Source organism: Corylus avellana, chromosome ca9 (assembly GCF_901000735.1).
Source record: "Corylus avellana chromosome ca9, CavTom2PMs-1.0".
NCBI lineage: Eukaryota > Viridiplantae > Streptophyta > Magnoliopsida > Fagales > Betulaceae > Corylus > Corylus avellana.
The window spans coordinates 18,580,752-18,651,446 of record NC_081549.1 but is presented as its reverse complement, the minus strand read 5'-3'; the positions used below and the strand labels follow the sequence as shown (position 1 = coordinate 18,651,446).

The 70,695-nt window shown below is 35.1% G+C and overlaps 7 protein-coding genes and 1 non-coding gene across 11 annotated transcripts; 1 reads left to right on the top strand and 7 right to left on the bottom strand.

The window, feature by feature from the left end:
* Positions 1 to 739: 739 nt before the first annotated feature.
* LOC132191792 (probable ADP-ribosylation factor GTPase-activating protein AGD6) lies at positions 740 to 6,221 on the bottom strand. The gene is made up of 5 exons (XM_059606891.1): positions 6,110 to 6,221; positions 5,122 to 5,939; positions 4,952 to 5,041; positions 1,506 to 2,004; positions 740 to 1,196 (listed from the first exon to the last, which is right to left on the bottom strand). Exons 2-4 carry the CDS (start codon positions 5,905 to 5,907, stop codon positions 1,507 to 1,509), a joined length of 1,374 nt encoding a protein of 457 aa, XP_059462874.1. The 5' UTR covers positions 5,908 to 5,939; positions 6,110 to 6,221; the 3' UTR covers positions 740 to 1,196; position 1,506.
* Positions 6,222 to 13,528: 7,307 nt separating this feature from the next.
* TRNAC-GCA (transfer RNA cysteine (anticodon GCA)) lies at positions 13,529 to 13,600 on the bottom strand. Its single transcript has one exon. It is a non-coding gene; the product is annotated as a tRNA-Cys (tRNA).
* An 11,152-nt stretch (positions 13,601 to 24,752) lies between these two features.
* Positions 24,753 to 28,430, top strand: LOC132191571 (short-chain dehydrogenase TIC 32 B, chloroplastic). The gene is made up of 8 exons (XM_059606663.1): positions 24,753 to 25,146; positions 25,715 to 25,946; positions 26,021 to 26,100; positions 26,432 to 26,585; positions 26,851 to 26,929; positions 27,118 to 27,202; positions 27,387 to 27,433; positions 28,054 to 28,430. Exons 1-8 carry the CDS (start codon positions 25,029 to 25,031, stop codon positions 28,225 to 28,227), a joined length of 969 nt encoding a protein of 322 aa, XP_059462646.1. The 5' UTR covers positions 24,753 to 25,028; the 3' UTR covers positions 28,228 to 28,430.
* A 493-nt stretch (positions 28,431 to 28,923) lies between these two features.
* Positions 28,924 to 29,280, bottom strand: LOC132162409 (uncharacterized). Its single transcript, XM_059572642.1, has one exon. It carries the CDS (start codon positions 29,278 to 29,280, stop codon positions 28,924 to 28,926), a length of 357 nt encoding a protein of 118 aa, XP_059428625.1.
* Positions 29,281 to 32,918: 3,638 nt separating this feature from the next.
* On the bottom strand, positions 32,919 to 37,425 carry LOC132161982 (UNC93-like protein 3). 4 transcript variants are annotated; one of them, XM_059572215.1, is made up of 11 exons: positions 36,972 to 37,425; positions 36,517 to 36,680; positions 36,245 to 36,308; positions 36,033 to 36,146; positions 35,857 to 35,901; positions 34,845 to 35,095; positions 34,628 to 34,718; positions 33,977 to 34,089; positions 33,755 to 33,878; positions 33,303 to 33,455; positions 32,919 to 33,164 (listed from the first exon to the last, which is right to left on the bottom strand). In XM_059572215.1, the coding sequence occupies exons 1-11, from the start codon at positions 37,131 to 37,133 to the stop codon at positions 33,054 to 33,056; spliced, it is 1,392 nt and encodes a 463-aa protein (XP_059428198.1). In that variant the 5' UTR covers positions 37,134 to 37,425; the 3' UTR covers positions 32,919 to 33,053. The 4 variants fall into 4 exon arrangements, with proteins under 4 accessions (XP_059428198.1, XP_059428199.1, XP_059428200.1 ...); XM_059572216.1 differs by having other exon boundaries at positions 32,919 to 33,161; XM_059572217.1 differs by having other exon boundaries at positions 32,919 to 33,158.
* Positions 37,426 to 38,168: 743 nt separating this feature from the next.
* On the bottom strand, positions 38,169 to 48,412 carry LOC132191472 (eukaryotic translation initiation factor 3 subunit A-like). The gene is made up of 14 exons (XM_059606498.1): positions 48,305 to 48,412; positions 46,809 to 46,885; positions 45,809 to 46,290; positions 44,810 to 45,025; positions 44,296 to 44,664; positions 44,160 to 44,189; positions 42,907 to 43,134; positions 42,641 to 42,802; positions 40,785 to 41,006; positions 40,470 to 40,676; positions 40,189 to 40,395; positions 39,832 to 39,912; positions 39,237 to 39,438; positions 38,169 to 38,958 (listed from the first exon to the last, which is right to left on the bottom strand). The coding sequence occupies exons 2-14, from the start codon at positions 46,852 to 46,854 to the stop codon at positions 38,483 to 38,485; spliced, it is 2,928 nt and encodes a 975-aa protein (XP_059462481.1). The 5' UTR covers positions 46,855 to 46,885; positions 48,305 to 48,412; the 3' UTR covers positions 38,169 to 38,482.
* Positions 48,413 to 56,137: 7,725 nt separating this feature from the next.
* LOC132162064 (pentatricopeptide repeat-containing protein At3g53700, chloroplastic) lies at positions 56,138 to 58,903 on the bottom strand. The gene is made up of 2 exons (XM_059572309.1): positions 56,386 to 58,903; positions 56,138 to 56,294 (listed from the first exon to the last, which is right to left on the bottom strand). The coding sequence occupies exon 1, from the start codon at positions 58,821 to 58,823 to the stop codon at positions 56,496 to 56,498; it is 2,328 nt and encodes a 775-aa protein (XP_059428292.1). The 5' UTR covers positions 58,824 to 58,903; the 3' UTR covers positions 56,138 to 56,294; positions 56,386 to 56,495.
* A 2,181-nt stretch (positions 58,904 to 61,084) lies between these two features.
* Positions 61,085 to 63,012, bottom strand: LOC132192313 (actin-depolymerizing factor 1). The gene is made up of 3 exons (XM_059607610.1): positions 62,874 to 63,012; positions 61,753 to 62,018; positions 61,085 to 61,662 (listed from the first exon to the last, which is right to left on the bottom strand). Exons 1-3 carry the CDS (start codon positions 62,874 to 62,876, stop codon positions 61,512 to 61,514), a joined length of 420 nt encoding a protein of 139 aa, XP_059463593.1. The 5' UTR covers positions 62,877 to 63,012; the 3' UTR covers positions 61,085 to 61,511.
* Positions 63,013 to 70,695: the final 7,683 nt, after the last annotated feature.

The window sequence follows — 70,695 nt, the reverse complement described above, 5'->3', positions numbered from 1 at the left end:
TATTACAAGATGGACAATAGATGTGCAAAAAAATGACATCAAACAAATCTCTAGTGCAAAAATCCAAGTTTATACGGCTAAAAAATGTTAGGTATTATTTTAGTGTTCTCTTAGTGTCCTCCCAATTATAATGTGACTTTTAAAACTATCGTTGAATTTAAAATTATTATTATTGACTTCTAATCTATTAGTGATTTTAAAAGCCACATCACAATTAGGAAGACACCAAGAGAACACTAGAAGAACACCTAGTATTTCCCTTATACAGCATGACCGATTCTCTGTGTAAAGCCACGTTTTTACACGTTGCAAGCCAAATATAAGATGCGACTTTACACACTATCCCACATTACGGGGAGCTGGAGGACCATATCCCTAGGCTAGCTCCCCAAGTGGCTTCACTTGGGTTTCACTTTGACCTAATTTCTGTGGTGAAAACCTCTAGGGCTGGAGCATCTTTAGCCTGCACTGAACCGTTTTCTTTTCTGGCTGGTAAAGGAGGAAAAGCATGAAGGGGGCACAAAGATATTAATATCCTATCCAGGTTTCTCCGGGGCTTTTTTGTTTAGTTCTTTCTGATGATCTTTAACTTCCATCAATTAGGGAACAAGATAAAGGTAGACCAGTATTTTGCAGATGATCTGAAACATTCAGAGTGGCCACAGTAGATAATAATGATTTTAATATAAAAAAAAAAAATTACAATGCAAAATGACTTCTTATTGCAGAGAATTCAATATGGAGGACACAAATCAAAAAATATTGAGAGAACAATTTGTCATTACAAATCAAAAGCAATTTTGAATTTTTAAGTCACAAATAACAGTCCTCACACACCCACAGAAGTCCTCTTTCTGATTGGGCAATTGCCCTTCCTGATAACAGTTGTACAGATATAAACTATTCTCAAACACACAAAGACGTTCCCAGAAATTACATTAGAACTTTTAAAACATTTAAAATATAAACTAAGGAAGTGGCTTGCTGAAAATATGCTAACCTTGAAAAAGCAACAACCATCCACATGGGATCTGATCCAATAGCAACCAACAACTTTCTTGTCAGCTGCATTCTAATTTTCGTATTCATCATTTCTCAAATCGCCAAAGCCAGCCACCAGTTTTAATGCTACTATAATTTTTGTCCACCGATTTATGTGTAAACCAGGATTTCAGTAAAATCGTGAAATCATTCACCTGGCAACACAAGAGTTTGTACAATTTCAAATGAAGCACACAAAAGATGATACGAAAAATGAAACTGTATAATAAATAGCCAGTCAAAAATCAAAACCAACTTTGAATTTTATAGCCACAAACACATGCTTCTCACAATCACACAAAACTATCTTATTTGCCTTCCATGTTGATAGTTGTAAATAAAAAAACTACTTTAAAAGACAACCCCTTTCGAACAAGTCATTGAAAGCTTTTTAAATGTAAAATGAAGGTAAGGAGAGAGAGAGAGAGAGAGAGAGAGAGAGGAGTTTTTCATCATCTACTAACCTTAGAGAAAGCCTCCACCAGTCCATGTTGAATCTGATTTCCCATTGTGACCAACAGCATTTTTATCTGAGGCACTCTGGTAGAAGTTCTCATATCCATCATCTTTGGCATCATCCCAGCCAGCCCAACTGTCACTGTTATGGGATGCATGGGATGCAGCTCCCTTTGTCGATTCTTCCTTCCTATTGTCTTTGCTGTCCCAATCATCCCAAGAACCCGAACTGTAAGAATTATACCCAGTCGACGACGACTGGGCTCCTCCAGAAGAAGAATTCCATCCTTGGTTCTCCTGTTTAAACTCCTGATAAAATCCATTTCTCTCACTATCATTCCGTTGCCAGCTATTCACACCTTCTTTAGTGTACTCTTCAACTTTCTGTGAAGCCATTGCCATGACACCCTTCATGATCCCCCATGTCTTCTGCCCAATCTCTGATGTCTTTGCAGTGACAACATTCACAGTCTCATTTACCTTGTGATCATAACCACCTTCCTTCACCTGTGACAAATGTTTATTCATGCACCTTTTTTTTTTATATATAAATAATCAAAATATCATTAAAAGCGTAAGGCGCCCCCAAGTACACAAAAAGTATACAAGAGTAAATGTTGTTTATTCATGCACCTTGTTTGTTTGATTTCATATATTAGCTATCCTTAAGATCTCTACTGGAGGGCGGGGAATATAGGGATAACTATAACAAAAGAATAAATGCTATGCAAACAGAATCCGCTAATTTTAAGCAAAGAAGTGATTTTACACCGTACTAAGACCCAAACCTGAAAAAACTTAAACTTGAATGCAATAAAAAAAGCTAAGATATACAAATAAATAAAAGGGAAATTCCAATTTTTTTTGCATAGTCCAGATGACCTTCACGAATCATTGTAAGAAAAAGCCAATAACTTATATGCTGACATGATTTCCTTTTTACCTTGTTGTTTCTGAGATCCATATAATGGCCTTATTAGATAAATGTGCAAGTTAAAAATATATTAAATATAAATATGTTTAAAAGAAATGGATCCAACATAGCAGACACCAAAATATGCTTCTCATAGAGCTTGTCTATCAACAGCTTGTAACTTGTTAACCCCCAAAATACCTTACAGGCTCGCACCAGAAACTGATCTCAATCACAATGGCTAATTCCCAAGTCTATCGACCCTCTAGACTAACAATCACCCCATATGTCACCAAATCACATCCTAACCTCGCACTATCCCCGCAAACTACATAACACGCAACACCACAAGAATAATACCATAATTTCCAGTAAACAGAGAGCTACCACTGTCACCAACAGTTAACCTGAGACAGAAATAAAATAATACCATTGTCAACCCAGCATCATTTCCCATTCCCTCTTGGTAACCTTTAGGTAGTCCCCTAACTGCATCTGTCGCTGTCACAGCCACCATTCTTTGTTGCAGAGCAACAACTTTAGAGCTGTTCAATCACTGATGTTAGTAACCACTAGCTCCAGGTACCTGCATCTCTCAAACAACGTCATCCAAATCAGATTCATAATTCTCATAGTCACCCACTTCTCCTAAACCCACCAACAATTCTTACTGTTCTACTCACAGTTCCTAATCCCCTCCCTCAGACCTTCTCTCATTAATCTGATGAATGACTGGCCAAATAAGGATTGATCAGGCAATCATAGTTTCCCACTTCTCCTCTAACACATTAACAATTCTTACTGTTCTGCTCACAGTTCCTAATCCCCTCCCCCAGACCTTCTCTCATTAATCTGATGAATGACTGGCCAAATAAGGGTTGATCAGGCAATCTCAAGTCCTGGGAAATTTAGTGTTAGTCTAACACCACTACAACCACTTGTTTGCCACAAATTTGCCAGGTCTTCTCTGGGCCAAAAACTATATGACTACCTCTTTCAATTCAGAAACCCAAAACAATTATGCTCTTGGTAACCTTTAGGTAGTCCCCTAACCGCATATGTCGCTGTCACAGCCACCATTGTTTGTTGCAGAGCAACAACTTTAGAGCTGTTCAATCACTGATGTTAGTAACCACTAGCTCCAGGTACCTTCATCTCTCAAACAACGTCATCCAAATCAGCTTCATTATTCTCATAGTCACCCACTTCTCCTCAACCCATCAACAATTCTTACTGTTCTACTCACAGTTCCTAATCCCCTCCCACAGACCTTCTCTCATTAATCTGATGAATGACTGGCCAAATAAGGATTGATCAGGCAATCATAGTCACCCACTTCTCCTCAACACATTAACAATTCTTACTGTTCTGCTCACAGTTCCTAATCCCCTCCCTCGGACCTTCTCTCATTAATCTAATGAATGACTGGCCAAATAAGGGTTGATCAGGCAATCTCAAGTCCTGGGAAATTTGGTGTTATTCTAACACCACTACAACCACTTGTTTGCCAAAAACTATATGACTACCTCTTTCAACTCAGAAACCCAAAACAAAGTGTGCTAGCTTTTACATTAAACAAGTCAAATAAGTCTGTCCATCTGTAAGAAATGTTTTATGAAGAAACAATATCACATCATTGTATGTGAAAATAAACGTACACATGGTATGTCGATATGAGGAAAACTGAAATTCAAACAAGTCTTATTGGAAGTTTATAATCTTCAACTGGTATAGACATGCTATTGTTTATAGTGTGGAACTAATGATTCTTAACACAGATTTCCCTACTTACAAGCTTGTTACTGTAAGAGAAAACTTCTGCACGCAAGAAGTTTCAACTGTGAGTTATATAGCAGTCTCACAGTTTACAATTATGATTCATTACCAATGTGCAGCGCGAGGCATGATGTCTGTAAAAAATTTCAATTATTTTAGGTCATCAACAATAATCAAACTCAGTTCTCAGGATCACCTCGATTGGATCCCTCCTTCTCCATCTAGCCTTCTATTCGCTCTCTCTCCGTTTGACCATAATTTACCATTCCATAATTTACCATGAACTCCGAATTAACAAGATCCTTCCCAATAATCAAAATCAAAACTGCTAAATGAAATGCAAATTGGGAACTTCCATCAACCTCCATTACATTGGACAACACACGTTCAAAGGGGCCTATTTGAAACATGTATGTGATTAGAGAAGACATTGCTGCAATTATTAGTTTGCTCAAGATGCAGTAAGTAGGGACACATCACCGGCAAAGCAAGAGTTATAAACTATAAATTTTAAACTCTCCACAAATGCTGCAGCTCCACATAGATGGGCATTTTAGATCATTAAGAAAAGTGTGGGCATAACCCTTTGTGCCAATCGTATTTCTTTTAGAATTAAGCTATAATTTACTCCAACGACACCGACTTGTTATAGACAAGATCAAAATTTGACATCAAAGACCAAAGGGCATGGCCTAACACAAACAAAGTAATCAACTTTTTGCTAAATGAATATCTTTCCAAACGGATTTAATTAATTCCAAATACCTTAGAAGTAAGGTCTTTTGTGCCAGCTTGGACAACATTCGCGGCCGACTGAGCCGCAGTCGCAGCAACCAAAGATAGCTTACCGATCCCCTACACGAATCAGATCAAATTAGTTATACACTAAAAATACTTTCACACAGAAATATAATAGAAAACCATCAAATTGTGACCTGAGAAACAACGGAAAACATATCGCCTTGCGAATCGTTCCTCGGCGGAGGCGCGGCAGAGGATCCAAAGCCGACGTACTTGCCCCCTTGCGAGGGCGGAAGTCCCTCGGGGCGGGAATCGTTCTCGACCATCTTCCTCGCGAAGAAGCTCTCCTTGTTCGCGGCAGAGGCCTCCAACTGCGACCGCGTGTAAATGTCCTCCGTCGACTTCGACCTCACCGGCGCGCCTCCCACGCCCGGGGCACCTCTAACGTCGCCCGTCGACTGGTTCCGCCTCAAATCGTTGGCGGAAGAGGATCTGGACCCGTCTTCGGTGTCCCAACTATCCCAGCCTCCGGTGTTCCCGTAACTACCGTTCCTGCCCTGCGCCAGCGGGGGCTTGGACTTCCCGACCCCGAGGCTCTCCTTAACGACCTGAGGGTCCCGCCAGGGTCGTCCCTCGGCTAGGGCTTGGATTCGGTCTCTGTAGATGCTGGCAGCTTTGGTGTTGTACTTGGTGACGATATCGGTCTCCTTGGGGACGCCGTACTGGGCGAGGAACGCGTTGAGCCGCTCGTTCCCGCCGGCCTCCATCTTTTTGATCTGGATCTCGGACCAGGAGTCCATGGTCACGGATCGGACAAAGGAGATGTGAACACCGAGGCCGCGGTGCTTGCCGGAGCACTCTAAGCACATGAAGACGCCGTAGGACACCGACGCCCACTGCGGGTTCTTTTGGGCACAGTCCACGCAGATCTTGTTCCCCGCTTGCGATTGCAGGTCCCGGAGCCGCCTCGATGCCGCCATTCCTGTCCGATCCGACCCTTCAAAACCGGATTCTTAACAAAAAGGATCGGAAAATTTAGAAGACGAACAAAATACAAGAAATCAGAAAAATGGGTTGAAATGAGAGGAGAATTTCGAAAAAAAAATAAAAAATAAAATAAAAATTAGATAGCTTTGGGCTATAAAGCTGTGTTTACATATAGAGAGAGAGGTTTGGGCATACCGGTTCTCTTTGTTTCTATTGCCTTGTGGGAGAGAAACTGGGGATCACCGACACCGTCAATTTCGTGAAAGCGTTTTAGGGGCTGGTGCTGCTGCACAATTACTCAATCAGTCAAATCTCCCTTTTTTGGGAAGCTTATTACGATTTCCCTAATTCTGTTTTTCTTTTCTTTTTTTTTTCTTTTTTTCTTTTTTTTTGTTTTTTATTTTTTTCGGTAAGTGGGACACGTGCGTTTTGTGCCAGCTCCAACTCTAATTGACAGGTCTGGATCACAACGACACTTTTTTTTGAGAACTTACTTGCCGTTTGATTCGAAACTCTAGCATTTTTGTCTTTATATTTTTAGAAATATGATGATATTTGAGAATTAGAACCGATTAAATTTCAGTTTAGAATTAGAAAATGATATTGAGTACTATTAGGTATTATTTTTTTATCTTTTTTAAAAAAATTTTAAATTTGATGTGATTTTTAAAATTACCATTAAATTTTAGATGAATTATATTTGAATTTTGATTCAATAATATTTTGAAAGCTACATCAACTTTACGAAAATTTTAAAAAAATAAAAAGATGGTACATAATATTACTCAATGAGATTATATTTAAAAACTAATATGATTTTTGAAAAATATAAAATTTTTGTGTTTAGTTTATCCATAATTACTTATACTTTTTAAAATATCATTATATTTATCTCTTCAAATTCATACAATTGTTTGATACTGAAACAACACTAAAAACGAAAGAACTCACAACAAAAAAAAAAAAAAGGGATTGTTCTTCTACAAGGAGACAAATTTCTGTTTGTAGACGGTTGTGGCAAATGCAAGTTCTTAATGTAGTGAAAGTTTTTTTTAGTGGAGTGGGTTGCTCACAAAAGTTGACCCGACGAAAAGGAAGATTGTGGAAGACCCAATAGCCTTGTTTGGTAAAAGACTATACAAATTTCAATTTAAAAAGAAAAAATCAAATTTTAAGTATTTTTATTTTTTATATTATATTAATCATTTTTTATTATTAAATAATTTTTTTTAACTTCTTTATATAAAAAATTCAATTTATCTACTTTATATCACATCAATCACCTTCAAACCAAAAATCGGCACTTACGAGAGATGCATGGAATATGTATGGTAGGAAATTACAAAAGAATTGCCTTGACACCATGGAATTTTTATTTATTTTTTATTTTTTTTCATGCGGTAGAGGGCTTACAAAATAAACTAGACGACGAGGATATTGATCTTATGACGATTGTGGCTCAAAACCTATGGCTTAAAAGGAACTCCGTGATATTTGGAGTGTTTACTCATCCCACCCAAATTGTGAGAAAATCATTGAGATCCTTGCAAGAATTCAAAACTGCTAATGAGGGGTGGCCGAACAAAAAAACGTGTGGAATCGAATTGACTCATAAATGGGCAGTTCATTCTTTGGGTTTTTTTTAAGGTGAATTGGGATGCAGTTACAGACAGAGATAATAGAAAGATAGGCATTAGCAAAAATTCAAAACTGCTAATGAGAGGTGGCCGAACAAAAAAAACATGTGGAATCGAATTGACTCCTAAATGGGCTGTTCATTCTTTGAATTTTTTTGAATGTGAATTGGGATGCAATTGTGGATAGAGACAATAGAAAGTCAGGCATTGGTAAGAATTCAAAACTGCTAATAAGAGGTGGCCAAACCAAAAAACATGTGGAATCGAATTGACTCCTAAATGGGCAGTTCATTCCTTGGGTTGTTTTGAAGGTGAATTGGGATGCAGTTGTGGATAAAGACAATAAAAAGACAGGTATTAATGTGATTATGAGAGACTTTGAGGAAGAGGTGTTGGCGTTGTTGAGTGCTCTGAGACAACACATCACTTATCCGATTGTTATTGAAATCATGGCAGCATTGAGGGCTGCTATCTTTAGTAAGGAACTTGGTTATCAAAAGGTGGAATTAGAAGTAGGTGTTGTACAATTTGTGCAGGCTTTAAGGAAGGAGGAGAAGAATTTGTGCATATATGGTCAATTAATTGATGGCATAATAATTATGTTGAATATATAGCTTGCAAAACTAGAAGGTGTCTCATGTCATGAGGGGGGGTAATGAAGTAGCTTATAAGTTAGCCAATGATATAATGACTCAACCATGTCCGACCAAATCAAAGCAAAATTATCGTTTGTTAGTTATGCAGTTTATAAAATAACAAGATCATCCAATTATCCATAATATTGCAATGAGCTTATAACAAATGATAAATCACAAGATAATATAATTTGGTTGAGACACCGATACCACGTTTTCTTTTAGGTGTTTTGCACCATCACGGGAGAATATTTCAAAAATACATTTTGATCAATACAGAAGGTTCACTAGGCGAGAAATAACATATATAAAATAATATCTCCATATAACTTACAATCTATCACATAATATTTGGACATTATTTATCTCTACTCTACACATACACTCTACTTCAAGAATCACAGATTATACAGATATTGATACTTGTAAGTTACAATTAGAGTTAAATATTAACATAATGAAGAAATAAACCACTACATAATGGACAGATAAATCACAAAATAAAATAGTTAAGGGTATAAATAATTTGTATCAACCATTTGATTTAATGGGATAGAAACTTTTCTTAATAATAAATTATATAACAAATAAATTTATTAAAATACTCCAACAATCCCCCACTTATTTTAAATTTTTAATAAAATACACCTGATAACATAAGAGGAGGGGGGGGAAGAGGAATTGTCATGCCTCATCATGAAGGTGTGATCTGTATTGAACCTTGATTTAGAGTTTGTTTGAACTTATGATTTCGCAAGTTAAAAGTGTGATTTTAGACAAATTTGTGAAAAGTGTATTGTTTAACCCGCTGAGAAAGTGTCTTTTCCTATAGGACTATGAGGGGCCATTTCAGTAGTCCATCATTCCTTTGGGTTATAGTTATAGCTCAATGGAGATTGATCTTGTGGGACTCAATTCCAATAGTCCTTCATTCCCTTGGGTCATAGTTGTAGACCAATGGGAATTGATTTTGTGGGTCTCCTAGGCCAATTCCAACGGTCTCTTATTTCCTTGGGTCACTGTTATGGTCCAATAGGAATTGATCTTGTGGGCTTCCTAAGGGCCCATTCCATCCTTAATACCATACATAGCAGTGATAGCACCAGGGAGCCAAACAACATCCTCATCTTCCTCCTCACTTTCCACTGTCTCCAAATCGAAGTATCTTACTCTCCAGTCTTGAGAATTTAAAGGATTTTGAATATCTGGCGGCAAAACCCACCATTAGTTCAAGAAATAGTTTTGACTATATCATGATAAATGTTTGGTTTTCATATTTTACTCATCTCTTGTTCATTTATGTGCAAGAGAATAAAAAGTTCACCATTAAATTTATAGTACCACACGTGGATCCCACATATTGAATCGTGAATTTATAAAAAAGATGAAGATGAGATAAACAAAAGATTGATATGTAACATTTCTCTTTGACTACAACCAACCTATAACTCGAACTTGCGTAACAAACTTAAATTAAGTCGCCTTTTATAAATGTGTAAGTTTTGTATATAAATATGACACACAACTTAGCATGGAATTAAATTTAAGACTTATCTATTTTTATTTTACATAAATGTGTATATACATATATATGGAGAGAGACATTCTGTCTGTGTAGGTTGAACCCAATCATTTATTTATTTATTTTGAAGGAAGAAACATTACAGTCTTATTAATTGATGAAGGATCACGAGCAGAAAACTTCTACATTACAGAGCATAAAAGCTCTGAAAAAATTATAGTCGAAACTACGGAATTACAACATCATAGATACATACATAACAATATTATATTGAAGACCCATCTATGACAACAACATCCACTAACCTATGACTAATCTTCAGTTCTAACAACAGATCTGCTTCAGACAGACTCAATCCAATACATAGGTAGCTCATATTCCTCAACCTTGGGAGCAGAAACCCCCCATACTAAAACTCATCCTCTTAAACCCAAAAGCTAAGATACTGCTCACATCCACAACTAAGGGCCTGGACAAATATTTAAAACAGTTACAAAGAAACTGAAAAAATAAAAAAAAATAATAAAAAAAAGAAACAATACAAAAACTAGCAGACAGCAGTATCGGTGGAGGCAAGGCAAAACCCGGTGCGTGTAGAGCACGCACATCAGCTCATGTAGGCCACGCACTAGAGCGTGGTGGCAGTGTTGTGACGATAAGGGTGGCGACAAGTGGCGGAGAGGTTGGAGAAGGCGGGGGAGGGCGTGTGCGTTGGCCTAGCAATCCCAAAAGGAGCAGATCTAGCTTAGAGCATATTGGTCCGACCAAATCTAAAAACCCCCAAGGCGACCAAAGAAAGAAAAAATGCAACGACCGAATGAGGCAGTGAGTCAACAAGGTGGTGTGGCTGCTGTTGAGGCCGGTGATGGGCCCAAAAAAGAAACAAAAAAAAAATGGTGCATAGAAAGCAAAAGAAGGGGGGGAGGGAAGAGGGATGGGACTAAGGGAACTCACTAGAGAGGAAACCTGACCCAGTCATTTGTGTAAATGTACCAACATGTAAATCATTTATGATATCTGTGATGTACAATGTATCATAATGTAAATATTCTTGCAATTATATTAAAGTACATTATAATGAAATTGATATGGTTATAAATTAAGATCCGTCATTAAAGCAACGTACAATACATGAAAGCAAATGGAAACGGATCATTTCCATTCCAAATAGAGAGTATTCTTTCTTTTTTTTTTGAATGGAAATCTGAAGATTTCATTTATTAAAGATCATGAGCATAAAGCTCTTACAGAGTAGAGCAAAAAGCTCTTACAGCACAAATTATAAAGCTCTGTAAAAATCATAGCTACATGCCATGAGATTACAAAATCATAGATACAAACAAAATTCTTATAATCATGTGCTTTCTATGACTTTAATATTCCGCTAACTCATGTACAAATACAGTAAAAGAGCAAATCTGTTCCGAGCAAACTATATCTAAGACATGAGTAGCCAAATTTTCTAATAGAATTTATTTAAACCGGCCGTGAGAGATAACTCTTCACACCTAATTATTCAGGCCATGAGAAATAATCCCCAACACCTAATTATTTTTCCTCACTCATGAGGGCAGATCTAGAAAGAAGAAACATTTTATTCAAAACAAAAAGGGTAAAGTCCACTTAACCCCCTCAAACTACCACCCCAATGACAATTTCCCCATAAATTATCAATTACGACAATTTACCCCACAAACTACAAAAACAATGGCAATGTAACCCACAGTGCTACCAAAATGACGAAATTACCCTTATATAATTTTCAATAAGACAAAAATACCTTTAAAATTTTGAAAAAAAAAAAAATAGTATTTTTATTTTGGGTAAAGTCCTCTTAACCCCCTCAAACTACCACATCAATAACAATCTACCCCTCAAACTATCAATTGCGACAATTTACCTCTCAAACTACTAAAATAATGACAATGTACCACAAATTCTAACAAAATGACAAAATTACCCTTATTAAAATAAAAAATAAAAAAAAATACTAAAATTTATAAAAAAAATTAAAAATAAAATTAAAAATAAAAATAAAAAGCAAAACAGGGGTGTCGGACCACCCCTGGATGGTGGCCGATCACCCCCTAAAAATGTTTGGTAGCTTAATTGGTCAAGAAGTGGGAAAGCAAGGCCTTATCTAAAGTCGATCTTATGGGCAACATTGGCTTTTTGGATGGTCGGCAGGCCAAGCTCGTAGTTTTCTCTATCGATGTCCATGACCAAGATCTGCAATAATTACAAACACTACAAAAAATCGGATGGTTTCTGACATGGCAAACAGTAACTAAATTTTGCCACGTCAGTAATTATTGACGTGCCAAAAGTGGCACGTCAACAAATTTTTTTTAACGTGTTGAATGTGTCACGTCAATATTTATTGACGTATTACATTCAACACGTTAGGATTTCCTGACGTGTCAAATATTGACACATCAAGAAATTTTAATTCAATTTAATTTTTAAAAATTTTATTTAAATAACTTAATATTTAAATATTTATTGACGTGGTAAAATTAGACACGTCAATATATATCAAGTTTATTTATATTATATATATTTCATCTGCCCAACCCACTGCCCAGCAGGCTGCCACCCACGCTTCCCAGCCCACCGCCCAGTCTACGATCCCCAGGGGCCACCACCCAGATTCAAATCCCACCGTGGCCATGGTTGCTCTGATTGTACACCACCGCTGCCCCTGTTGTTTTTGATTTGCCTTTGGTAATTTATATAATTGCAGTGGATTGATTTGTACAGTGATCATAGTTAGCAAATCAACATAGATTTCTCATATTTTATTTTGTTTTATTTTGTTGCTTTTACATCAATTTGTGGTGCAAAAATGTGATGGATAGCGTTGGGCTAGGCGTGGGGATCGAATCTAGGCGGTGGGATGGGTAGCATACCTAGGCGGCGTGGGCTTGGCAGAGCCGGCTGGGCGGCGTGGTCGGTGTGGCTTGGCAGTGGTGGCGTGAAGTTTGGGAATACATTTGGGTTCATACCATTTTGTAAGCTTTTGTTGTTTTCTTTTGATGTTTGGGATATTATATGGTGCAGCCAAGCTCATTTTGTAATTTGTGATAATCTGATTTGTCACTTATTTATTGGTGGGCAAAAACACTACAACCATATAGAAGATGCACTCTATATCATGAAGCGCGAAGCCATCCATTTTAAAAAAAAAAAAAACCCAATTTCAAAACCCAAAAACCATCTTCTTCATTATCCTTATCTTTTGGATTTGTAGCATTAGAGTGAAAATTGTTAACTTTAACGTTGACATGGACACTGGCATTAATATTGGGTGCTGACATGGACCATGGTGTGTCAAATGAGACACGTGGCAAATGAAAAATGTTTACTTTGACAAGAAAGTGATAAAGAGACCAATTTAAAATTTGGGCACAACCAAAAAACTTTACTCATGAAATTGAAAACTCAATGGCTAAATCCAAATTATATGAAAACTTAAGTGGTAAATATGTTTTTTTTTATCTCTTTCTTCCAACAACCCTAAAAGCACAAGCTTATATATAAAAGAAAGAGATGTGTTTGGTGTTATTCTCTTACATATCTTTTGTTCATTTTTTTTTTAATAAAAAAAATTACCATTAAATTTTTGAATTCCAGAAATATATCCTTCCGACATTCAATTATATTGCAAGCTTTTCTCGAAAAATTGTTAGTTCTGCAGGTTATAAAATGATAAGATTATTCTTCATCTATTCGTAATATTGCAACAAATAGGCCCATAAGATTGCTCAAATGGGCGCTGACCGAAGAAAAAGAAAAAGGCCAAAAAAAAAAACTGCAAAAAAGGGCCCAACCGGGTTCGAACCGGTGACCTCTTGATCTGCAGTCAAATGCTCTACCACTGAGCTATAGACCCCTTGTTGACATCATTTACGAATCTTTTATTATTACGACGTTTCAGTATAGCTTAATTCTATAAAAGTAAAAGGATAAGAGAATGAATTGAATCATTTCTCATAAACTAATTATACTAAATCCATCTTACAAAAAAAAAAAAAAAAATTATACTAAATCCCATACCGATAGCCATAGACTTTCCTTCTTGAGCACGACAATCTAATATTTAATATTATCTATATATGTAAATAAATTGCTATAAAATGTTGCCATAGAATTTCCTCAACGAAATGATATATATATATCAAATTTTTTTAAGTATATACTTTTTAACATTATATCCAAATTTAATAATAATCACAGTAAAAAGTTCAAGCTTTTGAAGTTTTGTCAAGGACATGAAAAGTAATATTTTACCAATATAGACAGAGACATTTTCAATTTTTTTTTTTTGAACATTTATAATTTTCATTTTATATTTTCCTTTATTATCATTATTATTATTATTATTATTATTATTATTATTATTTTAAAATTACTAAATAGAATAATGTTGCCTTTCAATTGAATAAAACGTGGTAACACTGTTAAAAATTTGACATAAGGTGAACTAAATGATCTATTTAATAACGGTTCTAACCTTAAAAAATAAAATGATATAATTTAAAGCGATTTGATAAATAAATAAATAAATCAAACTTCAACCAAAACCAGGGAACAATATATGATTGAAGCCTTTACCTAATATTGTTGCTGCCTGCTGTCCAAGCAATTCGGTTTATTAAATGAAGCCAGAGTTAGCATCAAGGATTTTGGTCATGCGATTGTTTGTGCTTTTTCTTTTCTTTTTTCGTCAGGACAAATATACTAATAAACAACTAAAATATAAAAATAATTTTTATAACTAACTTGATACTCTCAAGTTCAAATGAACTCGGGAGGATTGGATCCAGTTCCATTTTGAGCATTTTGACAAAAATTAACGGAAAATCTTAAAAGAATTGGACAATTTAAAGAAAAGTTCGATACCTTTAATTGAGAATTTTTAAACTTCAAGGGGTAATGTCAAAATGAGTAGAAATTTATGAGAGTTTTCTAAAGTTTTCCCTAATATATAGTAGAGAAATGATAAAAATCATTATCTCAATCATCTCTCTATAGTGAATGGATGAAATCATGATTGAATTTGTGTGAGATCCACAAATCTAAAGGTGGATTCATTGGATTTAGAAAAATAGATAGTTAAAAGATGGTTAAAAAAATGATGTGTAAAAATACCTTTATATATTACCAGTAAATAATGTTACATATATTTTCATTGAACAATACATTTTTAGTGCCATATAAAAAAAGGAGGGGGAAACATTATTTTAAACCCCTGAACTACCATGTGTTTTGAAAAGACTTCCCAACTTTCAAAAACTTTTAATTTAACCCACTGAACTTTCAATTTAATTCAATTGATTATCATCCGTCAGATTCAGGCGTTAACCCATAACGAAAATGAATAAAAAGATTAAATTACCTTTCGATTTTCTTTTTTAATTTTTAATTTAAAATTAAGAGTAAATTTAGAATTTTATAAAAAACTCAAGTGTATAAAGATTATTTTACTACTTTTAATGTTTAAAATCTAACGTTGGAGGGGATACATTGCATCAAATTGAAAGTTCATAGGGTAAATTGAAAATTATTTAAATTTGGGGGATCTTCACAAAATGTATGGTAGTTCAAGGGTTTTAAGTGAAGTTTGTTTTTTTTTTTTAAGTAAACACTTAAAGAAAATGTGAAAATGTGTATGTACCCAATTTATAACCCAAATTAAAGCTTGACCCATGAAATAAATATAACTTATTTACTAGCTGCTAGAGAGAAAAGCGAAGCCCTTAGCCACATAGTCGTCCTCCTCGTTTCGGTGCTAGTTATTTACCTATGCCCTAACCCCGGTGCCTCCTCTTTTCCCCTTCCTTACCACTCCTTTCCCCCCACAGTTTTCTCCATTTTTACCCCTTCCCTACTGCTTATCTTCTCCAACCTTCATTTTCTGTAGCAGGCTCCTTGGCCTTGTTTTGGCTTTTTGTGGGTTCGGCTTGTGGGGAGCTTTCTTTCCAACCCCCCCAGATTTTGTCTGTGGTTGCCATCGACCTGTGTCGCCGCTTCGCAGCCCATTATTAGGGTTTTCTTTCATGCGTCCCCTTCGTGTCAAGCTCCCACGCCCCTTAAGCGGCGATTTTCGACCTACACGGGTCCGGCTCCCTTCCGGCGTAGTCTTCCTGCTTTGTGCTCATTTTCCTTATTTTGGTGGTTCCTTGTTGTTGTTGTTGTTGGTTTTTTTTTAAAAAAAAAAAAAAAAAAAAAAAAAAAAAAATTTATCTTGTTTGTGATTGTTTTCAGGTCTTGTTTTGCCCGTCTTCTCCACGCCTGTTCACCTCCCACTGTCCACTGCTGGGCCTTTCGATGCGTCCCCGCCGAGATGAGCTTCCAACGCCCCTCTGGTTTTCGGTTCCCAGCGTGTGCGTGATCTGAGTGTGCTGTTTTTTTTTTCTTGTTTTATTTCCCTATTTTGTTGATTCTTTAAGATGTATTTGTGTTTTGACGTGTGTTTTTTTCCTGTTTTGTTCGGCTTGTAATAAAGCTCTTTCCTCTCTCACTAGATATATGTCGCCTTCGGGTTAATTAGTTTTTGTCCAGGCCTTTGGATTATGGATGTGATCATTATCCTGACCTTCGGGTTGAGGAAGAAGAGTTTCAGCATGAGAGTCTTTCCGCTCTCAGGGTTGAGGAATAATTGCTATCCATGCATTTGGTTGAGCCTGTCTGTCACAAATCTAGTATTAAATCTGCTTTTAGTCATGAGTTAGCGGATTGGTCTCGAATCTTGTACTAAACCTCGTAATCTTGTAACTTTATGCTATGGTTGCTTCAGAGCTTTACTCTGTGATGTAAGAGTTTTATGTTCATGATATTATTGAATGAAATGTTATGTTCTTCTAAAAATATATATATATATATATAACATATTTATGGATTGAGGTCCCTAATTCTTTGGTGTCGCAATCTCGATTTAATCAGCAATGTCTTTGAAAAAAAAAAAAACGCTTTGTTTCTTCGGCCATTAAGTTATGCTCAATAAATATTTAGGTAAAATTTAGTTAAGAGTATGTCCCATTTGGCTTGCGAATAGACCTCTTGAATATAATGTCTATTTCTATGAAGTAGCCATTGTTTTGTTTGGTATGGCATATTCATATTTATTCCTTAACGAATAGATTGCATTTAGAAAAAAAAAAAACCCATATTATTTTTTATTTTATTTCAAACTAAAGAGAGAGAGAGAGAGAGAGAGAGAGAGCGCCTCAAGGTGGTGCGACCATCCTCGTGGCATTTCGAGGTGGCTAAGGCTACCTCGAAATATATAGTTGAAGATAATATATAATTATACAGTTGAAGAGATCCCACAATACTTGATGACAATATGTTAGAAAATGATAGGATCATGTGGAGGAGGGTGAGGGAAGTTAATGTTAGTGACATAATAAAAGTTGCAAATTATATTAATGTATTGGATGTAGTTTCACTCTCATATGAAGTGGAGTTTATCAATTTGTCTGTATTTGATTTTTATTGGGATCATTGGAAGATGTATAGTTGAAGATAATTATTATGGATTCAGCTACTATGCGGTAGTGGACGCATAGTTGCAGTTATCCAAAACTGCACTGTTTGGATAAAAACGGCGCAGTTTTGGGAAGTGGAAAAGTATGATTTTTTTTTTTTTAAAAAAAAAAATACTAATAATAATAATAAAAAAACTATTTCGAAATTAAAAAATATAAAAAAACTAATAATTAAAAAACTAAAAATATTAAAACAACTAAAAACCCAAAAATAAATAAATAAATAAAAAAAGAAAAAGTAGAGGGGTGGCCCCTCGGCCACCCCATTTTGGCCAAGGGGGTGGCTGGAGCCACCTCCCATGGCTGGTATGAGGGTGGACCGATCATCCCCAAAAGACAAAAAAAAATTAAAAGGTACGGTTTTTGGGAGTGCCTGAAGCTCTTAGGGGTAGTCTGACCATCCCCAAAAATAAAACCATATATATATATATTTTTTCTTTTGGCCTTTTAGGGGTGGCAGTCCACCCCCATACCGGCCATGTTTATTTTTAATTTTAATTTTTTAAGTTGTTTATTGTTAGTTTTTAATTATTCAGTATGCTCGAATCCTGTACTAAACCTCGTAATCTTGTAACTTTATGCTATGGTTGCTTCAGAGCTTTACTTTGTGATGTAAGAGTTTTATGCTCATGATATTATTGAATGAAATGTTATGTTCTTCTAAATATATATATATATATATATATATAACATATTTATGGATTGAGGTCCCTAATTCTTTGGTGTCGCAATCTCGATTTAATCAGCAATGTCTTTGAAAAAAAAAAAAACGCTTTGTTTCTTCGGCCATTAAGTTATGCTCAATAAATATTTAGGTAAAATTTAGTTAAGAGTATGTCCCATTTGGCTTGCGAATAGACCTCTTGAATATAATGTCTATTTCTATGAAGTAGCCATTGTTTTGTTTGGTATGGCCTATTCATATTTATTCCTTAATGAATAGATTGCATTTAGAAAGAAAAAAAAAAACCCATATTATTTTTTATTTTATTTCAAACTAAAAAAGAGAGAGAGAGAGAGAGAGCGCCTCATGGTGGTGCGACCATCCTCGTGGCATTCCAGGGTGGCTAAGGCTACCCCCATCCGCTTCTATTAATTTGAGTTGAAAAAAAAAAAAAAAAAAGAAGAAATAAATAAAATGGGGTTTTTAATAATTTTGCTTCAATTTCAGTTAAAGTATATGAATTATTATCAAACTAAGGAATATGAATAATTATACATATTCAATTTTTTTAGTAATAATTATTCACTTTCCTAGTAAAATACTCTTTATGCAAACCAAAAGAGGCCTAATAGCAGCTTTCCTATTGAAATAACCTTCACATTAACCTTTCGTATCCTTTTTCTATATTATCTAAATAGTCTTTTAAATAAATGCTAAAAGAAAAAAAGCAATTTAAATATTTTTTTTTCAATTACATATTAGGAAAAAGAGGGATGAAATAGAGGAAAGAGAAAACCTTTTTAAAATTAAAATAATGGTAGAAGAAGCAAAAGTGCGGCTTCCTTGGAGTTTCTCTTAACTTTGGGAAAGCTAAGTGAGTTTTTTGCATTTTTTTTTTTCCCTACATTTAGAGAAGATCTAAAATGAGATTTGGGGAGTATGTTGAAAGTGCTCTAACAAACAATTCTTCATATTTTTATTACCCACTTTTTTCGAAGCGCTTACATATTACTTAGCATTTTAGTTATTTACTTGTAATATTTCATTTAAAATATTATTTCTTTTCACTATTTCCAAAGAAGAGAGAATAAGATTTTTTAAAATTTTTTAATTTTTTATATAAATGTTCTTACCATTGTAGTAGCTCAAAAAATCTTAAGCTATTTTGACTAGTCAAATATGAAGCTTGTTTGAGAATTTTTTGCTATAGAGCTAGCTTTTAATTATTTTGGTTAGCTCAATGCGAATGCTCTTCACCTTTTGAGAGGTCCCCCCTTGAGGATGGTGGATGTGCAACCACCCTCGATCACCTCTAAAGATATGGTCGGATCACTCTAACCCTTTTATTGGGGTGGCCTACCATCAATCTTTGTCACAAATTCTATCAATATTTCATCATTATTTGCACTTATTCTTTATACTTTATTAGAAAAATTAGCTTTGTTGATAACCTTTTTTATGAGGTTTTTTTTTTTTTTTTTTTTGTTTAAAAAAATGTTTTAACATGACATAAATGAAAATTTCGTGTTTTTTATTTTTATATTTGAAGTATTTTGTATTAAAATTTATTCATTAATATTTTTACTTTTTTTTTTAAAAAAAAAAAAAAAGGAAAAGAATAAGGGAAAGGATAAGAGTAGGTTACCAAACTTGGGGAAAGGATATAAATATGAGTGATATTTCTTCGAGTCAAATACCTAAAATCACGTGAGACGATGTTTTGGGCTCTCGCACGTAATATTCGTAATTCTGGTCTTCCTTGGTCTAGAGACATTACGCCCTTCATTTGATGGTACACGTTATCTAGTGTTTTGTGACGTATAGCCATGTGCCTAACAAATCTTATTCTCAACAGCCAAGCAGATTTTTAGAGTTACTTCTTATTTGAGGAAATCGAAATCATTTTCCGACCATGACAAGGAGACATGTCACATGGTATTTATAACGAGTTAGAAAAAAGCATTAGTCACATCTTTAGGGTATGTCTAACACACTTCTTTTCTTTTCTTTTTCTCCTAACTGTCCATGTCACTTTTTTCTAAAAAAAAAAATCAACATAAAAATATTCTCACTTTTTATATACATCATTCACTTTTTACTATTATTCAAATAAAAAAATCATTACAAAATAATTTTTTTTTTCATTTTTCAATATAAAAAATTCAAATCTTTATACAGCATCCATCGGTGTCAACTCCATTATCTAAGGCAAAACGGGTTGTCAAACTGACACTTTGTTATTACTCGAAAAAAATTAGTCAATTTAAAGCTTTTTAATTTTTTTTTTATAAAACACAGTTTTACTTAATAATTAGGTAATGTTGAAACTAGATTCTCCTTAAAATTCTGACATCCTCATAAGGTCACAGAGTAATGCTAGGGACCATCTTTTTATTCTCCTAAAGCTGATGTAGTTTTTAAAATCACCATTAAATTTTAGATGAATCATACTTAGGAGGATAAAAAGATGGTCCATAGCATTACTCAAGGTTACATCATGCAGTGCTCCAGTACAATATGGTCCGACATTAGTAGGTGACTCTGATACTATTTATAACGACCTACGAAAAAACGCTAGTTACATCAGAGCTATAACTCAAAAAAAAACTAGTCATTTTGGAGCTCATAGAATTCTTTATAGAGCCCAATTTCACTTAATAACTAAGCATTATAAAAGTCCCCAAGAGGTAGCTCAATCGGCTGGGACCACATTTAATGAAGTGGAGGTCACTAGTTCGAATCTCCCTCTCCCCTCTTGTGCGGACATGTCAAAAAAAAAAAAAAAAAAAGCACTATGAAAATTAGTACTCGCAACTATCTTTATAGATTACCCACCTTATGTCGGCTATTTATTATCTTGTCAACATAAAATCAGGCATTACAATAACACATAAATGTCGTTTATTGATACTTGTTTTTAATTTTTAATTTTTTTTTTTTTAAGGGAATGCTTGTTCAATTTGTAACATAAGAATACACAACAAATAAAAAAGATCATCGTACTCTTTACATAGGCCTACTCCTTGGTGCTTGTCTTTACTGAATGTTTATTGAGACGTTTGAAAGATCCATATTTCATAAGAAGTTGTATATATAGTTGAAGATAATAATAATTATACAGTTGAAGAGATCCCACAATACTTGATGACAATATGTTAGAAAATGATAGGATCATGTGGAGGAGGGTGAGGGAAGTTAATGTTAGTGACATAATAAAAGTTGCAAATTATATTAATGTATTGGATGTAGTTTCACTCTCATATGAAGTGGAGTTTATCAATTTGTCTGTATTTGATTTTTATTGGGATCATTGGAAGATGTATAGTTGAAGATAATTATTATGGATTCAGCTACTATGCGGTAGTGGGCGCATAGTTGCAGTTATCCAAAATTGCACTATTTGGATAAAAACGGCGCAGTTTTGGGAAGTGGAAAAGTATGATTTTTTTTTTTTAAAAAAAAAAATACTAATAATAATAAAAAAAAACTATTTCGAAATTAAAAAATATAAAAAAAACTAAAAATTAAAAAACTAAAAATATTAAAACAACTAAAAACCCAAAAATAAATAAATAAAAAGTAGAGGGGTGGCCCCTCGGCCACCCCATTTTGGCCAAAGGGGTGGCTGGAGCCACCTCCCATGGCTGGTATGAGAGTGGACCGATCATCCCCAAAAGACAAAAAAAAATTAAAAGGTATGGTTTTTGGGAGTGCCTGAAGCTCTTAGGGGTAGTCTGACCATCCCCAAAAACAAAACCATATATATATATATATATATATATATTTTTTTTTTTTCTTTTGGCCTTTTAGGGGTGGCAGTCCACCCCCATACCGGCCATGTTTATTTTTAATTTTAATTTTTTAAGTTGTTTAATTGTTAGTTTTTAATTATTAGTTTTTTTTTTTTTTTCACTTTCACTTTCACTTTCCAAAACTACACCATTTTTATACAGACAGTAAAGTTTTCGATAGCTGCAGCTATGCGGTAGTGGACCACTACCCCATAGAAGCCGAATCCAATTATTTTATAGGAGATGAATGGTTGTAATCATTCATAATTGTAGATTTGTAGTGTGTACCTTAAAAAGATAAATATTATCGTTCTTTCTAGTGTTCTCCTGATCCTATGCAGATATAAAAATAAAAAAAAACCTCACCTCACCAATTTCTCATTAAAAGAAAAAAAGAAAAACAATATTCACACGTGATCAGGAGAACACTACGAGGAAATTCCCCAATGTTGAATGATTGTAAAGTAGTTATAAATAGAGAAATGCTGAGTGTTCTCCTGATCATAGTAGATATTATTTTCTAAATAAATAAAAAATAAAAAAACTGGTCCTTATTTCTCTCATCCGATTTTTAGGAAATGATATCTACCCAAGACAATGAGAACACTAAAAAAAACAATCAAGAAAATACATAGCATTTCTCAAATAAATACCAATACAGAAATCTCACAATATCATGGGAAAAACAATTCAATCAAACCATGTTAAAACTCTTTATGGTATGAAAGCCAAATGACCAGAATTTTATGTTTTCTTCCTTTGTTTCATTGAGGCTTTTCTTCAATTACCCTCTCTGCTCTTTATCATCATGTCGACTATATATATAGATTCCAGAATCTCTTCAAATTCATCTTCCACGATATCCCTTCCCCATTTTCCTCGTATGAATACGGAATGCCTCAAATTTCCACAAATGAACAAAAGACAATTAATTTAACCCAACTCATGTTCGGGTATTATTTCAACCCAACTCAAATTAATTCAACCCAATTCAAAATTTTTTTTCCTGAAAAAAAAAAAAAAAAAACTAGGAGTGGTGGCCGGACTACCTCTAGGTGTTCAGCCACCCTCGAGCAATTTTTGGGGGTTGCCAAGCCACGTCCAAGCAGTTTTGGGGGTGGCCACTCCACCCCCATCCAATTTGGAGGTGACTACGCCACCCCGTCTATTTCTTGAAAGACCCAATGGTTCCATACTTTCGGCATGTTCCGTTTCATGTGATAGAACATCTACGACATGATTTAAGTGTGACGACCACACATGTCGCTGTAAGAAGCCACACATGGCTCACACTACAGTTAGTGCCGTTGTGCATGACCTTGTAGGTTGATTTGTAAGATGAGATGAAAAAAATATCGAATTTTTATTATTATCTCGTTTCGTTAGAATTTTTGTTAAATCTTGTCAAAATTTTCAAAATACCCAATTATTTTTTTTATTAGAGAAAAATAAAATAAAATATTGTAAAGATTGTTTATTTTTTTAATAATAAAACATCTTTGCAATTTTTTTTTAATTAAAAAAATGGATATTTTGAAAATTTTAACAAAATTTAACTAACGGAATAAGGTAATTGAAAGTTTGATACCCTTAATTTAAAGTTTTTAAATTTTGAAGGGTAGTGTTAAAATGAGTGGAAGTTTAGAGAGGTTTTGTGAAATTTTTCCTAATTTTTTAGTTGAAATTTTTTCTTTTAAAAAAAATGTTTTAATTTATAAGAGTTGTGTAGTCACCTGTGGGTTAAGGAAGTTGACCCAAAACTCATTCGTTTAATAATTTTGCCTAATCGGGTTGACGCTGTTCATTTCGAAATCTATTTTACTAAAATCAAACCCATTAATTTCGAGCTAGATTCGTGGAAAGTTCGCTAATCATGTTATAATTGTGAACCCTACTTAAAGCATGGGAGAATAGAAATAAGATCTTCTCCAATCCATTTTTGGACTGAAGAATATCCAGTTCATGGTTATGATTTATTCTAAGAAATTATAGAGCCACAAATGGGACACCCATCCTACTAACAAAAAATAATAAAAAAAATTATTTAAGATTAAAAAAATTAAAAATAAATTAATAAAAAAATAAGGGATGGTTGGACACCCTATCTTGGTCATACGCCATACGGGGTGGCCGAACCACCCAATTTTAGCTTCAAGCCACCCCCAATGGCTAGCCAGGGGTCGCTGGAGCACCCCATGGCCCTTGGAGGTGATCCGTGGGCCCTTGGGAGTGGTCCGGCCACGAGCCAACCCCAAGGGCCAAATGATTTAAAGAAAAAAAAAAAAAATTGGCCTTGGAGAATTGGTACAGGCCTACCGCACAACTCGGCCAAAAGCAAAAAATAAAAAATTTGTTTGGCCCTTGGGGGTGGCCGTACCACTCCCAACCACTCCCAAGGGCATGGGGTGGTCCGATCACCCCCTATGGCCAAGATGGGGTAGCCAATTACCCCATATTTTTTTTATTAATTAATTTATTATTTTTTTAATTTTAAATAATATTTTATTATTATTTTTTGTTAATAAGACATGTGTTTCATTTATGACTCTAAAAAGAAATCCTAGCGATAAACTTAATATTTTTATGTTATTTTAGACGGAAAATGATCCTTTTCTACGAGAATAGAGCAATGAGATTTGGGCCCCAAAGCAGCCGCAGAAGCAGGCCGGGTGGGTGGGTTCATAACCCCCACCGTCTTGTCCAATTCAAAATCCACCCATGCAAATTGCAGAACGTCTTTTATTGTTTGGGACTTGGGAGGGAGACAAAATAGACCCAAAAAAAAGTTGAACAATTATGTCTACTTCACCAGCTTCATTCCAAGGCTGCCCCGTGTACACATACTAATGGTAGTGATGGGATGAAGGGTAGTGTTGTCCAAAAGTTTTAATAAGGGTAATTCATTAAATGCAATATCCTTCAAAATGCACTAAATAGAAGAAATGGAGGGATTTTGAAATAAAGATGATCCTATTCCGAAGGAAGGAAAGATGAAAAATAGTAGAAAGAACGTTGAGGGTATTAACAGCCCTTCACCGGCGAGCATTAATTATACACCTCTCTTTCTGTCTGAATGAAACGAATTTATCACCTACAACACTCCAAACTCCATATTTATTGTCATGCATATGGGCTTCCTCTTTCTCCGTCCCTGCCTTGCTCTACTTTTTTCTTAAAGAAGACAAAATAATCTCTCTCTCTCTCTCGATTGTTAGTTTGTGTCTCTCTCTCAGACATATGATCGAATAGTGGGGCGACAGCCGACAGAAGGATAAGTTTTGAGGTTTTGCTTGTTTTTTTGTGCGATTCAAGGAAATGGGGATCTTCTCATTGATCACAGGGAGGGCAGGCCCAAGTGGGTTCGGATCAGCTTCAACGGCTGAACAGGTTACTGCAGGGATTGATGCAAGTAACCTCACTGCCATTGTCACCGGTCAGCCCTCTGTGCATTTCTTTTTCCTTTTTTATTGTCTCATAATCCCAAAATGGAACTTATCAATGCCATTTAATTGAATTTCTGTTCTTGATCTAATGCTCATAACTCAATAAATAAATCAACGTATTCTACTCTAGTCTATCTGAATGTTTTTGACTTCTCCATCCTATGTCTGATTCTTTTACATTCAATGTTATTGTTGTTTTGTTTTTCCATGTTCACTAACCAGAACAGCTGCCATATTCTCTCAATTTGTCAGCAATTGCTGGTTTCGACGCTTCAGTTGTTGATCTGTCACTTTTTTTTTGTTGGGTCATCATTGTAATTTTTTAAATTTACCATTTGTAACTATATTTCTCAATGATTCTTTTTTGTCTTCTTGTAAGATTTTTTTATTTTTTTATTTATAGCCTACAAGGCAAGCTTATTGCAGGTGGGGCTTGTTCTTCAGGAGTTAGCTCATCATGCCTTTAGTGCTCTCACCAACTGGGAAAAATTTTATTTTATTTTATTTTAAGATTGAAAACTGTAAAAGTTTGTGAACTTTGTTGAGGAAAAATTGCAGGAGGGGCAAGCGGAATTGGGTTGGAGACAGCAAGAGTGTTGGCTCTTCGGAGAGCTCATGTCATCATTGCTGCCAGGAACATGGAATCTGCAAATGCGGCAAAACAGCACATTCTTAAAGACAACGAAACGGCACGCGTGGATGTTCTGAAGCTCGATCTGTGCTCCTTGAAGTCCATCAGAGCATTTGTTCATAGCTTTAACGCTCTTGACGTTCCTCTTAACATTTTGATGTGATCTCTCTCTCTCTCCCTCTCTCACTCTCTATCTGCGTTGGTGCCAAACTAATAAATTTATCGCCCTGCAGAAACAATGCCGGTGTCATGTTCTGCCCATTCCAGCTTTCAGAAGATGGGATGGAGATCCAATTTGCAACAAATCATCTGGGTGGGTATTAAAGTAAACAGAAATATCGAAGAGAAAAAGCTATTGGTCAATATTTTTTTTCATATTTGACTAATTTCATGTTACAAATCAACTATTAGATTTGTTAATTAACGTGGACTTCACATAAATTAATCTATTAAATTTGTAAGAGAATATAGACCAAATATAAAAAACTTATTGACCCTTAGCATAATCTGCACATATCTAATATATATATATATATAAAAAAGAATTTGATTCAATATATGTTAAAAAGTGTCTTGTTGTTTATGGTAAATGCATGTCTTAAGAAATTGGATCCAGCCACTAATGGGTAATCTCTACTGTGCAGGTCATTTTCTCTTGACAAATCTTCTTCTTGAGAAAATGAAGCGCACAGCGAGAGCAACCGGTGTGGAGGGCAGGATTGTCAATCTGTCATCAATAGCCCACGCCCACACTTACCAGAGTGGAATAAGATTTGAGAAGATGAATGATAGAATTGGGTATGTCCTATTTTCTTTTTCTTTCTTTAGGTGATATGGGCATCCCTGATCGCTTGATCTGGGACCATACACGTGTACCCACTGTTAGGGTATGTTTGATAATGGTTCTGGATCTTAAAAATAATAATAATAATAATAATAATAATGTTACTTTAATTTTATATTATATTTATTTATTTATCAAATTTAAGATATAAATATCAGTACGTAACATACTCATAATCGAGCGACTTAGTGATGTTGCCCTTCATCTTCTTTGCTTCAGTTATTCTGACAAAAGGGCTTATGGCCAATCCAAATTAGCAAACATATTACATGCTAATGAGCTGTCTCGTCGTTTGCAGGTATAATAATCCTACTCTAATAATTTTATCAAACTTGTAAGCTGATTTTTTTTTTAATATATATATATATATATATATTTGGGGGATTAATTAAATGCAAGGTGATCATTAGAGCAGGCCAAAGATTTAATTTCCACGTCAATAATTTTCAATTAATTCATTGATCATATTTCTGAAATCAAATGCAGGAAGAAGGTGTAAACATTACAGCCAATTCAGTCCACCCAGGATTGATAATGACTCCCCTCATGAGACATTCTGCCGTTATGATGAGTACGCTCTATATTCTATATATAATACAGTTTTTTTTTTTTAATATATATATTAAAAAACATACAAAACAAATATGGATATTAATTCTTATTTATTTATTTTTTTTAAAAAAAAAATTCTCAAATTAAACTTCAAACCAAACTTTTTCTTTCTTCTTTTAATTTGGTTATATATATATATGCAGGGATGCTGCAGGTGTTCACCTTTTTCATATGGAAGAACGTACCTCAGGTAAATTAACACATTTTTATGTAATTTATTTCGTGATAAAATAATAATAATTTTTAGGAAAAATTTCATTTAACCCTTAAAAACTTTATTACCTCCATAAACTTTAAGAACTCTTATTTTAATGTATTAATATTTCATTTTTTTTTTCAATTTCAATTAACAGTGTTTAAAAATCCTAACGGATGGGTGTCAAAATTTTTAAAATATCATTTTTTTTTTCTTTTAGGAAAAAAAGAAAGAAAAAAAATTACAAAGATTTAGGCATTGGTCAAGATTTAACGGAATTTGCAAAAATACACTCTTGAATATTTGAATTTAGGGTTTTGAGAATTTTGACAGGATTTAACAGAAAATCCTAACGGAGAGGTAAATTTGAAAAAAAAAATTGATATACTAAATTAAGAATTTTTGAAGTTTATGGAGATAATTTTAAAAGTTGCAACAATTTAGAAGGATTAAATAAAGTTTTTTTTTTTAAAAAAAAAAATTATTTTATATAAATTTAAATTCTTATATAAAGTGGTATGTAAATATGTGATCTTAGAGAGATATTGTTGTTTTGAAAATAAATTCTAAAAAAAAAAAAAAATATTAGGGTAACGGAGTTATATGTGTTACAGGGAGCAGCCACGACTTGCTATGTTGCACTCCACCCACGTGTGAAAGGTGTGGGTGGAAAGTACTACGTGGACTGCAATGAGATGCAGCCAAGTGGGTTTGCTAGAGATGCAGTTTTGGCTAAAAAGCTCTGGGACTTCAGCAACAAGTTGGTTGATTCTGCTTCAAAGCCTTAACAATGGCTGCTTCATTTCCCCTTGATATTTGCCTGAAGCAATCGATTGATCGATTGATTGATTGTTGCTTTGATATTTGTGAAGAATTTCCAGTTTCTTTCCAATGAATTTGATTTTATGCCTTTTTTTATTTTTCTTATTTATGAATTTGGACCTTAATTCCCTTTCTCTGTTGCCCAATGCAAATTGATTTAATAAAAAGGTTATGCATTTTCTATTAACTTTTTCTATTGTTGTTGAATCTTGATATGAGTCGTTTTCACTACCAGCTTTTTCCAATATTTAATTTGAGTAATATTGCTCTTCTTGTTGAAGAATAATTTCACATTGTCGGTGGACAAGACCTTGAGCATGTTTATAAGGAATAAGCAACCATCTCTTATAGAACCGGTTCTATAAGATGAGTTAGGCCCACAAATTTTTTTATGGTATCAGGACAAAGGGGGCTCACACTACTTACCCCGTGACAAGGAGCGTGAAGGAGGGTGTTGAGGAATAATTATTGCCCGTGAAAAAAACCTTGGGCATGTTTATAAGAAATTGATAACTCTCTTCTATAAAACCGGTTTTATGAGATGAGTTATCTATTTAAAAAAATAGAAAGAAAAAAAAAAAAAAAAAACACTGAAAATATAGCATAACAAATTAACAATCATACTAAATGAGTGTAATAAATAAATAAAATAAAATAAAAATCTAATGGACCGGATCGGCCTCCCAAAGGCCCACGGCCCGCACAAGGCAAGCCGACCAACCCACCACAACTGCGGCGAAGACCGTAGGGAGGATGAGATCAAACTTAGACTTGCCCAACAGGTGAGCCGGGAAGCAGAACATCTCCCCCGCCGGCGAGTCTAACGGCACTCTAACGAACCCTTCCGTCACGCACGTTTTGGAGAACGAAGAGGACGAGGATATCGCCGACAGGAAGGCAACCTTCAGAGGGAACGACGCCACCGCAACCGTCAGCGTTAGAATGGTTGTCCACGCGACGGCATAGACGAGGACCGGCCACCAGTAGGCAAGGCGGGTGAGCATGGAGGTGAAAAACATAGTGGGTAATGTTGGAACAGTGAGCTGAAGAGAGATGGTGTTTGGTTTCGGCGATTGGTGAGGTTTGGAAATTGGAAATGGGAGTGCGTTGGTTTCAGGAGAGCGACTCCATTGACAAGAACTTGAGCTTTTGGCTTTGGAATATACGTCTCAAATACGGGCGTCAAGAGTTAAACTTCTATAGCATTTGTCAAGGAGAAACTCAAGATCAAGTTTGTTAATGGTTTTTTAAAATTTTTTATTTTATTTTATGGATTAAATACATTTAAAAGTTTGAATTGTCTGTCATTTCTAAAAAGCGTGAGACTTGAATGATCAAATTATTATTTTATAGCAAATAAATAACTATGCTCCATATCTTTTAAAAAAAATTAAAAAATAAATAAAAAGAAAAAACATTTTATGAGGACCATCCTGATAACACCTCTTTTATAGTCCTCAATTAATAACCGACATATAAGCAAAAACATAAAAAGTGTACAAAAATAAGTTGAACCAAAATACACTAGATTTTAGGGTGATAAAATTCCTAAACGATTAACCTTTCATCTCTAGGTTTTAGTTATGAATCCAAAAACGAGTTTTGAGGCATTAGAAACGGGTTTTGAAGCAGGTCACGGCCGGTGGAATTTGAGGCATTCACCGCCAGCCAGACCCGTGGGTCTGGCCTGAGTCTTGTTGGCTACGGTTTTTTTTTTTTTTTTTTGATTTAGTGTGATTGTTCTCACTTTTATTTTATGCATTTTTCTTAAATTGATGATGTGTCACATAGTAATTGAAGGCTACAAAAAAGGTGTTATCAGGATGGACCTAATAGTAGAGGCTCTTAAGAAAAAAAAAAAAAAAAATGGTAGGATGTACATTTTTTTTTAAAAAAAAAAATGTTTTTTTTAGTCCACATATGAAGATTGTTTGATATTTTTAAAAATTGTTGTGTTTTTAAAGAACCAAAGACTAAATATGTTTCTATTGAACAAATAAGTGTGGAGCTCACCTTCATCCTCAACGGAGAATGGTGGCTGCAGAGGCTGTAGGAGCTTACACTGGGGCTAGTTTTTGTCGTGAGATCGGCATTTCCAACATTATTTTGGAGGGTGACTCTCTACAAGTGGTGTAGTCAGTGACACCCATGGAAGAAAGTTGGACCCGCTTTGGCCATCTAGTGGAGGATATGCAAAGGGATTTGCAATCCCTACAAAGCTGGCAATGTTGTTTTGTAAGTAGATAAGCAAATAATTAATGCTGCTCATAAGCTAAAGCTAGCAAATGCCGCTACACAACAAGTCATAGATATGATTTAGTTGGAGGAAACTCCTAATTATATTTGTGATATTATTTTGATTGAATAATCTACTCTGTTAGTAGTTGATATATGAAATTCTAATTCTTATTTTTAAAAAAATGGTGGATGCAAAACAACTCTAATTTAATTAGGGTGGCTGCCCAACCATCCCTATCTTTCATTGGGGTATCCCTCTCTTTTCTAATATTTTAAAATAATAAGTCAACCCCTATCATGGATCAAAATTCTTGTTAAGGTTATTCGAATTTTATAGAAATTTGATTCGTCTAAGAAAATGGCTGCAAGATCCACTTGCTCCAAATAGCCGAAGATGCCTGACCTATCTCCTTGGGACAGGTGGACTCCACAACTACCTCTCTTAAACCAACCAAATTTCTGATAAGAGGAAATTTCAATCCTAAAAATCATGATTAGAATGAATACTTGTTCTTATGTAGTATTTAGTAACTATCATTTTCTATTATTCATAACATAATGTTTATTCCCCTGTAATCTTTTCTCGTATTTGATTAGAAAAAAAAAAAAAAACATAATGTTTATTAAATTGGAATAAAACTCTTGTACATATAACGTGTGAATCATATTAATTCTCCTCACGAAGATATGTCTGACAAAGGGTTATCCTCTTTCTCTTCTCTTTTCATTCCCATGATCTTTGCCATTCTTTTATTCTAGTTGTTATCGCATTCGGTGGGACCGAAGAGGTGGGAATGGTGAGACCAAAATCAATGATGGTTGCTCAACCGTTTGGAGTTATACGAACATAATGGTCTTTGGACCATGGCCGACAGATTTTTATAATATAAAATTAATAAGTTAGGTTTGAAAAGTTTCATCTGATTAATTAAACGGGTTATATTCTTGCCTTGACACACTACGAATCCCTCACAAGATATGAAAGATGATAATTTCTTACACTACACGCAATCACAAATTGTCAAAACACTAATTAAGGAGGAAATTTAATTGGTTGGATGGTTGGACAAGTGTTTTTTTAATGGGTCCATGATTTTTAGAAAAGTGCTTTCAAAACCAAATTCTGATTCTAGAGAATTGTAAAACTTTAAAAGTGCTAAACGACTTCTTGTAAATCTGTCATTTTCTTTTATAAGGTGATAGTCTACTGGAATATCAAAAAATGTGTTAGTAATCTCAAATACAGTTAAAGGTCCTTTAAAATTTGGGTGTAGGGTAAAATTTTCTTTCCTTTTTTTATTTTTTTTTAGAAACTTCACAAAGGAGCCTTGAACTAACACGTGATTTGAAAAGACCCCTTCAAATTTCAAAACTTCTCAATTTTACCCCCGAACTTTTAATTTGATGCAATCTACCCCATCTGTCAATTTTTGGACGTTAAAAGTAATGAAATGACCTTTATACCCCTGTAACTTTTCTAAAATTTCAAAGTTACCCTTAATTTCAAATTGAAAAAATAAAAAAATAAAAAAAAATTGAAGGATAATTTAGTCTTTGTAGTGGTTTCTGTTAGGGTTTAACGACAAAAATTGACAAATGGGGTTAATTGCATCAAATTGAAAGTTCAGGAGGGTGAAATTGAGAATTTTTAAAATTTGAGGAGATCTTCTCAAAACATGTGGTAGTTCAGAGGTCCTAAGTGAAGTTATCATTTTTTTGTTCTCTCTCTTTTATCACTTTTATAAATTGCTTACATGTGTTAACATGTGATTGGAGCTAATGTTAAAAATTTAACACTCTAATTGCATTCTAACATATGTTAGAAAGTTGTAAAAGAATTATAGATCTAAGCATATTTCTTCTGTTTTTCTTTAACAGAGATTGAGTGAGTTTGTTGAAGTAGAAAAAGGGTCGGCAGCCCCTTTCATTGTATAAAAACCTCAATCTTGCAATTGTTCATAGTCCACAACCCAATTAATGCATTCTTGTATATGGAGGTTTGACTATCCTCCAACTAGTCAATTCAGTTCATCCTTTTCAATCTCTTCACATTTCTATTCACATCTTGGTTGGTGGGTAATGATATAGTTTACGCTCGGCGTGAATCACGTAAATTTTTTATTTATTATTATTTTATTATTTTAATTAAAAAAAAAAAAAAAATTTACGCCTGGTGTGCATCACTGTTGATGCACGCCGGCGTAAACTATATCATCACAAGGGATATGTATGCTAGAAAAGTTAAAAGATCCACATCACAAGGACTTGCTTAATACCTACTGTCCTACTTTGGGAGGGGCCAACAACTTTTGATTATGCACAACTATTTTATCACCCTAAAGATATTATGGAACAAGGCATTTTTTTTTTTTTTTTTAACGGGAATCACTTAGAATTCATTGATAAAAGGTCAAGAGCATAAAACTTTTACATCACATAGCATAAAGCTCTAATAAATTATAGCTAAAAGCTATGAGGTTACAAAGAGCATAAAGTTCTGATAAATCATAACTACATGTTATGAGGTTACAGAATCATAAATACAATAAAAAAATTATAACAATAAAGTATTATTTATGACCTCAACTTCTACTAACCTATGCACCACTTCAGTTATGGAACAGAATGGAACAAGGCACTTGTGCTTATAATTCTTCTTCTTCTTCTTCAAAAAAAAAAAATATTTATTGCCTTGAAGCATATGACACGAACATTTCACAAAAAGATTTGTAATAGGATATATATTACAGGCAAGCTACAACAGAGATTGATTTCAGGAACTGGAGGAGAATGCTTTCTCTACCTTGAGAGTTAAAAGCAGAAACCCAGCATATGAGAGGCAGAGCGCGGCGAGCATAACCACCAGCATTGCCTTCAATGAGATGTATGGACTCACGAAAAACACGACTGCGATGGAACCACTCTGCCAGACCTTGAGCTGTGCAAATGCTCCTTCCTGTTTCCAAGATCATAACACCTGGTTAGAACTTCAGGTGCAATGAGAAGAAATTGTCGTATGGGGCTGTTGAATGATTTGGAAGACTTTGCAAGCCAAATACCACTGGTACTGGCAGTGTAGATAGAGAAGAATTTGCAGTGTGAAATTATGCATAAACCATTGAGAAAATATGGAAACGTTTATCCAGAAAGTGGCTAATCTTACCCTTTGCTGTGTACATTGAGAATACCAAGATATGAATATCTAGGTAAGTTGTTAAACATCAAAGGCATATTATTAATATGTTTAATTAGTACCGTATCATGCTTGAAGAGTATCCCAAGCAAAGCATTAAGTTGTGTATTAAATACTCCATCACCAATACCCAACATGGCAGCCATGAGAAGTGGGTACATAATGCCAAGTACTCCGCTAGTTAACCTGAATCATGACATGGCAAAGTAAATATGGCTTCAAATTAATCAATAGAATAAAAACTCAGGTTTGAAGAAAATTTAGAATAATTAAGTGCTTAGTACCTGTATATTAGCAGGAGCCACAGGAATACAACAGCCTGAATTAAGGCACCACCAGAAACTATCAAAGTGATTGACGTGAGACCGGAGGTGAGTCGACCAGCTGCCAGTGAACACTAGCACAAGTTCCAACAACAAATTTAGAGAAACAATTCAACTAAACAATATACATTCACAATCCTGCACTTCCAGCATGGACTATTACAACTTCAATTTAATTACCACCTTAACACCCGAATTGAGCTTTTGCATAAGATACAAAGAAAAATTTCAGCTTGCTTTAAGAAAGATATATCATACAATGTGTAACAGAGGTCGCAAGTAAAATATTGTTATAACAACTGGGTAGCACATCATGTTAAAAGTCAGACCACAGGAAAATGCACTGCTGCTGAGGAGTTAAAAAGAATTACAAAGTTTATAATTGCTAAAGGAGACAGAAAATCAGAAGGATTTTTCTCTCTTCTTTTTTGGTTGTGGAAAAGGGCTGGTGGGGACAAAACTGTTTCCTTATCTTTGAAGTTTCATCCATGAATAATAGGCAAAGCTGTGATAATATGAAAGATGCGAAACTAATTTACTATTTCGGCAAGCTATTTCAGTTGAAGCAGATTGAAAGGTAAGCAACTCCTCATTTCTGCATCTCACACTTACTATTGCATCAAAAGCTCCATACACTGCCATTGCACCACCCACACCAGACACACCGAGTGCTGGAGTTACAATATCCTTGGTGAATTCAGCCCTAAGATTGCAATAATATCCCACGTTAATAAGAGAAATTGGAAGGGTATTGAGAACTTGGAAAGATATGAATTGATACTGGGATGGCAGAAAGAAACTATTCTTCATAAACTCATCCAGTAATTACCATACAAACGCCTGTTGTAATCCTGAATACGCAATAAGGGGGATGGTCAATAGCATCCGTGCATCAAACAAGAGAGTGACTAAAGACTTTGACAGAGAAACCACGGTAGAATATACGCCAACGGAAGAATCTTGAGTCCCATCCTCTGCGTTATGGTTCCTTTTTGTTAAGAAGCACATAAGTATGGTACCTAAGGTCATACTGCAAAGGAACACAACAAACAACAAAGTTGTGCCACTGGTACTTCCCTCCTGCAGTGATGTAATACAAAATAAAACCATTGAATGAAAGAATAAAAATTGCAAACTATAAATTATACGTGCTATGCATATGCTAGAAAAATTTCCTAAATCAAGAGAACGTATATACATGATGGCACCTGCCTAGGGAATGTTTTACTATGGGCCTTCATACGTGGGGATTGAAACTCAGGCCATGCTTGCACGTATATGTCCTTAATGACTTAAAAATTTTCTGTACTAAACAGACTAAAATCTGCTTCTCAGGCAAATAGAAATAAAATTAAAATAATGGAAAGGAAAAGAAATTGAAAAACACTAGCATCACGGTATTTTTAATCAGTAAGCCGAAGAGGCAAAGCAAAATAAGCACACTGGTGTGCTGTCATTGGAAAATATGCACAAAATATGTTACACCTGCGTAATTCTGTATTTATGTACATGATCTTGAATTATTTACTTGACTATTCTATGACTACTCTGTTGAAGGACCAATTCTTCCTCATAATTATTTTTCTCTAATTTTTATGCACGTTAACAGAAAATAAAAGGTTAATTCTATATATTTCAAGTTCTTTTTTTCTTGTTACATTTGAATACTATCTAATATCTGATTGGAGACAACAAAGGAGATGAATAAAGAAAAAACCTCTAGGGGCTGGTGGATGGAAGGATCAAGTAATCTTTAACAGCGAAAAAGATATAGTAACTTAACAGTAAAACCAGAATGACGGACCACAACAGCCAAATTCAACCATGAGGAAAATGCGTACCGTCCCATCGCTCAACATTGCAAGTGAAATAAGATTTCCAACAAACTGCAGAAATGTCGAACAAAAACCATATCACAGATTGAAGCTCCACATCAGCGAATTAAAAGTGACTGATAAAAGAAATTCATTCTTATCAAAACAGCACATAAATAGATTTGTTACAAAAAATTGTTCACCTGGTTACTCGCAAACATTCCCCAAAATTCTCCATTAAAGTTACCAATTACTGTCCCTTCATGTAAGTTGCAATCTTTTGCATGACTGCGGGCAGTGGAAGTGAGATACGTACCCTGATAGGCCATATGAAGGTTAAAAAAGATCTTTTGGCACTGCAAACTATTGGTGTAATATATCAAGAAACGTAAAAATCTGAAGCATGGAATTTCACCTGCCCAACCCATATAATTGAAGCAGAAAAGCCAAGGTACACAGAAGCTGGAACCATTGTATACCTACGGGAGAAGCAACTCATTTTTATCAATCATTCAATTCTCAATGCCATTTATAACTTCACAGTCCATATAGGCATAGCCATTATTAATTCAACAAGATTCACCATTTTCGTCATTTTCAGCCACTACAACGCAGTGTATAAACTAATTTAAGCACAGGAAAATCCAAAAAATAAAGGCATTAATGGTCCAATTTAATAATAATTACCATGTTGGCTTCAAATTAGCAGCTATGAACAACCAGTAACCAGTAGTCCCAAGAACCAAAGCATTCTTTGTCCCCAGTCTTCTAACCACCACAGAAGCCACTAATGAGAAAAATGTGAATGACAAATACAATATCCCAAGCGAAGTCGTACCCAAATCCTCTTCCTGATTTGAAATTCATACTCAAAAACCATCAAACTCAGCCAAAACATTACCAAATTCAACCAAAAAAAAAAAGAAAAAGGAGCATCGTCATATTCACAACTTTTTGTTTCCCATTCTTTCCAGCTCTCTCAGAAACAAAAACAGAGAAAAGATAACCAAGATGTCAAGAACGAGATACAGAACTTTCAATCTTCCTCTGTTTTTCCTCTATTTTCTCAGCAAACTGCCAAACCAAACATAGAATGACAAAAATTGCAACTGGGTAATGCCAAACACAGGACGGAGACTCACCGTGTTGAGGGTACTCTCCAAATTCTGAGCGGCTCCATAGGCAAGAAAGATCAAGAGGAAGGCAGAGCTGAGAATATGAACATCTCTGGCGTGGTTTTGCTTTGGGGTTTGAACCGGCGAACTATCCGCAACCAACGGCGACTCCTCGTCGTGGGAATCCATCGTGGCCTTGGGACTGTCGACCCAATTGATTGCAGAATCAGAGCGCTATATAAGAGCCCAGAAATGTGTCTCAAAAGAGTGAGGTAGAACACGACGAGTGCCGGCTTCGAATCGACCATCACAAGACATATAAGAAAGGGTAGGAGTTTCGATTATTTTAGTCAATGGAATCTCATAATTCGATTCGTTGCTGACATTAGGGAAAGGGAATTTGTCGTTAGAGGCAAAAACTTCGAGTAATTTTGATGGTTAACTCTAGCCTCCATTCTAATTTCTTCCCCTCTGCTCGGTGACAGGTCAGCCATGGCTCATTGACATGGTTACGTTGGCCGTGAGATAAAGGTAGACAGAATAAAAGTATTATTTTTAAAATTAAATCACCAAAAAAAAAAACACGTAACATATTATTTATAAATTTAAAATAATATGATAATATTTTTACAATTTAACATATATATCATTAAATATATAAAATTTAATATGAACCGTGAAATAAATCATATCCATTAAAGTTACAATTATCTAATTGTTATTTTTTTCAAACTTTTTTACAGTTATAAGATCAATCACAGGAAGTTGGGAACTGTTGATCCTTTCACTTTTTCTTTCTAAATTTTCCCTTCTAATTTATTTTTACTTTTTTGTTGATTTTTTTTTTTTTTTCTTATGAAAATAAACTTTTAGTACCCAAGGGCCTTTTTCAACTATTCAATTAGCAGCAACATTGCATCTTTTTTGTATTTTTTTTTTAGGATAGTCATTTTGTGTTATCTTATTCTTCTTCTTCTTGTTTTTTTTTTTTTAAAAAAAAAAATAATAATAATAATAAATTAAACTAACCATTGGATCTGTAATATCCACATGAGTTAAGATACATCTTACAAATTCAATGGTTTATTTATTTATTTTTTTTTTAAAAAAAAAAACAGAAAAGATGAGAAAATACAAAATAGAAAGTCCCTTTTTTTTCTTTTTTCTTTTTTTTTCTGACACTCCCCTTTAGATACAATCCCACATGTTAGGCAAGTTTCAACAGGTTAAAAATCCAATGGTATAAAAGAGATGGATGAGAATACAAAATAGCAATTCCCCTTCCCTTTCTACGTTCATTCCCAATCCATCTTGACATCTTGTACATTCATAGAACCCCATCAAGTAAAGTCTTCATTAAAACAAAAAAATCCAAATACAGAAACGATGGGAAGGGAACAAAAAGAAAAAACCAATCAGAAAAGTCAGGAAAAGGAAGCAGAATAAATAAAGAAGCAAATCCGGCAAAAAACCACAACCACATTTCTGCAGCAAAGCCCTATAGCTACCTCCAATGCTGGCTCTACTTCAATTTAAAATCAACGTTTCAGACCCACCGCGGATCCTTGAGAAGACCATGTTGAAGCCGACCTTGAACCACCAAATGAGGACCCACCAGAGGATCTGCGGTCATCGCTATGCCACTTGTCACCAGGTCGATCATCCTGCCTGCTGCTACCCCACCGATCAGATTCTGGAGGTGGAGCCTTCCCTGAGCTCTCAGTTCTCTCCCGCCTGAACCTCGGGACATACTTTCCGGATGATGGTGCAGCAGCTCCGGCTCCTGCCGCTCCTGATGCAACAGCAACTGGAACAGCAGATACCGACTCCAATGGGCGGGCCGCAACAAGAGGTTCAGAAGGCTTCAAAGATCCCACAGTGGATCTCCCCAAAAGCGCTTCTCTTCTTTGCCTCTCTTTTTCTTCCAGCTCTCGTTCTCTTTGCCTCTGCTTTTCAGCAATCTCGTCCAGTTTTGCTTTGCGTTCAGCCTGCTCTTTCTTTTGCCTCTCAGCTTCTGCAAGTTCCAAAACCACAAGATATGTACCATTTTAAATAGACTAAGAAAGACGACTCACATTTGCACAAAACAAGGAAATGCAGGATCCAATAAGCTTTCGCATCAGCAAATGAGTATTCAATCTGACCGCGATGAAACTTTTTTTTTTGAAAAAAAAAAAAACTTTACTTAATTCCCTGAACTTCCATGTGAAGGAAGTTTAGGGGGGTTAAGAAAAATATCCCTTTCTTTTTTTAACAGCTTATGGCTGGAAAAAAAAGATTAAAAAAATTTACCTTCAAGTTTCCGTGCTTCCTCCTGCTCTTGCAATTTCCTCTGCCTCTCCTCTTCTGAACTCAAATAAAACTTCAACTTCCTCAACTTTTCTCTTTCTTGTCTCCTGGACTGCAGGATTTGTGAGAGTCTCTCCTCCCTCTCCCTTCTCAATCTGGTAAATTCTTCTTCCCGACGACTGACAACCCTTTCTTGAAATATTTCCTGCACAAACAAATCAAGAAATCCATAGTTTGTCAAGGTACAGCCAAAAGCCATGAAAAACTCATGATGTCCAGACACATTGTGGGTAAAGTCATAAAACACAACATCAAGTAAGAAATCAGAAGAATGATCTGGAAAAACTAAAGGAACACCACAGTAAATTCTGAAAAACATCGAGACCCACTCGATTTATAATCAATATACTGAACAGTCTTTGAATGTCTAATGTTCCCCAGATGTGTCATTTTCTGTATTTTGCTCTAGGTTTTCTCTGATAACCATCAGCATAATGCACTCATGAATTTGGCGAGTGACTACAAGTTACAGCAAAACACTAAAATTTCTGACAACAAAACAGACCTAAATCAAATACAGACAAAACTGGGTACTGACCTTATTGTTCTTAATCCGAGCCAGCCTCTCCTTCTCCTTTAGCTCTGTGTCATGGCGCAGTCTGCTAAGCTCAATCTCTTGCTGCAGAGTAGCATGGGACACCCAGTAAGCATAGTGTGCAAACATCTCAGGTTCAATATAAAATTTTGAAGGGAGAGAGGTGGAAGGGGCGGCAAGTAAATTTTACACAAAAAGGGGCAGTCAATTCAAAGGACATGATACAATGTTACTTTTTTACTTATCAGAAAAAAAAAAAAACAAAAAAAAAAAGGAAATATACAAGATGGAACTTCTCCAGGAAAAAAAAAACATCTCCATAAGCAATCAGTTCAGACACTAGCAAAATCTTAAAAATACCTGTTGCTCGTGTTCATGGAGGGCCTTCTCTTCTACTAAACGCTGTTGATATGCAGCTTCAACCAAGGGAGCAGCCTCTTCTCTTTTTGCTCTCTCCAAATAATCCATAGTTTTTGCAAGTTTCTGTAATTTTTTTTCCATTTCCTGCCTTTCTCGGAGTTGCTCGCTCAAAGTCAACTCCATCACGGTTTGCTTGGTAAGTTTGTCCTGCATATAGAAACTGTCAATACTTTCCTTTCCAATCCTAATGAAATATGAAAAAACAAAAAAATCCAACTCACTCCCTCTATGACCGGCTTCTTTCCTTTCCATTTAATACGTTGTGCAGCTTCCTGAAGCAAAGCTTGGGCTTCTGCAAGTTCACGCTCCTCTATTTCCCTACGGATCCTTTCATTCTTCCTCTCCTCATACTCAGAAGCCAGTCTTTTTTTTTCTGCTTCCTCAGTTATCTTCTGTAGTTCTACCCTCTTCGACTCTTCCATGCGTTCCTTCAAGAAAAAAAAAGAACAGTTCAACAGGAAACAATATATTTACCTCAAAGATTACTAAAACATCAAGCTGTGTTCTATACGCCAGAATATTAGTTTAAAAAGTACCCTCTCCAGAAGCTTGCGCTCCTCATCTTCTTTGCGTTTCTCAATTATGGATTTTCGAGCAAGCAGTCTCTTATGTTCCTTATCCACAACCTCAGGTAAACTGGGAAGCAATTCATCAAGTTTTGAGGCATTTCTAGCAGGAGGATAAATCATTGCTCTAGCTTTATTCAAATTTGCTGCAAGGCTGGTCAAGTGAACCCTCAAAATCTCAGACTCAAGACCCTGAAACAAAAACAGCCACATGTAAGCTGCATCCACATTATGAACAATACAAAGCCACCTTCATTTAAGGAGGTAAAAGTAGAAATTTTTGTATCATCTCTTCTAGAGGGGCCCCTGAAACCTCTAATTGAAAAACAACTGTTTAAACATTGTTTCCATTACACTTCTTCCATAGCCTTCAAATCTGCTAATTAGGGAGCACACCCTGTTTATCAGTTTAGTGCCTTCAGCAATGCCAATCGTAATGTACCTGCCTAACAGTAGATCCATGACCAACAGACTAGTATTTTTCCGCCTTTGTGTTAAGCTTATCTATTTTCCTAGTGAATGATTCACCTATAAGAGATTTTGATGGGCACGATAAATTTTATGCCAATAAAAATTCCAGAATGTTAATTACTTGAGTAAAATTGGTTTTATTCAGTAAATAGAATCAGTTTTTTCTCAGGTCAATCAAAGCCAGGAGGACCATAGCTCAGATTGCAGCTCAAACAATGGTTGGGAAATGTGATCAGATTGCAGAACAAAATCCATCCCGACACAAAGACAAAAAAATAATAGCAAAATAGCTGGAGTAGCTCAGCTGAAGATGTAGATACATGGAAACGTGGTCTGAATGTTGAAACTTATGCATGCAAAAGCATAGGGCTCAACATCAGTTTTTCAAGAATTCCATACTGATTGACCCACCAAACTAATTATTGGACTTCAGAAAAGATCCATGTCGAACTCAAGACCGAAGGCCAGGTGGGACACTACAGCTCTTAAAAAATATGAGAAATTCAGCTGCTTTGAGAAGCAAACCTTTGCGCTGCTTTCAAAAGCCGCCTAAAAAAGGCACAAGCCATTTTGCAAAACTGGCAAAAAGCTGAAGCTCCTTTGGTTAACCAAAAGAAATGCAAGGTGCTACTGTTTTCTAAAAGCTGAAGCATAGGAGGAGCCTAAATAAGAGCCCCACCAAAAAGGGCCAAAATAGATGCATTTGATACAGCAATGACCTGTGAATTGAGGCATCTAATGGTATAATCAACAATTAAACTTGAAATGGCCTAACTAACATGCTTTCCATATTAAGACAGTAAGATATAACGTGAAATAGTCCCATTGAGGACAATTGGATTTGAACAGTACTCCCAGCTATATAACTTAACGCAAGAGTTATACATGCAGCCCCATAATATGAGCAAGAAAATACAAGACCAACCGTGCAGTGGATAGGTGGATAGGAGGGAAGGGGGGGTACAAATATCAGCAAAACCATCTGATCCACAATATTTCTTACAAAATCACACCAAGTTCCCAAATAAACCAAAACTCTTGGTGAACTAGGCCATTAAGTACAGGCCCCCATCAACGGGTTGACCAAGTCCTATCCACTTTAGAAAACATTGATTAGCATCAATTTTTCCCAGCAGAGATTCATGTTCAAGAAAAATGAAAATGAATAAATTTACCCAAATTACCACCTATCAAACAAATAAACATCTTTATTTGTACCATTTTAAGAAATTTCAGCCCAGCCACATTAATTAATTCATTATTTTCTCCTATTATCAAAAAATTAAAATTTGGAAACAACTGTTTGGGGAGGCAATCAAAAGCACAAAATTCAAAGTCACAAGTATAAGGCTTACCATATTACCAAAAATAACAACACCCTTCATATGGTCAATTTTCAAGGCCACAAAATTATGCTTGACTGCATCCACAAATATCTTTTCTGCAACAGAAAAATCAAAAAACGGGATCATCCTAGATAAACTCTCAATCTTCATTGTCTGGTACACCTGGGAAACCTGGAAAGCGAAACAGCAGCAAATTGACAAGAAGATGAAATGCGCTTAAGTGGAAAACTTGTATCCAAAAAATATTAATAATCAAGACAAAGGCAAAAATGAACCTGCTGCAACAATCTCAAGGTAGTAAGCTTTTCCAGGGCAGGAACATATTGAGACAATTGTACTTCTGGGACAGACGGAGCTGAAGAAAGTTTGCCCCCACATTTCGAAATTTTGGTTAACAAGGGCAGGACTTTTGATGCAAGATCTAGAGGGGAAAACTCATGTTCTAAAAGATGGTAAATATCTTTCACTTCTTGAATTACACAAGACATTACACCTTTGGCCACCTGCACCACCCAGAATAAAAAAATTAATTTTAGGACAAAATAATGTGAAAAATAATTGAAAAGAATGCGTGGAAAGTTCTTATTAGTAAATTACAGCCTAGATCTCTTCCCTATAAAACTTATAGATTAAGGGTCTCTTTATAACTAAAAGGATGTACCAGAGCAAACAACAATTCTAAAGAAAAAGAGATGTCAGAGAAGTGATGTTAGAGAACACAACTAATAAGAATATCATATGATATATTCAAGCATGATCGCATAGCCATATTAGTAAGTACAAGTATGTCCAACCCACTGAAAAAAGAAATAAAGATCATAAAATAGGACTCCCATAGAGGATCAAGATGTATAAGATAATATGGCTACTTATCCCAAAAAAACAAGGATAATTTGGATGGAACAGGATCCTCTCCAGTTGATTTGAACTGGATAATATCCAATTAGTTATATTTGAGGGGTATTTTTGTCTTTTCACTTTTTGATAGGACAAAAAATACCCCTCCAATATAACTAACTGGATATTATCCCAGTTCACTTATGAACTGGAGAGAATCCTAATTCAACTTGGATAGCCATTTTTTTATCAAGGTCAGCTGGAGCTCTCATTGCCACACTTCTGAAGTACATTATAAACTTTTATGAATAACTTTTTGGTCAAGAGATTTGTCCACAATTCTATGAAGAGGAACTACGACTATGCCAAAAGAATAAAATAAAAAGGTAATTTATTACACCTACCACAAACAGGGCATTGATTGATAACAAGAAGGGAAATCCAAGAAAAAGACCAAAAAAAGAGGAAAGAAATCCAAAATAATAATACTAAACAGTATCGTCTAGTCCAATTAAGCTGACATAATTAAGCTGAATGTCAATAATCTAAAACAAAATAGTCTAGTCCATAGTATACAAGCATATATTATACTTCATCCACATCAGAAAGTATGCATATTTACCACAATCATGACAACTAATTATTAAAAAGGAACAAAGAAAAGCTTAGCATAGTAAAGAAGAATTCCTACCAGTTCAGAGAGAAGGGATGACCTCGAAAGCTGGGAGAAAAAAAAGAACAAAGGAGTAGAAGGCAAGAAGTCAGAACTGTAAAACTGAATGTATCAACCAACATGAGACAAGATCCAGTTCAAAAATTTAGATTACCACTTCTTTGCTCTCAAGTTTAGACTCGAGATTAAATCCTATGAGATTAGCCATCCTCAAGTTTCTTTCTCTCTCATTCTCTAGATCCAAATGAGATGCACCGTGGGTGTGATCATAAGGGGTCACTGAAAGTGCAGCCAAAACTACAGATGATGCTATCAATTGCAAATCCTTCTGGCTCAGGTTCTTATTGAAACTTTTCTGTAATAAGAAAAGCTTGAACCATGCATAAGCATGATATAGATGGCTACCAGAAATCCAAAATATTTCAGTTAGCTTAGCATAATAAACAGCCATCAAGGATGACTTGGGCGTCTTCTTAACCATGCACATCAGTCCATGGATATCTTCAATTGATCGAAATGCTTCCTGCAGAAAATGACCAGAAAAGTTAATAAAAAAAGATATGAAGTTTTGACCATGGCAAATAGGCAATCTGTGCTCTCACTTGTTTGTTTACATATAAGAAGCCTGTATAAATACACAGAATGGTAAAAAAATAAAAACAGCAAACCTGCCAGAGTTCGAGTTCAGTGGCAACTTTTAGCTGCTCAAATCTTGTGTCAAGATACAGTTGCATGCTTTCAGGAGTTGACAGATCAGGCCGGTCCCTCTGGTCACGATATTTGTTGAGATTTGCCAAATGATTCCGTATGATCTCACACAGTCTGCGAAACTCTGTTGTTCGTTTGTATTGCTTACAAAACTGGAAAGCTCGATGTGCTGTCATCTACACATAATATTTGCAGTTAAATAAGGCTTCATATATACCAATGCAATAATTATAGTTTGTGAAAGAAAAAGCAGTACTTAATTCAAATATCAAATTTTCTTTTCCACATAAGGTCAAGGGGAAGTTTGGCTTAGGGCTGCACAAGCGGTTATGGTTAGCGGTTATTGGCTATAACCGCTAACTGCAACCGCCTTGGGCGGTTATCGATTTTTAATAACCGCAACCACCTTGGGCGGTTAGTGGTTATTCAAACCAATAACCGGCGGTTTTATAACCGCTTTTTTTATATGGGCTTTTGGCCTTTTAAGTGTTTTGGGTCATCACTGTTAACCCGCGTTATCAAGAAGACATTTTTTTTTACTGTGAGATGTAACACACACAAGGCCATTGCCTTGTCTAATGCCTAAACAATATAATCACAAGAACCAAATAAAAATAATAATAAGCAATCATACTCCACTTGGACTGGCCTTCAGGCTGTAAAACTCATCACTTGAAAAGCATTATTCCTTAAGCCAAAGTAAACAAAACGTTTAGAATAACAACAAACAAGACCAATCTTTGCATGTACTGAAGATACTTTAAAAAGTTCAATTATTATTATTATCTACTTTGGGCCGTGATAAATAACTGTGACATCACGAGTTCACAACAAAGCAAGACCATAGACACAAGATACATGCAAGATATGATAATCCACAGAAGGTAGTTAAAAATATAATGAGCTGAAACACAACTACCAGCAACAACATTGACAAAAAGAAGGATTTTATTACTAACCGCATATAGTGCTTCTAATTTTGAGTTGTTCCGTAAGATTTCAAGCACTGTTCTATACGTTTCCCATAGAAATTTAAACCACGGGGTAACAAGCTCCCGATCAGATCTATCTTTTCCTTTCTCTCCACTCACATAGCTTAGCATTAAGTCTTCCGGCCTTTTATCTGCTTCCAGATCTTCAACATCAAGAGCTTCTTCTAAGGCTTGTGCCTGGCTACGAGCTTGTTCGGCTCGCTCGGTGGATAGATGCATGAAGTGCTTGATCACCTCCTCCAAAGAACTAACATTTACTTGCTGACATATGATACGATACTGAATGAGTCCATCCTTGGCATACCGACCTCTCCGCAAGTCCACACACAGCTCTATATACTTAAACATACTCCTCTCAAGTGCCTTTTGCCAGGCTCTGTGTCTCCTTGAGGTGAAAAGGTCATGAAGCGTTTGCAAAGCATCTTGCTTCTGCCCAACATTAATCAACTCTGCATCATGAATGACACAGTGTGTCAGTTTGAGAACATAATATATGACCAAGTCAAATTCAGGCAAAACAAGTTGAATGAACTACATCAAAAGCTAAAATAAATAAGGCTGAAGAATTCAAGCACTAGAGAAGAACAAAAGACGTATATCTCCAATGTCAACCTACAGCCACATGACAAAAGAGAGCCAAAGAATCTATCAACTAAATAAAAGAGCCATTCAACCCATCTGGTATTCAGAACCACAAGGAACACTGATTTTAAGCCTCAATCAACTCGAAATTTCTTGCCAAGCCAAAAGAAAGGGTACATAAATGTTCTAAGGATAAAAACATGACCCCTCATGAATAACATCATAAAAAATAAGCTTAATATTCTCATTTCATTGACCTTAAGTATTTAACCATAGTTTCAAGAAAATGCGGTAATGCTTCAAGACATAGGTTACCATTTTAAGCAACTATAGCTCAAAAGAAAGTACCACCCAACAGCAAAAGCAGAAAATATCTGTCACTTACCTTCAGCTCGTTTCAAAGCATTTTCTGGCTTGGCAAAACTTGCCATATCCACCAATTCGACCAAATCAGACCCTTGCCTGCTCAAAGGACAGCATGAAATGTCAAATTAATAAGACATCTATATTATTTATAAAGTAGTATTACTTCTCGGCCTAAACTCAAGAGCAGCCAAAGAAAGAAAAAAAAAACAAAAACAAAAAAACAAAAGCAGGTGTACTGTATTACCCCGAGAAAGGAAATAAATTCTTAGTTACAAAGGCCAAGTTGATGCATACTCACATCCAAGAGAAAGGAAGAAAGAATTTTTCTCAATATCAGCTGAAACACAATTCACTTATGATAATTGATTTACGTGGCACATTTACCCCCTTCTTTGACATTAAAGGATAATACTATTTCTTTAACTAAAATCAGTGAAGTAATGAGAGTCATGAGACTACTTCAGTGTCAATGAAAAACTTCTTGATTGCTGGCTAAGCATAGTTTGGAAAATTGATCGTAATTGGAGTATCTCTTTCTTGGTTTATTTTATAAAAACTTATTCAGCCTAACTAAAACAGGTCGTAAAAACTCAGGATCCTACCTAAAGGGCTAATATAGAGATAAGAAAGAATCCATATAGAAGATTTCTGCAGAAAGCATTGTGCATATGCCAGCCCCGACACAGGAAAATTCAGGGTCTATATAGTGCTAAAGCGCAGAAAACATGTAACTGCCACAATGATTTCCCACGACAAACCGTTAACTTTTTGAAGTGCCATAAAAGTAACAAATAGAGAAACGACTCTGTCCAGTTATTTGTACTAACGACCATAGAACATTGCATTAAAACCGGAGGAAGGCCACACTTTCAAAGCCTGCAGTAGTCAACCCACAGATGGCTGCAGCTTGAAAAAACCATCAGCACATCAAAGAAAAGCCTGACTTCAAATCTTATATCATTACCCACACTGTAGTTTATGAGGTATATTAAGTTCATTTAAGGTGGGCAAATTGCACTCCAGTACTTGGGTCCCTATCCGGAATCAAATCATAGCTTCCGGTAGTGCAGATTGTGAGTAAATATGCCTAAAATTCGTAAACCTGGAGCTCAACTCGCTAAGTGATTAGGAAACACTTGTGAAGAAAACTTCAAAAACAAACAAACAAACAAAACAAAAACAAAATCCCTTTTCCCAAGAACTGTGACTTAACGTTCAGCACGGAATAGAAAGCTCGCAACTTTATCGTAGTTGAAAACAAAACCAATATCTCTTCTCCTCTTATCAATTGCGATTAGCCTATGTTGGGTTTCGCAGAATCAGATTCTAAGAAAAATTTCAATTCCTACAAATTCGAAATACGTATCGATTATGATATTGCAGAGTTATAATCGAAGCCTCCAATTGGGTACCATTTTTTTAATATTTTTTTCATAACCATCGGATCTGTTCATTCACGTTAGTTCTCCAGAGACAGAAAGACACAGAGAGAGAAAGAGAGTTTGAGAGAGAGACCTGGGCTTACGCTGCTCGTTGAGCACAGGATCTGTCAGCCGAGAATGCCCTAGAAGCCGAAGATGACGAAATGAATGGAGCTCTTGAGCCTTACTTATTATATAATCAGCGTATCCAAATCAAACTTGGAAAAGAGTTAGAGTCAGGGTGCAACTGAAATAATGAAAAAATCCGTTCTTCTTTTTTATTTCTTTGGTGACCCCCTCAATTGTGTAATATCGAATACGGCACAAAAATTGTAAACTAATTCTCATTCATGCCTCCACCTTAGCTCTCATGGACAAGGATCCTCTCCGGTCCAAAATGAACTGGAGAGGATCCAGTTCATGGCTAGGATCTATAAGAAGAGATCCTAAGGCCATCAACCCGCCATGTGGCGTATTAAAAAAAATAATATTATTTTATTATTTTACCGAGTCACCCCCAAGGGCCATGGGGGTGGCCGAAGCCACCCCAACCGGCCCATGGGGGTGGCGACGCCACCCCCATGCACGAAAATGTGGTGGCCGGCCACCCCCTGTGGCCATCATGGGGTGGTCAGCCAGCCTTCTTTTTTTTTATATTTGTTTTTAATTTTTTATTATTTTGTTTTTTATTTATTTTTAAAAGTAAAATAATAATATTTTTTTTAATGTGCCACATGGCAGGTCGATAGCCTTAGGATCTCTAAGAATAGATCCTAGCCATGAACTGGATCCTCTCCAGTTCATTTTGGACTGGAGAGGATCCTTGTCCTGCTCTCATAAGTCACAACTTTCGCAGGTTATTACTAGCTTTCTTGGATAACATTGGTCCAATTGAGTCATTCGCATCTTTTTAATTATAAAAATAATTTTTCTTTCTTTTTTGAGCAACTTCATTTTAGACCCCTGAATTACCACGCGATTTAATAAACACTTCCTGAACTTCAAAACCTCTCAATCTGAACCAATGAACTTTTAATTGCAATTAATTTGAATTGCTTCGTCAGATTTTAAACTTTCTTCTTTTCTTTTTTTTTGCAGAAATATTTTAAATATTAAAAGTGAGACAATGAAGTTTATTTAATTTTTTTTTTCAAATTTATCCTTAATTTTAAATAAAAAAATAAAAAAAAATAAAAATTACAAGGTGACCCACGATTGGACCACCTTATGACCTTTTTTTCTAATTTTTTTCAATTTTTTTTTATTAAAAAAGAAAATTGAAGAATAATTTTATCTTTTTTAAAGTTTTAACGGCAAAAATTGACAAATTGGGGTAAATTAACTGCAATTTAAAATTTATGAGTTCAAATTGAGAGATTTTGAAGTTCGAAAAGACTTATCAAATCATTCAGAAGTATAAAGTAAAGTTACTTTTTTTTTTTTTTTTTTAATGCAAAATTTTAAGCAATGGGATCCGCTAGGTGTTAAGGCGATTAGTAGATTTCACTAACCGCAACTGCTAACCGCCTAGTGGTTAACGGTTAGCGGTTAGTGAAATAGATAACCGCCCCCTAACCGCTTTTTTTAAATTGGGCTTTTTTGGGGGCTTTTTGGGCTTTCTTTAAGACTTTTCGGGCCTTTTGGGCTTCTTTTTTTTTACCCTTTTTTTTTTTTCTTTTTTTTTTTTTCTTTTTTTAGTGTCTTTTTGAACCCAATTGCTATAAAAAAAACCCATATTAAAAAATCAAAAATATTTGACCATATAAATTTCCTTAAATATTAAATCATAACCGGTTAACTTATTTTTTATTTTTTATTTTATTTTATTTAAAAAAAAAAAACAACATATAAAAAAAAAAGTTCAGAATGCAAACAATTGTCACAACATATAATGATAATACATTAATACTTAAATTGTGTTTATAAGTAACACATTAATTGGTCATTGTTTAATCCAATGTCAATTACTTAATTTGATATTATACGAATGATATCATCATTGTACATTAATAACATGATTCACTTGAAGTCCTGAATAAAATATTTGAATTGACATTGAATCATATGATTAAGTATTGATATTATACATTTATATTATTCATATGCATATGTAGACTTATATAGACTTATAAGTTTATAACATACATTGGAAATAAGTCTCTAGATATTTAATTGTTATATTAGTATGAATTGACATACTTATGAGTTATGTCATATTATATACGTATAATTTGTTATTATATAATCAAATGATTTAATGATCAATCGATCATGTGATATAATCATATAAATTATAGTGATAATATCTTAATAGTCAAATTGTGATTTAATTATTTTTTTAAAAAAATTGTGATTTAATGATCAAATGATTATGTTATATGTATAAATATTTTTATAATTATAATTATAAAAATATATTATATAAAAAGGCAGTTAGCGGTTAATAAACCCAATAACCGTTAGGCGGTTATAGCGGTTAAACGGTTATAACGATTAGCGGTTAGCGGTTAACGAGCGGTTAAAGACACCCCTAGGATCCGCGCTGAATTCCTATGGAAAGGAGTTTGAGTCAGGGAGCAACTGAAATAATGAAAAAACCCGTTCTTCTTTTTAATTTCTTTGGTGACCCCCTCAATTTGTGTAATATCGAATACGGCACAAAAATTGTAAACTAATTCTCAACTTCGCTCTCATAAGTCATAAGTCATAAGTCACAACTCTTGCAGATTATTACTGGCTTTCTTGGATAACGTTGGTGTAATTGAGTCGTCATTCGTCCTCTTTTTAATTATGAAAATAATTTTTCTCTCTTTTTTTTTTTTTTATGCAAAATTTTGAACAGCGGGATCCGTAGTGAGTTCCTTACCGATAGGGTTTTCTTTTAAACTGAATTAGAGAAATTTCTTTCAACCTAATTTATAAAAATAACATGTTATTCGAACGTGTGAAAATCATGTGTTTTTTAATAGTATGGATAAATCTGAAATAAATTTTATTAAAAACTTATATGTTTTTAATAGTAGGAGCAAGCTAAAAACAAACATATGCATCTCACATGTTATTAAAAAAATAGACATATATCATTTTTATAGACTAAATTAAAGAAAATTCGCCCGACTTAGTTTGAAGGAAAACTCAATCCCAATTGAAAACATTAAGATATTTTCTCTCGTATTTATTTATATTTTCTTCTCGTTCATGAGTAAATTGAACAAAATATGATATTAACTTTTGGTAATAAAAATTTTAGGTCAAGTTGACCTTTTGTCACAAAGAAAGTACTTAATAATGAAAGTCTTTGTTCTTAAGAGGTAGCTCAATCAATTGTGAACCACGTCTCATGAAGCGGAGGTCACTAGTTCGAATCCCCCTCCCTTGTGTGGACATGTCAAAAAATAAAAAATAAAATAAAATAATGAATGCCTTCTCCACTATACGAGCCACGAGGAGTCTAAACTACCGAATGCAATGAAAAATATTTCAGTCTACCAGTAATGGTGGGAAAATAAAAAACACCACAATTTCACTAAACAATATTTATTTCAATTTTTTTTTTTTTTTAAATAAACATCAAAATATTATCACTTTTTATATCACATCATTTATTTTTTATATTATATAATTTACTTTTTACTATTATTCAAATAAAAAAATTACTATAAAACAAAATTTTACCATTTTTCAATACTACTTTTTCACTTTTCTATACCAATCATTATTATTATTATTTAATTTAATCAAAATGAGCAATGCCATGTTGCCATGTTATTTAACAAACAATGCCTAACTTTCAGGGGCATTAAATACATAATTTGGAATAAGATTAGCAACTGTAAGGTGAAGTTTTTCTCACAAGCAGGGAAGGACATATTATTGGAAGCAGTATTCCAAGTCATCCCTACTTATACTATAAACATTTTTAAGTTGCCTAAAGATTGTGCAGTGATATTAACTCTATGATGTAGAGATTATGGTGGGAACAATAAATAAAATAAAATAAAAGGAAAGTAAAGATCAATTGGGTAAACTGGGTGAAAATGGAAAATTCAAAATGCAAATGGGGCCTAGAATTTCATGATCTAAAAAGTTTTAATAAAGCATTGTTGGTGACACTGCCAAAAAAGTACTTCAAAACACTGAGGTGGATAAAAGTGAAAATATTTTTATATTAATTTTTTTTGAAAAAATGAAGTGAATAGCATTTAAAGAAAGGCGATGTTTAACCAACTGAGCCCAAGTCTTTGGTTTGCCAAGATTCTAAATACTACCCTCATGACTCTATCACTGACGTGAAGTTGAGAAAAGACCCTGCTATACATATGGACAACTAGGGATTTATTAAAGGAGGACTTATGTGAAGGGTGGGGAATGGAGAAAATATAAAGGGTAAGTTTGGTCTTGTGAAGGGTAGGGAATGGAGAAAATATAAAGGGTAAGTTTTGTCTTATTAGGAAAATTAATAGTTTTTATTGGGAATGGAAGAAAGTGGAATAAAAATAAAATAGTATTAGAATAGCTATTTTCGTGAGATTCTATCCTTATCATATATTCTCCATGGCTATTCTATTCCTAATAAAACTTATTTATTTTTTATAATAGAATAATCATTATGCGTACCAAATGCAACCTAAAATATGGAAGGATATATGGCTTTCAAAATCTACATCCTATCTTGCCCAGTCGCCAAGTGTTGTATTAAAAAAAAATATGTTGTTGTGGCTAATACTATAGACAATGATATTCGATGGTGGAATACATCTCTAATTAAAGAGTTGTTTGCGTAGCATGAAGCAACATAAATCTGTCAAATCCCTGCTAGCACATTTAATAGTAGGGACCAACATAAAATATGGAAGGATATATTTGGATATGTACATGAAGTGTTCTATTAAGAGATGTTGTGGCTGATATTATAGACAATGATATTAGATTGTGGAATACCTCTCTAATTAAAGACGTGTTTGCAGAGGACGAAACAACATAAATTTGTCATATCCCTATTAGCACTTTTAATAGTAGGGACCAACAGATTTGGAGATGCACAGAGAATGATGAATTCTAAGAGCATTCCCAGCAGCTACCCAACCATTATCCCTATATTTAAGGATCCAAACTACTTTTTGCTTCCCTATCTACAAAAACTCCACAATAGCTTTCCTTTATCATTCCCTACATCATTACAATATTATTTTTATTTTCATTAAAATAATATTTTCTTTTATTCTATAAAAAATTTTCTTTTTGTTTTCATCTCTCTCATCTTCGTCTTCTTTCTCTCCCTGTCTTCTTCACTCTCTGTTTCCTTCTTTTCTTTCCCCCCATCCGCACCTCTCCCTTTCTCTATCTCACTCTCTGCCTCACTTTCCCCCAGCAGTTTCTTGCTCATGAAGACAGACAGGGAGAGAACAAGAGAAAGAGAGAGAGAGAGAGAGAGAGAGAGAGTGATGCAGAGAGAGCTGGGAGAGGGACGGAGAGAGATGGTGAGAGAGAGAAAGCTCAGCAGACGGCCACGGCGAAGCCGTGAGTGGCTGGACAGTGGCTTTTGGGCTCAGAATCATTCCTTAGGTAAAATTCTCCTTCCTTTAGTTATGGGTATTTGATTGTGATGGGGTTGATTCTCTGGGTATTCGATTTGGGTAATCAATTGTGTTCTTGAGGATTTTTGATTGTCTTGAGTGACTGGTTGGGTGTTGAGTTTCGGTTCTAATTGAGGTGTTCTTAGAATCTGTTTTGAGATGGTTTGGCTGAATGGATCTTGAGTTTCTTGAGTTTTGGTTGAGTTGCTGAGTTCTGGAACGATTTAAGTTCTTTGGGGAGGATTGATTTTGTGGATTTTATTTGTTGTTTAATTTTGGGTGTAAATCCTTTGAGTGGCCGTGAGAGTGAAGATGGAGTATTGAAGATGGAGATTTGCTTTGTGTCGAGATGAAATGCAGAAGAGGGCGGAGAAGAAGAACGGAGAAAAATACTGGGCGTGAAAAGATGTGAGAGGAGAGAGTTTTTTTTATGATTATAATAAGGTAAAGGATCGCTACAGTAGAACCCAATACATTGGGTTCTACTGTAGCATCTGATGGTTTAAGGAACCATATAGGGAATCTGCTGTGGGACATTTTTTGTGATTTTTTGGACATATTCTCTAAACATAGGGAACAGACCCCCTTATAGGGAGTCTGCTGGGAATGCTCTAAGTGAGGAGCGCCTATCACTTAGATAAGACTATCGCAACAAATTAATAATAAAGGGGAATGCTCTTATGCAAGAAAGCAAAGCAGTGAATGGAAAAGACTATGAAAGATGAATGTTCTTAATGCAATAATAAAGATGTTTATGTTGAAGGATTGTAATGATGCGTTGCCCACAAAACCAAATTTGCTCAAAAGGAAAATAGTCAAAGGAATCCGCTATGCCCTATATGTGGCTTAGAAGTAGAGACTACCGGGCATATATTGTAGAGTTGCTCGCGGCAAGGGATGCATAAAGTATGTGCGGGAGGAATCTACAAAAAAGCTACTTGGAGAATGAGAAATTTATTCACATCATGGAGGTGCAAGATATATATTAGACGATGAAGATGTTGAACTCATGGCGGTTGGGGCTAGAAATTTGTGATTCAGGATAAATTATGTGATGTATGGGGGGTTGTTTAGTCACCTTACCCAACTTGTGAGGAAAGCATCCAAATCTCTAATGGGTTTTAAAAATGCAAGCATGACAAAAAAGAAAGTGGCAATTCAATAGTGTGGATTTGTGTGAATTGTGGATTTGTCAAAATTATATATATATATATAGGTGGGGGGCCAACCCAAGCATGGGGTAGCTGCTTGCGTGGCTTGTGCATCCAACCCCACCTTTGTTTTTTTTTCAAGGTCCGCCTTCGAATGACAGGTAGATGGAAGGATCTATTTGATAACACTTTGAACCTTAAGAGCATCCTCAATGAGCTCTCTATTTTTTAGCTAAAATTTGGCTACAAACTCCACTTTTTCTAGTTTAACTAATAACTATGCAAAAGTAATAATAATAAACTCTCTAAATTTTACTCTATTCTATTTAAATATAATTTTTAAATAGAATAGAGTAATAATTTTTAAATGGAAGGATCTATTTGATAACACTTTGAACCTTAAGAGTAATAAATAATAAACTCTAATATAATTTTTATTCTATCTTCATCCATTTTTTATTCTCAAGAGCACCCCACAAACCCATAAAAGTAAGAGAGAGAATGTGTGAGGAGAAATATAAAAACATAAAAAAATAGAGTAGAAAATGGATTTTGTTCTCCAAATGTTGAGAAAAGTTTGACAAGCCCCTGAAATGGAGAAGGGAATAGAGAGCTTGTTTTTTTTTTTGTAAAATGTAACCAAATTTTGGCTAAAAGTGATTCGATAAAAAGTCATACCTTAGGACCCTGAACCATTTTTTTCCTAACTATAAACAGTTAGCAACTAACAACCTAGGCATAGAAGAGAAGGGACTAATGCCTTATACATACAACATGCTTAGGAAGTCTTCCCATGTCAAGATTGCTAAATTCATTCTATTTTATTCTCCATGTCTAATTTACATATAAACACCCTAATGAAGGTGTAAATAGAAGCTCGAACCCCTTGGGGTTAGCCCAAGTGGAGGAAGCCTTGGTCTTAAAGTTTGCTCCCTTCAAAGTTCAAGGTTCAACACTTCATGGGTATAAACAATCTCTTGGGGCTACACCTCCTGGTGAAAAGCCAGCGATTTAACTAATTCTGTGTCGGGAAACTTTCGTGGGTGCGGTGCACAAGACTGGAGTTTACTTTGCAGGGGTAGGTCCGAAGGGCCCTGCCTTAGAGAGGTTCCCCGACATAAAAAATAAATAAATAAATAAATAATAGAAGCTCGACCCTGTTGGTGGGCAGTTTAGTTGAAAAATAATCCAAGTTAATCCTGCAGCCTGAATGCACTCATATATCATTACTAGAAATTCAGTGCCAGAAACAATGCTATCCGTTAAGAAATGAAACAGATGCCATCTTACACAACAAAAATCCCTAGGTCCTCTTCCTCTGCAAATATTGACACTAAGAGTTGTATGAGGGAATCTCCTACACAAGGCAAGCCAAAGGGAACCAATATTACTATAAACTTTTGACTCAAGCATAGCACCTTCTAAAATCCCTTAATAATCTTCCATACCTTTGCACTGCATCATCCGCTGGACTGAAGGGTGATCCAAAAGCTTCATATTAGCAACCAGGAAGCGTGGTCTATAGCCTCTTGCCAATTAGCACAACAGCATTCTAATTTCATCTTAACCTGTAGGCTTTTCTGGGCTGTTGCCTATCTAAGATATTACCAAGAGTAGCCAATGCATCTTGAAATTTACGGATCCTGAGAAAACCCCTTATCATGGAAACTTCGCTGTCTGAGGAGCCAGCTTTCTCCATGACCATATCAACAAGCTTAATTAGGGTGTCCTCCATGGATAAAGCACAAAGTCCTTCAGCCAGAAATACAAATGATGAGAATTCCGGAACAAATCCTCTCTCCATCATCTCAACCGTAAAATCTACAGCTTCTCCAATTGGTCCTCCACCATTGCAAAGCCCACGACAAACAATTTTATACGATAAAGCATCTGGAGGATCAGCCTTCTCCATCATTTCTCTAAAAAGCATCATGCCTTCTTTTGTTCTCTTTCGCTTAAATAGTGCTTGAAGTACAGGATTATAAGCCTGAGGAGTCAGGACCATTCCTTTCATCTGAACAGTTCTGAGGAGCCTATTTGCAACCTCAATTCTACCAGCCCTACAAAGGCCCCCAATAAGAGTCCCATAGGTGACAATGTCTGGTTCACACCCATTTGAAGTCATACTTTGAACTATATCTGCTGCCTTTTTTATATCCCCTGCCCTGCAGAAGTGTGTGAGCAGGGAATTGTACGTGAACTTGTCAGGCTTCAGTCCTTCCATTATCATCTGGTCCATAAGCTGAGCAGCCTCTTCCACCCTCCTGCTCTTACAAAGACCATCAATAAGGCTATTGTAGGTCACCGAATTTCTTGAAACCCCTAGGAGTTCCATCTGGTCAAAAATCTCCTCTGCGTCCTCAATTCTCTTGTTTTTGCAAAACCCAGCTATCAAAGTATTGTATACAACTACATTCCGTGCACAGCCACTCGACTCCATTTCTTTCAGCAGGCTCAAAGCTTTCTCAAGTTTCCTTCTAGAACAAAGGCTGTCAATCAAAATACTGTAAGTAAACTCATCAGGTTTACATCCTTTGTTCTTCATCTCCTCAAACAGCTCCATGGCAATTCTATGATTACTGGTCAAGCAGAGACCTTGTATAAGAGAGTTAAACGTACACACATCAGGTAAAATTCCCTTGCTTGTGAGAACACGAGCAAGTTCAGTGGCCTCTTCAATTTTGTTCTCCTTACACAAGGTGCTAATTAGAGTGTTGTAAGTGACAGTGTTAGGGGAACAATCCCTTGAAATCATCTGATTGAGAACTTCCACTGCCTCTTCAGCTTCACCCAATTTACACAACCCAGAAATCAAAGAGTTATATGTAAATATATCTGGATCGAACCCCTCCTCGAGCATTAAATCCATAACCTCTAAAGCATGCTTGACATGCCCCGCCCTGCACAAACCGTTAACCAATGTATTGAACGTAAACTGATCAGGATTGAAGCCCTGATTGGACATCTCCTGTATAAAACTCAATGCTTCTTCTATCCTACCCTCTTTACAAAACCCATTAATTAAAACATTAACCGTCACACTAGTACATGGGCACCCAGATTCTACCATCTGTTCTCTAATTCTCAATGCACCACTCATATTACCTTCCTCAATATACCCTTGCATTAGCGTAGTGAAAGTTTTCTCATCGGGCGACAAACCATAGCTTGGCATCTCTTCCATCATCAAAATGGCCGGCCTAATTTGATGGGCTTTACAGAGAGCCTTTATCAATATATTAAATGTCGAAACGTCCGGCTTAATTCCTCTACTCACCATACTTGAATGCAGGTCTTCAACAAGTTTAAGCTTGTTACCATCAACAAGAACATTCAACAAGAAATTACAAAAATGCGTGTTGGGTTTCAAGCCAAATTCATCTTGCATCGTTTCCACAACACCAAGAACTTCATCATATAATTCAAACTCGGCGTAGCTCTCAACAAAAATCAAGAAAGTACCTGTACTAATCTCACAGCCCGCGAGCTTCATCTCTTCCAAGACACTCCTCATCGATTCAAAAGACCCCACCTTTCCAAGCTTGCGAAGAACTTCTTCGTATATCGACGAATTGGGTGCGAAATTGGGTTGCTTTGAGGCCCATTCGAATATGCGAAGTGCTGAAGACTCGTCGTTCTGGCGACGAAGCGTGTCGAGGAGTTGGTTTGCGGTGAAGTCTGGAAGGAGCTGATTTGTTGGAGTTGATTTGGAGAGTGGAGATGCGGCTGTGAGCTGCTCATGGCGTTGCGTGGAGGCGCAGGATTTGAAGATATTGGAGGTGGGTTTGTGAGAAAAAGAGTGAGGCAGTGGGTGGTGGTGGTGTTGGTGGTTTATGGTATGCGGGAGAGAGTAAGGATAGCATTTCAGACAGGAGGAGAAAGCCATTTGGGCAATTTTTGACAAACATGTGAAGGTGCGAGAGAGTTTTTCAGAGGCGGGTGAAAGAGCAGATAGGATTCACTGTTTAGAGCATCTCAAGCTAGAGAATAGGCAAATCCCTTGTGATTGACAAGGTAGGTACTAAACGACCCATCGTTTCCACAGCTCAGATGATTTTGTGATCAAAGATGACATAAGCGACATACGGCTTTTAAAAGAGAATTGCCCAGTTTCTTTGTATATGTTTTTCAGCTTCTATACGTACATTTTTGGTACATCTTCGTACATTTCTTTTTCAAATTAACCGTTGGATATACAACCCAATAGTTATTAAAAAAAAGAGATGCATGAGAGATGAACAAAAAATGTATATATAAAATGTCTTTTTTTATAAAATTCTTAATAAAACCTCATATTTACATTATTTATTGAAGCACAGTTTTAAACGGTCAAACGAACAATAATTCACTTGTAAAACAAAAACAAAAAAATAGTATCAGTAAGGATTCTTTGAAAAAAATGGAATAGAGAACGTGAGAGAGAAGAGAATGTGTTTAATTAGTAGCTAGTAGAATCTGAGTGTATCCTCTTTTTATGGTTTCAATGCTTTATCTTTTCTAAAAACAGAGATTTTCCTTACATAAAATGGATCCCAATTTCCAAAGCATTCATGATCTAGATGTAATTGAGTCGAATTACTTAATCCTCAGGATATTAGTGAATTATCTCTCCAAGAATTATGAAAGACATTCTACTAGCAATATTATTGTTATTCTTCGACCCATATTCCCAAAAAGCATATCCCACTCTACTAGCTCCGAATAAATTAAATACATGCAATAAGCTTCTTATTCCACAACAACAAAAGCATTTGTTCACTCTTTCATTTACTAGGGAATTTCACTTGAAAAATAAAATGTTTCGTGCTAATGGATTCGGGTCCATAGATTCTAATGTACTAGATTTTATAGCACTTACCAATGAGGCCCTATCAATTATTATAAAATAGAATAAATCAATTATAGACAATCAATAGTTCAAACCAAATTTAAAGGAATGGCATTTTTCATTTTTATAGGAATTTTTTTACTAGAAACAATGATATCTCCGATTATAGCCCTTCTAATGATATCTCCAATTATACCCCTTCTAAGACGTAAAATATATCTTTCTCACCATTCCCATAGTGATCAACTTGCTTTGCTATCAAGCATTTCATTTATTTTGAATTTTAATAATTTTTGCAAAAACAATTACACATATTTTGTTTTTTATTTTGGAAATCAAGTAAAATATAACTAAATAACTGAAACAACTTAAATCTCAGGTGTTATGCAATTAACATGGCTTCAACTTCAAGTTAGACATTCTAATCAAAAGAAAAGGCTAAATTTCAGTTGATAACCATGCTAGTTTTCAAATAAATGAATACCACAGTTCGACAGTTACCATGGACTGCTAATCATGATGATATCTTCTATTAATATCTAAACCCTTGACATGTGTTTTCTTACGTTTATACTTCCTCTTCCAAGCATCTTTTCCTTGCATTTTTCTTTGGTTAACATTGACTACTCACCGCACAAAAACATGCTCACTTGTTTATTTTTTCCCTGGGAAGAATGAATACGATAACTTTAGTACATTCAAGCATACGGATCATTAAAGGGAAGATTGCTAATAACGTGACCAATTCCACTGGCTTTTAAAGACCACATCCTTGAGGCTTCCACGCCTTCATAAATTATACAAGTTTTTGCATTCAAGCACTAGCTATGAAAGCTCAAGTATCACAAAGACACCTACCTAGGCAAAGCATCACTGCCGACGCACAACTCGATTTGCTCATTAAAGAGGCAACAAACTGAAGTGGAGAAAAACCTAGAAAGACTAGAGACAAATAAACTGACATTACTAGTACAACACAACTCAGACAATAAGACAAAGACGATGATGAAGAATAGGGGCTCCTAGCCTCCTTCCTACTAAGGTAAATTTGTTCACCATGGCCAGGTCACATCAAAATCATTTTGCCTGGTTACGGAAATAGTATAAGCGGTGGACACCCAGAGACACAGACAAGCACCCCATCATTTAGGAATTGACTGGTGCATGAACATAAACATCTTAGCCCCTTAATGAAAACCGTGGATTTAGTTCATAAAGGGTGTACAAGTAACCAAATCCTGTTTTGCTAACCACAATAACTCTTAAGAAAATTTACCAAGTAGAATATAGAACTCATCAAAAAACTCAACAGGTTTGCAAGAACAAAATATCAGTTCTCTTGATATATTTATCTATGTGATACAAAAACAAGCCAGTAAATGATCAACTTCAAAAGTCTTAAAAGCATTTCCCTTTAGCACTTCAAAGTTAAATGACCAGGATCAATTTATAACTTGAAATGAACTAAAGGTGCCGTCTAACCCCCCACATGCAGTTACATATTAGCGGCTAGAAATAGAACTGTAAAAAGCCACTCAACAGTACATAAGTTCCATAGATAACAAATCGCATGATATACCAGAAACCAGAGACTATTGTCCAAGATGAACAAAAGACTCTGCGGCAAAACTTGGAAATTGATACCATAATTAGCCAAGTTCACCATCCCACAAACTATAAACAATTCACTGGAGTAAAGAAGGGCTGAAGGGAGGAACTCCCTGATGCAAGGCCCGTGATTTGAATTCAGGTGGCGCGGCTCTTAATGACATCGAGACCCATCTCAGTTGGATCGGTTGCTTGCAACTCGATCTGAATTCCATCAAGCTCTCTCTTGAATCTATCTTTGGAGCTTGCATAAATCATCTTGCTTCTAACTCTTGCTGTATCAGGAGACCTTCATGGAACATGAAAGTCATAAGTAGATATAAAAACCAACAACATGGCACCACAGAAGATCAATTAACGACTAGATAATTAAGACTACCAAGCAATGAAGAAAATCCTGCTCTTTTGGCAATTCTCTGCGGTGACAAAATCAAAATCATAGACAGCATAACGACACTCATCAGCAGGAAGGCTTGCAGTGAAATCCTCGTAACTTTGGGCTGGCTCACCAACCTTCTCCACAATAACTTGCTTTTGCTTCTCCTCAATCTTGAAAACTATGAACCGATGCGTCCTTTTTGCCTTAAGCTCCAAAAACTTCAACTTGCATTCATCATGCACAGCCATACCAGAAGCTGCGTTGGCCTGACGAATCGCATGACCATCATAGTGATAAAATAGTTAACACAATAAAATAACCCATTGATAGTTAACACGATCAATCACAATACAAATAATTCTAGCCTAACTTGATCCATCCTTTTCAACCCCCAGAAGAAGAAGAAGAAGAAATCAACTCGACCATGCGGAAATGGACAGTTCCAACAATAAAAAATTGGCCTCCTTGTCCTTTTACATTTCCTAAGCAGCCTAGTTGCGCTTAAGGTAGAAAACCCCGGAAACAGACGTAAAATTAAAATTAAACAAGCATTTAGTTCCATAACAATCACTAAAATACTCTAATCATCCAAAATCCATAACAGTAATAAAATCTAACACGCACTCAAAGTCAGCCGTAGTACTTTGTCCCAGGATAACAAACATAGAAGACTCTAATCTAGTAAGAATATACAAACAAAATGCACAGCAAAGTCAGCACGATCCATTGGCTAATGGCAGCAGATCCACAATCCGCACAGAAATCGCGATTCGTAGCGTAAACATCGCAACAAATCAGATCTGCAAGCTAAAGACGCACAACCAAACACGTGACGAAGTATAAATCTACACAGATTTCAAAAATTCGAACCAATTCAGTTCCGATAATCAGATCAACCATCGATCAAACACCGACTACGAAAACTTTTCAAGAAAAAATGAAGATCCGTTTGGTAGATAAGAAACCGCAAGAACAGTAAAAAGAAGACTCGGAAGATATAATCGCAGAAATCGGAGTTCTCTTTCCAATTTCCCGAGATTTCTAAGCAACCAAACGGAGTGTATAAGTGAAGTCAAAAACCCTAGCAGAGCAAAATGAAGATGATAGAGTAGAAGACTGACCATTTTGTTCGTCTCTTTTGAGCGCACTTGATAGAGAGCACGATCGAGAACGAGGAGAAGAAGATATAGGCAAAGAGACCCCTCCGACGAAGGCTCTCTCCTAAATACGCTGAAGCCCTTTATAATCTCCCAACTCCAATTTGGCAGGGATCTCTGTGTGCTAAAGATTAGTATCGTGGCATACGACTACGATAGGAGCGTGTGGATTACCGTTGGCCCAATGGAGTGACGCCACGTTTCCATTACATACGACAGGTGGTGGTCTCCGTCTCCGCAATTTATATGAGTCGGCTCGCTCTAGAGTGGAGTCGGCTAAATATTGTAATAACAAAACGACGTCGCTTGTCGTGATTTTTGTTTTCTTTAGTGAAAAGGTCCATGTACTTCTTTTAAATTAATACTCAATTGGTAATGTCTCATAAACTTTTGACAATATTTCCCTAAATTATCAAAAAATTAGAAAAATAATTGTCAATTAGATGGTATTACTTTGGAGAATACCTTGTTACAATTAAAATTGTGAAAAGTATTACCTATGAAGGTGCATTTGACAAAAAATAAATAAATAAAAAAAGGGTGAAAAATGCACCTTTTCAAATTATATGTAAAAGAGTTTATTTTAAAAAATATACGATTTTTAAAGTTAAATTGCAATGTTAAATGTCAAACCACGATTTTATCATACGCTTAGCTATATTTTTTTAATTTGCATTTTTATGTTTTGAAATTACATCGCTAAATCAAACATTCAATGGAGATAGTAATTAATATTCTATATTGAGTAAACAAAATCTTCAGCAAGAAAAATTGTGATTCTTAGATTTTAGTTACAATGTTTGCTAACTTTATTTTTTAAATGACATTTAATTTTTTAATCCTGGTATGAATAGGTAAAAGAAATGAATCTTACCTTCATTAATTAAAAATAAATAAAGAAAGAAAATCTCACGTGCCTTAAAAGTTCATTAGAGTAAAATAAGAGCAAAATAACTGCATTCGGCCCAACAATTTGGGAAAAAAGTCTGGTAAATTGCTACAATTTTCATCAAATTTGATGAGTATTGTTTACTTTCCTAATTTATAAAAAAAATCTTTAACATTATCTCTCCTCTCAATAAATAAAAAATCAAAAAAATTAAAAATATATATTATTAAAAAGAATATTTAAATAAAATTGTGAAAGTAGATAATTGAAATATAAAGTGTGATGTCTCCAAGGGGTAGCTCAATCGACTGGGGACACGCTTTATAAAACAGATGTCACTAGTTCGAATCTCTCATCTCCCTCTTATATAGACATATCCAAAATATATATACATAGTGTGATATTAAGTGATTTGAAAAGAATAGATAATTAAAATAGGAAGTAACTTCACTTTATACCCTTAAATTATTACGCGATTTAACAAGTTTTTAAAACTTTAAAACCTGCCAATTTAAACAATTTCGTCAGATTTATCCGTTAAAGACTCTTTTATGCATTTAGACCAAAAAGACGAAAAAGCCTGTAAAGTTGTGCCGCTGCGTTACTGCGTACAGGAGCTAAGGCTATGGGATCGGCTTGGCTCGCTCAGCTGGTGTACATGTGTACATATATATATATATATACAGACGGATATATGTTGGTCGTTGACATTGAGATTGATAGGGTCCAACTCGGATAATTTTCAAAACTTTACTTTGAATTATGGTGGGTCCCACAGGATGCTCTTTCTGCGTCAATGCAACGCTACCTATATTTTACTTAAATTATTTCATTCTTCCAGATAATCACGTAATTTTAAAGCTTCTATTAAGCTACAAAAGTGTTTCAATAATTACTTAAAAAAAAAAAAAAAAAGTGCTTCCAATAATTGAATCATATGAAAGTGGGTGAAATGGGTACCCTCAACGAGAGTTCATTGACGTATTGAAAAAAAGTCATTGGATCGACACCTTTTTCTTCTCCTTTTTCATCTCTCCTTTATTAATAAAGCAAGTTATTTCCGATTTGGAAAAAATATAATTTAACCACTCAAATTATCAGTTATTTTTATTTTAATTTTTTAATATTAAAAAAGTGATAAAATAGTCCTCTAAACTACTAATCAATTACAATTTGGCCACTTAGTTAGTTATTACCGTTAAATATGACGAAAAATTCAATACTACGTCGTTTTGACAAGGTTGAATTATTAAAATACCCTTTTGAAAAAGAAAAAAAAAATCAATTAAAAAAATGCCCCCCAAAACCACCATTTTGTTTTTTTGTTTTTTGTCAAAAACGACATTGTTTTTGGAGGGCATTTTTTAAATTGATTTTTTTTTTTTTTTCAAAATGGCATTTTAGTAACTTAACCTTAAAAAACGACATCGTTTTGCATTTTTCATCCTATTTGACGGTGTTGACTAACGAAGTGACTAAATTATAATTTTTTGATAATTTATAAGCTACTTTATTACTTTTTGAATATTAAGAAGTTAAAATAAAAATGACTGATAATTTATGGGACTAAATTATATTTTTTCCTTCTAATTTTCTATAAGCTTCTACAACATTTCACATCAGTCAGTGGTGTTCCACGTGCACATGCAAATTATAATCGGGCTTCCTTTTTTGTTTAGGAACAAAAACGGAGAGAGTGGGGCAAACGTCTCTCCATGCCCGCCAAATTTTATGTATAGCTCGAGTGTAATCTCAGATTCTTCTCAAACTTATTTAAAAAAAAAAACTATTAAAAATTGTTAATATTTTTGAATAACAAAAATGCTCTTAATAAAAAAATTTCTAAAATTTTTAAAAAAGAGCATTCAATAGGAATTAAAAAAAAAAAAAAAACCAGCCACCCTCAGGCCTCAACACGTAGGAGTTGTGGTCTAATCACCCTTAAGGGTGGATCGGTGCCACCCCAAATAGCAGCCGAGGGTGGTTTTCGAATCACTTTTTTAAAATTTTTTAAAAAAATAGTTTTATGTTTTTAATTTTTTTTTTTTTTTAGTTTTTGGTTTTTTTTTTAGAAAAAATTATATAAATATTTTTACCTTATTAAAAAGAATTGAGTTATTTTTGTTTTTTTGGCTGGCCTTGGTATGGACATTAACTATCAACAATGAAAAATCAGTCCATGGGACAATGGCTTAATAGTCAAAGCAACTCGAAAACATCACCTTGGGAGTTCGAGGTTGTGGGTTGGAGTCCATGCATGTTCCATTACTACCCAAGTGTATCCCACGCCATGTACATCAAGGTTTAAGTGGGTCGGGGCAATGACCAACATCGGTGAGCCTTTTTTTTTATTAAAAAAAAAAAAAACAATGAAAAAAAAATCATGCAACAATTTCAAAATATGAAAATTTGTTGAAGATAGCTGGGCTGAATAAATTGACCTAGGCGACAAAAAGTAAATGTCAAGTTATTTTTTATATGTTTTAAATGATAAATAAATTTTGTTGAATTATGTATGGTGTACTAAGCCATAAGGACCCTTAAGGCCCATATGTTGAGAATTTACCCACTAGCTATAATTATCATGGGTCGATCCATAACCAAGTTGGCCCAGAAAATTAGAGGATTATCGATGATTGATGTACCCAACCTCTCTGAGCCCATATGGCCCGTCAACCAAAAGGCCCCTTGGGCACAAGCACATCCAAAGTCCTTCGCAACCAAAAATCTCATGAGGCACACTTGTTGAACCGCTCGTCTCCTAAAAGGCCCAACAACCTATCAAATTAAACCGTGATCAACGGGCAGGATGAGGCCCAAGACTAGTCATAGTCCATAACTATTTTTTATTTTATGTTTTTCTATTCAAATATGGGAAAACGGTTTACATGAGATCGAACAACTACATAAGGGTGGACACCCCAACAACAAAGACCAAACAGAAAATGCAATACAAATGCAGTAACAGTAACAAAGTACTGCATCTGATTTTCCCCTCTCGCCATGTCATATAAGAGCCTTCTCATGCTAGAAACTTTCCCCCAATATTATCGAAAGAGAGTCATTCACACCATTGACTACATGACCTCAACAATATTTGAGCGGAAGACTTATCAAAGAGAGGCAGGAAATTATGAGCCTATATAAGGAGGGTGAAATCATCCACCAAGTACACATTTATACACATTGTTACTTTGTTAATTTGCCCTTCTTTTGACAAATTTTAACTTAATTATCGAATGTGGTTCTACCGGATATCCAGTGAATTACCTCTCTAACTGGTTGTTCTCCTTTTAGCATTCTTTTGGTGCATGACATTGCAATTACTGTATTAACAATTTATTTATTCCATTCTTTAATATTTTTGATTAATTTTTGTCCCTATCTTATAATCTTGTCCCATGTGATTCAAAATTCTGACTCCACAATTGTTTAGAACCCACACACCAATTAATGTGATTTGAATAAAAATTCAAGGGTCAAAAAAAAAAGAAAAGAAGATAAATATACAATTTTTAATTAAAAACTCGTTGAACAAGGTGAATGGACTTGGATACACTTTTTAAGCGAAGTGGTAATCCGATTTAGATTAATTTAACCTGCAATTTGATCATATAAAAGCCAAAGTGGAATGTTCTAAAGTTGAAATGCAGTCATCTCTTGACCATAATCTTTTGAAAACCCAAGTTAATTTGCAAGTTTTTTCAGCCATCCAAAAGTTATTCAGTGAAGTGTTCGTTTGATTTAGCAATTTCAAAACTTGTAGTTTAAAAAAAAATTAGAACGCACTTAATTAAGCGTGTGGTAAAATTGCAGTCTAACATTTAAAATTAAACAATCCAATTATAAATATTTAGGACATCAAACTGAAAGATTGTCCCCACTTTATCTCTCTCTATTTTCCTTCTTTTTTAGGCCATCGTTGGCATTGAATTGGAATCATAAACACCCACACTTTAGCCGCACATCTTCTTATGTTTTAGATAGTATTGTCGATATCCTTCATCATCTTCCCATGAAAAAATAGTAGGATATTTGTATATGCAAGTAACCATATATATATATATTGAATCATTCAATTACTTTTTTCAATCACATTTGACGATTGAACGAGAAAAGTTAACTTAATTATATGTCTCCAAGACAGATCCCACGCATGAACCATAAAACAACACATATATCATCATGAGCAGTGACAAAACAAAAACAGCCTTCTCTTTTGGTGCAAAAAGGTTGTAAAAACTAGCCTGCATTCATCCAAAAATAGAAAAACCCTAGTTAGTTTGCCACATGATCTGCCGGTTTCTTATCGTCTTTCGACAAAGACTCCGCGGGCGCCGACGCCGATGCCGGAGCCTGAGTGCTGGGGAGTGGGGCACCAACCTGCTGCGGTGGCTTCGCCTGATTGGGTGCTAATGGAAGAACAACCTTGTCAGCAGCATTGTCCGAAGGAGGAGCCGAGAGGTCGTCAAAGGACATGAACACACACTGCGATGCCTTCCTTTGGTGGCGACCAACTTTCTGGGACATTTTTTTTTTTTGGTCTGTTTTCTTCTTCTTTTTCCTACGCAAGCGAATAAGAAGCAAAGCTGCAAAAGGTATTGGAGAATGTGAAAGGAAGGTGAGACTGAGGGAGACGGTGGGAGTTAACTTGATTTATATTGCACAGGAAATGGTTGACTTTTATTTTTTAATATGGTAATGTTTTATCTAAGGGTTATCCATTGCACCGTGATTTATGGGCTATATCTTGAGCAACATGCATTTGCCAAGGGTTAGCATTTATGGTCTTACTGAAAGAAATGCTCTTATAAAACGGATTGGAAATATTTCTTTCTCTTTTTCTTTTTTCTGTTGTCGGAAAAATTCGGACCAAGAATAAGAGCGGATAGCGATTTCAAGGTGTTTGAGTAAGTAGGTTTCATATTTTGGACATTTTTGAATTTGTACATCCTCCTCCATTCACTGCCCAAATTTTAGAGAACTGCATTTCGACATAAATTTCAGATAACCTAAAAATATAAATGTAAGATAATATATTTGGGTTTAAATTTAAAGTATTTTATGATTTAAATTATTTGCTAATAAATTTGAGAAGAGTGCTATATATATATATATATATATATATCGGAGAATCATTCCATTTTCCAAGGAGCACCACCAAACGAAAAAAGAAAAGGAGCATCACCCACTGACACGAATATTAGCGTACGTTATAAAACATTTGTAACACGTGATAGTGGCAGGAAGATTCATGCATTTTCAACACGAACATTGAATGGGGTTCTGAGTGGTCAGTTCATGCAATAAGGAACCTTCCTCTTTGGTTTATATTTATTTACTTATAACGTATGGATACCTGCATACAATGAATACATGATTTTTTTTTTTTTTTCTTCTCAACTAACACGGGTAAAGATCTTCGATGTTTAAGACCACATGATAAACAAGAGACAGATCTTCAGAATAGTAGTACTCATCAATCACACATGGATACATATCATGATGAAATTAGTAGGAGTAAAAGACAAAGGTGACGGTAATTATAATTAGAGATCATTATGCGCCTAAGTGTAGATGATGTAAATTTAGAAGATGATCTGGTGAATTTCAAAGAAGTTACGACCAGTAACAATGATGACAAATAGATTAAAGCTATGAATGAGGAGCTTGATTGGACAAATAAAAATTATGTATGAGAACTCACAAATCTACTAAGTCAAAGAAAATGAATTTGGTGCAAATGAGTATGTAGAAATAAATTCAAAGCATGTGAGAGCCTTGATAAGTATCAAGTTAGGTTGGTATAGCTACCCAAAGGGTTTACTCAGCAATACAATGTGACTCTTTTTGATACATATTCACCTATGGTAGAGTTTGCCTCGGTGAGAATAATAATTGGACGTGAAAACGGCTTTTCTTAATAAATAATTAAAAGAAGATATTTAAATAATATAACCCAAAGGATTCCAAGCGGAAGGATACGAGGGAAAAGCTTACAGGTTAAAAAAGATCTATATATGAACTCACATAATCGTCAAGACAATGATATTTGAAGTTCCACCAAGAAATACTTGAAATTGGTTTTGAGGTAAGTCCATTAGATTACTGTGTTTACATATGTAAGGGAAATAATAAATTAACTATATTATCATTATATGACGAGATATTGTTGACTGGTAATTGTCCAAATATGATAAATGAAATAGAACACTTCTTGTAATCCAAGTTTGAAATAAAAGACATGCAGGTCCCTACTACCTATCTACTGGGAATGATAATAATAGAGATAAAAACTCAAAATTATTATACTTGGATTATGAGAAATATCTGGAAAAGATTATTAAGAAGTTTAAACTTTAAAATGAACAAAAGCAAACCCTTAAGCATGCCTATTTCGAAGGTTCATGACTTGAGCAAAATAATGAGACAGAGATTAAAGAAATAGAATCGGTCCTCTATGCCTATACAACGGGCAGTCTCATGTCTGCAATAACAAGTATAATACATGATATTTGTCATGTATTAGGATTGGTGAGCATATTCCAATCTAATATAGGGACATTGGCAAACGGTAAAGCGAATATTTAGATATTTGTAAAGTATTAAAAACATAAGTTTATGTTTTTGAATAGGTAATCTATAAATTGCAGGATGCACAGATGTAGATTTTGTTGGAGATGCTGATGATCGAAGTCAACTAGTGGATGTGTTATTGTTTGGTGGAACAATTGTCTATTGGTTGAGTAAGAAACAAAATTGCATTGCAAAATGCACAATGAAAGCTAAATATATATAATGCAGCATAAAGGTAAGCAATGCAGTTTGGATTAAATGTTTTGTTGTCGGTTTAAATTTAGACATACCCTACCAAACCACTCAATGTGTTTTGTACAA

What these genes read in the sequence shown, in the direction of transcription:
- LOC132191792 (XM_059606891.1), bottom strand. Translation starts at nt 5,907, where the DNA reads ATGGCGGCATCGAGGCGGCTCCGGGACCTGCAATCGCAAGCGGGGAAC. An exon ending in TGTTTTCCGTTGTTTCTCAG is followed by an intron (nt 5,042 to 5,121) that starts GTCACAATTTGA and finishes TGATTCGTGTAG; the next exon opens with GGGATCGGTAAGCTATCTTT. An exon ending in CAAAAGACCTTACTTCTAAG is followed by an intron (nt 2,005 to 4,951) that starts GTATTTGGAATT and finishes CATTTGTCACAG; the next exon opens with GTGAAGGAAGGTGGTTATGA.
- LOC132191571 (XM_059606663.1), top strand. Translation starts at nt 25,029, where the DNA reads ATGGGGATCTTCTCATTGATCACAGGGAGGGCAGGCCCAAGTGGGTTC. An exon ending in AAGATGAATGATAGAATTGG is followed by an intron (nt 26,586 to 26,850) that starts GTATGTCCTATT and finishes TCTTTGCTTCAG; the next exon opens with TTATTCTGACAAAAGGGCTT. An exon ending in ACATTCTGCCGTTATGATGA is followed by an intron (nt 27,203 to 27,386) that starts GTACGCTCTATA and finishes ATATATATGCAG; the next exon opens with GGATGCTGCAGGTGTTCACC.
- LOC132162409 (XM_059572642.1), bottom strand. Translation starts at nt 29,280, where the DNA reads ATGTTTTTCACCTCCATGCTCACCCGCCTTGCCTACTGGTGGCCGGTC.
- LOC132161982 (XM_059572215.1), bottom strand. Translation starts at nt 37,133, where the DNA reads ATGGATTCCCACGACGAGGAGTCGCCGTTGGTTGCGGATAGTTCGCCG. An exon ending in TGGAGAGTACCCTCAACACG is followed by an intron (nt 36,681 to 36,971) that starts GTGAGTCTCCGT and finishes ATTTCAAATCAG; the next exon opens with GAAGAGGATTTGGGTACGAC. An exon ending in CAATTATATGGGTTGGGCAG is followed by an intron (nt 36,147 to 36,244) that starts GTGAAATTCCAT and finishes ATGGCCTATCAG; the next exon opens with GGTACGTATCTCACTTCCAC.
- LOC132191472 (XM_059606498.1), bottom strand. Translation starts at nt 46,854, where the DNA reads ATGGCAAGTTTTGCCAAGCCAGAAAATGCTTTGAAACGAGCTGAAG. An exon ending in TGCTTTGAAACGAGCTGAAG is followed by an intron (nt 46,291 to 46,808) that starts GTAAGTGACAGA and finishes TTCATGATGCAG; the next exon opens with AGTTGATTAATGTTGGGCAG. An exon ending in AATTAGAAGCACTATATGCG is followed by an intron (nt 45,026 to 45,808) that starts GTTAGTAATAAA and finishes TATTATGTGTAG; the next exon opens with ATGACAGCACATCGAGCTTT.
- LOC132162064 (XM_059572309.1), bottom strand. Translation starts at nt 58,823, where the DNA reads ATGGCTTTCTCCTCCTGTCTGAAATGCTATCCTTACTCTCTCCCGCAT.
- LOC132192313 (XM_059607610.1), bottom strand. An exon ending in AGGATTTTCTTCATTGCTTG is followed by an intron (nt 61,663 to 61,752) that starts GTAGTCTTAATT and finishes TGTTCCATGAAG; the next exon opens with GTCTCCTGATACAGCAAGAG.